This window comes from Mytilus edulis, chromosome 8, assembly GCF_963676685.1.
Source record: "Mytilus edulis chromosome 8, xbMytEdul2.2, whole genome shotgun sequence".
Lineage (NCBI taxonomy): Eukaryota > Metazoa > Mollusca > Bivalvia > Mytilida > Mytilidae > Mytilus > Mytilus edulis.
The window spans coordinates 32,148,803-32,220,891 of NC_092351.1; the positions used below are offsets into that span (position 1 = coordinate 32,148,803).

The following is a 72,089-nucleotide window of genomic DNA, read 5'->3' on the forward strand; positions in this document are numbered from 1 at the left end:
CATGAACGGATAGACATATCCTTTCTTTTCGTACAGCATGACACAAGACATCTTTTATAAATCGTTAATTGGACGGAGAGTTGTCTCATTAGTACTCACACCACATCTTCCTATATCTATCTATATACATGTCTCCCCTGAACCCGAATGACATCAAATATATCGATATAAGAGTGCTCGCACTTGAATTATTAAAGTAATGTTGCATTTCTATATTGCCGATACATACAGAATAAAGGCCTTTTTGTTTTTGATACTGACTTTATCACGGCGAATGTTGGAAAGTTTTAACAGCTGAGTTCATTTTCCTAATGGTATTTGAATTTTCTCTTTGTTCAATAAAAGTTGCCCTTTCATTTTCATCATTTGTAACAAATCTACTGTGAAATTTTGCGTTTTGTTCAGCCATACTGTTGAGATTTTCTTTGGATATATTGCTTAAAAACGTTTCAAAATCACAATTTGGTATCTCTGAAATTTGTGTCGTAAAACTATCATCAAGGAAATCTAGATCAGGTATTTGTTGGAGTTGTAATGTTTGTGGCTGGGTTTCAGTTTCAGTAATATTGACTTCATTTTCTTTATTTTCATTTGGTTTTATTGGCGAGGGGGTTTTAGCTGGTTTAAAGGTGTAATAATTAATTTGTGGTTGTGTATATTGGACATCAAATTGTGGAACTTCATAGTCATCTTCCAAGTATAATGGTCAAGATATTTGTTAAAGACGGCAGAGTAGGGATCCATGTTTATGAAAGCAGACGATTTATTTAGAACGTGACTTACAATACTATTTTTTTTTTTTTTAATTATCAGTATTTTTGGTGTTTAATTTTAAAGAAAATATCTTTTTCGTATTATGAAGCATTTTATTTAAATACTTTTAGTCTTCGTTGGAAGTAACAAGATGTTTCGATTTATTTACATTAGTTGCGAGAACGACATAACTATATAGTTCCGGCAAAGCGGTTAATGATTTGCGTGACGTAACGCGTTTTCATTGGTTACCAAAAAAAAACCATATTCTTCCGCACTACTTTAGCGCATGTCAATTACGAACTGACCCAATAATTTTCATATCAAGGACAGACACTGATACTGACATTATAAGCGAGTACACATCAAAGGAAAAATGCCCAAATTACCGATAATGAACAAATAAAATTTTATTAAAGTCATAAGAATATTGCATGCAAGAAGACGTTTCCAGATAATTCCACGTCGAAAAGTCGTTTTACTGTCCTTTCGACAACGATACTGGCAGATGGGATATGTTGATGATCATACATGACCAGATCAACCCGTAGTTCTAAAACAACGTCATTTGAGAGACATGTTTTCGACGAAATGGTTAACTGATTATCTATTCACCGCCATGGCAGATATACTAATGCCAAAAATGTTTCACATATACTGAAATGTCAACAAATTGTCACCACAAAAAACATTAAAAGCCTTAGAGTAACTATCGTTGTATTGCCAAAAAGCACTGTAATACATAGCAAAGATGCACACTCAGAAAGAACATAACAGAACTCCATGCATGTCCATTAGAATTGGTTGACCGTTTTGACAAACATTTTGGCGTTGTTTACAAGCAATCATTGCCTTCGATGATGACCCATCCATTGATAAGAGGAGAACCATGGTTTCAGTGAATACCACATGATTGGAATAATAAAAATGAAGTGATCAATTTAACTTTCGAACCGCAAACTTGTTTTAAGTCGATACAGAAATAAATGAAATTTGCGTGTATACCATTTTATAAAATGTGCATATTCGATTTGAACAAAAATAAAACAACAATATAGCTAGTGTTGCGTTTTTAAATCTTAAGAATATTCATTATTTTTCACCCCCCCCCCCCCCCTAATTCTTAAGTAGTGTCTATTCTTAATTTTGTGTGCCTATTTGTCTTTTTTCATTCATTTTGTTATCCATATGTCTGCACTTTTGTACATTATTTTATAATCTGTGAACACCATTTACACTCTCATTTTATAACCTCTTTATTATTTATAAGTGTATGGAAGTAAATTTGTCAAGTATGCCAATATACAAACAGGAAGAAACAAGTACATTGTGTACGTATTTTTTTTTATAGCATACAGTTGGTAAAAGTATATACAGGAACAAACTAATGCAGTCAAGTGTTATAAAATCAAATTTTATCTAACACTCAGACAACAAAAAATCGTACACCATCGGTCAGGTTTTCTAAAAAAAATGAAACTTGACCGATTGTAAAATTGTGAAACTGAACAAAATTCATGACTGATAGCCGAATAAAAATATAGGGATTGAAAAAGTAAGAAGCAAAAGAACAACAATTAAACTAAAGCAAGAACTTAAGATAAAAATAGGTTGATCACTTACTATTCTAGAGGTGGCGTGAATCAGATGTGGATACTTAAAAATTCCAAAGATCTTTTAGAGTACATACAATCTAACTCTCTTTCATCTTGTAACAGTATTAAAACATTTGACTTTTCTACTCTTTACACAAATATTCCACATTCCAAATAAAAAGACAAATTGAAAGAGTTGGTATTACTTTGCTTCATAAAAAAGAATGGCCAACGTAGATACAAGTATCTTGTCTTAGGGAGGGATAAATCATACTTTGTAAAGAATCCCTCTGATTCAAACAAAAAATTCTCTGAAACCGATATTATCAAGATGCTTGATTTCTTGATTAACAACATATTTGTAACGTTCGGAGGACGTGTTTTTCAACAGACTGTCGGCATCCCAATGGGAAAAAACTGTGCCCCTCTACTTGCCGACTTGTTTCTTTATTATTATGAGGCTGACTTCATGCAGGAACTTCTTAGGAAGAAAGATAAGAAGTTAGCAATATCCTTTAACTTTACTTTCCGCTATATAGATGACGTTCTTTCTTTAAACAATTCAAAATTTGGTGACTATGTGGAACGCATCTATCCCATCGAATTGGAGATAAAGGATACTACAGATACAGTTAAGTCGGCTTCATATCTTGACTTACATCTAGAAATTGACAATGAGGGTCGGTTGAAAACAAAACTTTACGAACTTTCCATTTCTAAGTAGCAACATTCCAGCAGCACCTGCATACGGGGTACATATCTCCCAATTGATACGATATTCCCGTGCTTGCATTTCCTATCATGATTTTCTTGATAGAGGGTTACTGCTCACAAGGAAGCTATTAAACCAAGAGTTCCAAATGGTAAAGTTGAAATCATCCCTTCGTAAATTTTACGGACGCCATCACGAGTTGGTTGACCGTTATGGAATAACCGTTTCACAAATGATATCGGATATGTTCCTTACATCGTAACTACAATGCCCTTTCCTTTCATGAATGTGACCTACCGAATTAGACTATTTACCGGATTTGTAATCACATAAGCAACACGACGGGTGCCACATGTGGAGCAGGATCTGCTTACCCTTCCGGAGCACCTGAGATCACCCCTAGTTTTTGGTGGGGTTCGTGTTGTTTATTCCTTAGTTTTCTATGTTGTGTCATGTGTACTATTGTTTTTCTGTTTGTCTTTTTCATTTTTAGCCATGGCGTTGTCAGTTTGTTTTAGATTTATGAGTTTGACTGTCCCTTTGGTATCTTTCGTCCCTCTTCTTTTACTTACCGGGGATAAGTATGATTTGGTAGTTCACTTTCGTGGAGAAAATGAGCGGTTTAATAGCTTTTGTGAACGCATTATACGACTCTTTCAATGATCCGTATTCTATATTGAATTAAAATGTGCTTATTTTTATCTGGACGTACATGTATAAAGCACTATGAGTTTGTATAAAAATTTCAACTTCATCATGGTAGATGTAGTTATAGGTGTAATAAATTAAAGGATAGTGTTTAAGGGTCAGTTCTTTTCAAAAATATATATAAATGACCTGTCCGCGTTGAAGCAGGATTTGAAAAGTTTTTTGCTAACAACTGCAAAGTATATTTCAAAGTTTAATCAGATAATGAGCTCAGCTACATATAGGTGCAGGAAAGTTTTAACGGTTTTATGTGAGTAGAGTAATGCTTGGAAGTTAAAATTTAATCCTGTTTAATATAAGGTATAACATATTAATCCTGACATGTTTTAAAATTGCTTTAATTAAACTTGAGGTAACTCTTTAAAACGTATCAAGATACAATGTAGAAAACAGAAAGATGACATTTGTTTGTTTAATTTGTTACTTATCGGTTGAATAACCTGCCAGATACATTTTATCGGCAGCAATTTACCATAAAAATGCCAAATACCTGTGCACCATTTTAATAACATGGACAGCAAAACTTTGAAATTAGTTTACAAAAACCAACAGACAAGAATTATTGCTTGCCTATACGTTTATGAAATATGAAAATGCTATAAAAATTGGAATCTTATATATATATATGTTTCTTGTTGTTTGGTTATAATGATTCTAATCTTATAAAGAACAACACTGGTTCTATCAGAAAATGCACTGAAAATGTTCAAACCAAAACGCTGGACGTTTTGATTGACAATATATTTGTCGAGTTTGAAAGAATGATATTGCACCCTTCTGGCCGATTTGTTGTTGTACACGTATGAAGCAGAATTCATTTAGAACCATCTAAACGACAAACATATATGTATGTTTAACATAAAAGACAATTTATCACCTAGATCATGTGTATGGTATGTGGTTTAAATCAACTATATGCACTCCAATTTTTTTACACAGTTTGATTAGAAGAATAACAGACTTCGTTGGAATATCGAATTTATTACATCATTACTAAACAATTCTATATATTTCATTAAAAAATTCTTGATATTGTTATAACATACCTCAATTAACACCATTATAAACCTAAATTAATTGTTCAAAAATTACCTGTGATATCACTTTTTTTGGCGTTGATACATTAATGTGACGCATAGTTCATTATTCTAGTTCGCTGTATTTGTGTACAGTCGTTTTTATAATTTAAGATGTTCGTTGTGATTATGTAGTTTACATGTTGAAATGTACCGAATGTTATTTATTTATGTAGTTCTCTGTCCTGAGTGTTTTTGTATAATTGTCTGTATTATATTCCTGTGACGTATAAATGTTAACAATATTTATTACATTGTACATAAGCAAGAGGTTTTTGCTAGCTTTACCCCCTCCCCCCGAATTGTTTTAAAAAATGTCATGTACCAAGTCATAAATGTGGCAGTTGTTATAAAATGTTTCGTTTGAATGTTGCAGTTTGGTTTTGTTGCACTTCAGTGTTTTTGTTCTTCCGTTGTTTTGCTCATATAGTTGATGTGTTTCACTCGGATTTAGTTTGTGTCCGGATTGGTTTTCTCTATATTGATTTATAACTATTGTAGTGTTGCCTTTATTTAAACAAACATTACTCTGATATATAATCATATTGATATATCAGAACATTTTGTCCATACATGAGAACGATAATACAGTTATATAGGTTCTATATACAAAATTCAAGATTTAGTATGGATCTATTCAGTGTAGATGGTGAATATTTTCGAAAGTCGAAGAATCAATGCACTTTTGTGATATTTGCTGCTTTTTTACTACTGTATTACATCTGCATTTTTCTTCACACTTTTGAATAAAAGAGATTAGGACTCTTAAGGGGGTTCGCGGGTCTAAATCATTTATATAGGATTTCTCTATATTTTTCTATAAATGAACTTTATCTTATAGTAAATAGAAAATTAAAATAAAAAAGTGGGGTCACCGTTCATTTGCGCTCACAATCTGCCTTCGAAAGAAGCATACATTTTTGTAAAGGTGGTTGAAGTAATAGGAGAAATATAGGTAATATTGAAATAAAAAAAGAAATTTATTACAGAAATCGCTCAAATTTTACAATAATTTAGTTTAAGTACAGCTTATATGGAAATTATATTAAAAAATATATGTCACCGATGAGTTAAAAAAGATATTTCAATTCTAAAGCCAAAAAAGGGCATTTTTCCACCAAAGGGAGATAATTTGGAACTTTTTCAATGATGTACACATTTTAAATGTCATCTGGGGCCAACACGAATTGATTGTTTTGAATGATTTTTGTACCATATGATAAAGTAACAACTACAAAAGGTAATAAATAAAATTTGTAGTGAAAAACAAATGTTTATTTTTTTCTGAAATTTTTATACCCTCGAGCCTCCTTAATTAATTAGGTATGTACGAATAAAGAATACATTTATAAGGGATAATTCGTTGCAAAGTTTTAAAATGGATTATATATGTTTATCTTCAGTGTGTTTACAACTTCCGGCCTAAAATTTTGTAATATTTTACATTCACCAAACGGATAATATTGTTTTCTTCACGAATTTCTTGTTTTCCTTTTCACTTGAATCATGTTAGAAAAATAAAAGTGTGAAAATAATTTTATTTCCTTTTTAGAATGATGGAACAATTTGTCTCGTTAAAACATGAATTATATTTAGATTATCTAAAGATTCCTTAATTGCAAAGTCGTGTCTATAAATTCATTAAAATTAAGTCATTTCACATAAAATACGAAGTTTATTAGAGAAAATGAATGCATTGAATGAAATTTATCATGTACACTGACAGTTACATTATTGACAGATTGTTATGACATAATATCTGCATTTTTTTCAGAATTTGTTTCCGTCATCCGTGCATGCAAATGAAACAAATTGGTTACAAAGCCAAACAATCTTTAAAGAGTTTTACTACAACAGTATGGTTAAGAAAGTGTTATTATATTAAGCTAAATATTTTAACCTGAAAAATAGAAACAAAAAATGCAAAACAGATATGGACAAAATCAGGGCAATACTAGGAAATACAAACAATACAAACATGAATATCCGAAGACTAAGAAACTCAACCCCCCCAAAAAAAACTATTGAATTAACCTCATAATTATGCTCTAGAAGGGTAGGCAGATCCTACTCCACTGATAATACCCGTCGTTTTACTCATATACAAACTAATGGAGAAATATAAAGCTTTATGATATTGAGAAGCATGACTATCCCTCAGTTTGATAGCAAAGGATGTATACATACTTTGAATACACGAGAAACGGTTTTAACTAGAGCAACATGTATTTATAAAAATGAAATACTCAAGAACACGTAACTGTTTTCTTAAAGTGTGTTAATATCAACACACGTTTATGTAGTTTGGTTTGTAAGTTAATACCTACTGAGGTTATATTTTCATGACCATTTCATGGAGTTCAGAAGTTTTGTGATTTTACTTTATGCTAGAGTTTAAGCGCTAAATTATGGTATATTTTGACTCACTAGTCTAGAATTGTCATTCGAGGTTCGCCTTTTTGACAGTACAGTATCATTTACCACGTGCACTCAGCAACCATTTACTGCTTAAGAAAGTTCACATCATATATAGTAAATAATATATGATCTGTATTACTGTAAAGATTTTGTTCATCAATTTTTAAAATACTTTTCTATTGTAGACCGAAATTGAGAATTGAAATTGGGAAATTTCAATAAGCCAACAACCCGACCAAAGAGCAGACGATAACTGAAGGCCACCAGTGTCTTCAGTTGTAATCTTTTTTTGTAGTGACAATGGTCGATGACACCAAATTTCTGTATGCATGTGCTGTACGAGCGAGCTGATAACAAAGTAATGATGTTGCGATTTTATTATTAAAGAGGGGCAAACGATACCAGAGGGAGAGCCAAAGTCATAGATCGAAAATAAATTAACAACGCCATGGCTAAAATATAAAAAGTCAAACAGTAAAATAAATAGTCCACAAGACGCAACATAGAAAACTAAACACTGAGCAACACGAACCCCACCAAAAAACGGGGGGGGGGGGGGGGATTTCAAGTGCTCCGGAAGGGTACGTAGCTATCCGTCGTGTTACTCATGTTATTACAAACCCGGAAAATAGGTATTATTTGGTAGGTCACATTCGTGGTGAAAAGTGAAGGGGATTGTAGTTACGACATAATGAACATATCCAATATTATCTGTGAAACGGTTATGCCAAAACGGTCAACCAACTCGTGATGGCGTCAGTAAAATTTACGAAGGGATGATTTCAGCTTCACACTTTGGACTTAACTGTGTCTGCTGTATCCTTTATCTCTAGTTCGATAGGATAGTTACGTTTAAAATATTCACCAAATGTTGAATTATTTAGTGAAGGAACATCATCTTTATAGCGGAAAGTAAAGTTAAAGGATATTGTTGAAAAACACGTCCTCCAAACGTAGCAAATATGTTTGAATCAGAGTGACTCTTTACAAAGTAGGATATATACCTCCCCAAGACAAGATATTTGTATCTACGTTCGCCATTATTTGTTATGAAAATAAGCAATACCAACTCTTTAAATTTGTCTTTTTGTTTCGAATGGGGAAAACTTGTGTAAAGCAAAGAAACGTAAAATGTTTTAATACTATTGCAAGATGGTAGAGTCTTAGATTTTATGTAGTTTAAAGGATTTTTGGAATTTTTAAGTATCCACATCTGATTCATGCCACCTCTAAAATCAATTGTAGTTTTTATATCAAGTTCGAAGGGTTAGAAGCTTCCGACAAAGTCAATAAACTTCGTATTATTTAGTTAGAAGATATCACCTGAAAAGTGGATTGTGAAGTTAAAATATATTTTCATTCCTCTTTTATTTGTCAGTCACATATTGTTAAAGGAATAATTCAGCAAGAAGACGAACACAGTTAGTATCTATGTGAATGTCGCTTATTTATTGAAGATCATATCATCCAAGCTAGTGTAACACATATGTTGTCAGTATCTAAATCAAAGAATCATTTGTTTTAATCAGATTGATGTTTTACAATGTAGGACAAGATTTTTTTAAAATCATTTATAACAAAAAAGTTGAAATAATATGCATTTTGTTCTTAAAAGTGAGAAAAATCACAAAAATACAAAATTGCCTGCATGGTAAATTTTACACAACAAAGCGTCAAAATATAATAAAACTTTCTTATATTAACACCTACCTATAGTTTTTTAAGTAAAATTTATTCAGATTGGTCCACTCCAACTTTTATAGAAAGTATGAAAAAAAGTTTAATTGTGGAATTGTGATTTTGTTTTCCAATAATAGCCCCAAAATAGGTAAAAATCGATGTAAAATGGGAAAATCATCAACATTGGGCATTTTTAAAAGTGCACAACCATATGATTTTTTCTTCACCAATTATTTTGTTACAGTCTCATAAACCCAAAAATCAGGTTAAGAAAAAAAGTTTAATTCTAGAAATTGTTGGCTCCTCAGAGCGGTAATTTTAACGATGAGGATATTATACATGTACCTGCTTCTGAAAATTTTAAGATACAATAATCAATCATTTTCAATACTTTTTAACAACCCTAAACAAATATAATGAAATTGAAAATAGATTGTAAGTTTATTTATATGCTTTTTGATTGTCATGATTGTCTCCCAATTTATGTCTGTTGACATGGTAGTTGCATCATGATTACAGAAAATAACAAATTTGCCTCATAATTTTTTCTCAATTTTCATGCATTATCTTTACTCATAGTACAAAATCTCTTTTTAATGTCACGAACAAGGAAGCATCGGATGTGCATAAATACATGCACATTGTAGATTATGTAACATCAGTTGTCCAATTTTCCCCCATCATTTTTTTTTCGGGGTAAGCTTCGTTAATGTTCTTCATTTAGACTTTCGTCGACGCTTTAGTGCCCCACGCGACCGCTGGTTATACATGAATATACTGATTACTCCATGCTATTGTTGTTGATAACAATGAAATGTTAATTTTTATGTTTCTATCATTTCTTTTAGGGAGGAATGGATGTGGTTTACAGAATTAAAAATAGAAGGTTTATACAACAGTGAAAAACCTTAAAATATGTAATAAAGAAAAAAAAGGAAGAAAATACACCGATAGAAAAATGTGAGGTGGTTTAATAAAATTAAAAAAAAAAATGGGAAAAGAAATGGGCAAACCATATACTGTAAAGAAACAGAGAAAAATATATCTTGAAATAAAAAAAAAATGAAAAATGAAAGACCACGTATAAACCTAATGATAGCAATTAAAACTAGATTTAATAAAAATAAGAAAAAAAGAAGCGTATAACAACAATATGTCACCCAAACTCCGTTGAGGGTGCGATACTTAACAATCGTGAACTTGAATAGTAATCTGACCGGTTTTATAGTTTGTGTGATGATACATATACGGTTTAGAGAAGAATACATAGAATGACACACCTTTATTATGTCAGTAATAATTGTCGCAGGCGTTTGTTTTCGCTAAAATTGGATATTTTGTGATTTTAAAACAGACAGAAAAACTATATATTTGTTTATATATTTTTTTTAAATTTCACAATCTTTTTTAAAATATCAAAATAAAAAATTAATACTGGTAACGGACAATCCCGTTTTTTTTTTGCCAAACCATGCAAAACGTTTTGATTTTCAACTTTCAATGGCATGTTTTATAGATAAGATGTTTGAACCGGAAGAGAACTCATTTACCGTCTTTTCAATAGAATTTTGTTGTTATCTTCCTCAATATCTCCAAAATCGTTGGAAACATCTGACGATAAACATGAAAACTAATATCATATCCCAATCTTTTTACAGGCATTTTGATGGTAAAATGATCGGTTGGACCATAAATGAATATTATTCGCCGTTTAAGACTTCGTCTCAAAGGTTTCCTCTCTCGCCCCGGTAAGAGCAGCAAACAGGAATACATGCAATAATTATTTTCTCTCTGCCATAAACGGTTCATCTTCAAAATTCACGATGTAAAAATCTATTTATTTAAATGAAATAAATAGTCCAGTTTTATTCAGCCATATTTCTGAATTATCCACTGCGGTACTTTAATACAGTTCAGACAATTCCCTTGCTGAAAATTAAGATAAGTTCAGTCTATGGTCAGACTGTATAGTAGTTGCTATGCACCTGCACACATCATCACAATACTGAAATGAGTTTAAAGCTACTGAATAGAACTGATCTGACAGCAAGCGGAATGTTTGAATAGTATTGAACTTATCGTAGTGGATGCGTCTGAAAAATGTCTGAAAGACGTGACACGCCTTAATAGTTTCCGAGGATGTAACAGTAGTTTGCTCATTATTGAAGTCCATAAAAAAATATCGTGATGAAAAATGTCATTTTGTTCTTAGCATAAATAAATCAAGTAAAAAGAAAGTTCAAACAATGTTAAAACAATTTAATATTATAATTAAAGTTGTTGATGTCATCCAAATGTATTCTACAAAAATGTTTAAACTCACGACAAATGAAGGCATCATAATTGAATTAATACATGGATAATAAGGCGGCAATGGTAGTTAATCGATGTTCAAGACTTGTAATTCGATTAAGGAGAAACATTACATTCAAAACAAAGTCTATTGTATTAAAATTGCATCTGGACTGGCTATATAGACTATGGAATTTCGATTGCAAACTGGGCAAGGCTTCGCTGCTTTTATTGTGGAGCTCAACGAAACTCGAAGAAACGATTTAGATTGTCTTAGATGATTAAATTATAACCCACTATTTTTAATGTTACATACATGTTATTGTAAAAAAAATGGTTCTTGACCATTACCATGATTACCTTGAAATCCCGACTATTGTCCATTTGACATCTATATATTTGCAGAAAAAAATTCTTAAAAATTCATTTTTTAAATAAATATTTTATTCTTTCATGTATGTTAATATATAATATATCCGAACTCTGACTATTAATTTCATAACTTTTGGTCAACAATTAAAAAAGTTTCCCTTTAGGTCTCTATTTTTATTTTTTTAAGTGTTGATTACCTGATGGAGTAAGTATAAGTAGTGTAACGGCCTTCAAACAAAACAAAAAACAAAACATACATGTGCTTTTAATGTTTGTTTATATGTACCATGTGACTATACCGATTTGAATATTAAAAGACACCAATGAAAATGATAATCACTATATAATTTTGATTATTGATTTTATATCATTATTATAAGTTAACATACTATACACAAGCTTTTCATGGTTTTAGCATGTGGTGAGTTGTATAACAATGCAAAGAGGCTCTGAAAAGTTTATTAAAACAACAGACTTATAAAAGTTAATATACATTCAGTTATTTATTAATGTGCAAAATGTACATCTTGGTAGCAAACAATTTGGGGGAAAAAATGTTTTCATAATTGGTTAATTCAGTCATAACTCATGTCCACTAACATAACATATCAAGGAAAACATATATTCATTTTCATATCCTTTGCCTATAAAGTATTGTTTTACTAGTTTAAACTATATCTGATATTTTTAAACAGAAAATAGCAATAACAGTTTCCTATCACATATAGAACAGTTATTACAATCACATGACATGAAATCTAAGTTTGGTTGATGGTCAGTTGAGGTTATCTTAATATTTAAATATACATAGTCACATGGTACAAATAAACTAATATTAATAGCACATGTTTGTTGTTTTTGTTTTGGTTTGAATACCGTTACACTACTTATACTTACTCCTTCAGATAATCAACACTTCAAAAAATAAAATTAACATAGAGACCTAATGGGAAACTTTTTTAATTATTGACCAAAAATTATGAAATTAAAAGTCAAAGTTCGTATCAAATATTAACATACATCGCGGAAAAAAATATTAATTTATAAAAATGATTTTTTTAAGAACTTTTGTCTGCAAATATATAGAAGTCAAATGGACAATAATATATTAAGTAATCATAAAATTTTATAAATACGAGTTTAAATATCAATGGCTGAAAGAAATATATACAGATATATACTATATTTTTTTAAACTCTTTTCATGTTTTGTCACACAAACATCCTCTAAACATTAAACAAGATCAACACAAACTTCAAACATGCTTTGATACTAGTATTCATGATTGGTGACCCTCTGCTGTTGTTTTTTATTTGGTCGGGTTGTTGTCTCTTTGACACATTCCCCATTTCCATTCTCAATTTTATGATGTATATATATTTGTATCAACTATTACATTTCAAAAGTTATGCTGTCATCTGTTATTTTGTTGCATTTAACTTATTTGAATGTAATTTTTTTGGTTGAGCGTTCCTGGAGATAATTTCAGAAAAGCACTTTGGACGCACAAAATAAACCAGGTGTCACTTTAAAAAAAAAGCAAATCTGCAAACAATTACAATGCCTTAATTGATTTATAACGTGACATGATCGAGCATAAAATCCGAAAACGGTATACACCAGTTATAATTTCGAAAAGGTTATCGTTATTAAGTATACAATTTCACTATTCAATCTACATGTACATTTCTTTTGTTTGTTTGCAACTAGAAAGGTAAAACAACAACACTGACAGAGTGCCTCGCTCAATCTTCCGAGTTTGTTTGTTCCCATTGAAAAACGTATTATCGATACAATTAAACCAAGCATATCTTCTTATGAAAGCGCATGAAGACAATTTGTATCAATTTTCTAACTTGCTATGGACTTTTTGCTATTTCATTCAATATAAAACGTTAAAAGGGAGGTAACTCTAAACATTATTTTCTACTACAGAGTAAAATAATAAAAGCCTATAAATATGCTCACTGTGAACTGTTTTTAATTTGAGTTGTGTCTTAAAACCGATCGTTATTCGGTAAACACTTCCTTCAATTCTACTTCGTTTCACTACTCTGTTTAAGTTTCTAGAATTTCAAAATCTAATTGAAACCAATATCGTTAGCTAGTATGTTTTATGATGTTGTTTTGTGAAGCGGAAAGCACAGAAATAGGAACATTTATGTCCAGAAATCTGGACAATAAACACAATGAGCAGTTCATTTATGATACATTACAAGCTATTACTCTCAATCATCTATCCTTGCATGTCTTCTGTATATGTATTTTAAGTATACAAGACATCTACTGTAACAGTCCTATTCACTGGTCTACCCCTTTTTAATGCTCATCTTTCATTCTGTCATGTTTTAATATAAATAGCATCTGAATATGAAAAAGTTAAAATCTTCATATCCCAGAATATCAAACATCAGACTGTTCCTGTGGTTGCTGGAAGGCTTCAAATCCAATCATCGGCGGAGGATTATATGTATACTGTAATTTATAGATCAAATGTGTCATTACTTTTGCACACAATGTATATATTTATAAATATTATTGTATACTAGTAAAAGGCATTAGACATACACATATTTCATTGATTCATATGCATGAATGTTTTGTTGAAAGCAATAGTTGAAAATACTGGTACTGTTCTATTAAACTCTTTTGTGGTACAATTTTGAAAATTAATCAAGATTAAGAAGTACATCTTTCTCGTGCGTATCTCTGCTTCTATGTCCTGTTTGTTCTATTTACTGTAAGATCCGATTGATTTTATCACTTCTTCAAAGTTTGAATGATTCATGATTTTTCGTTTAAATTGGCCTAAAGAAACCCTGATTGTTGAAAATACATCTGGTGCAATAAGATTGGTACAATTTAAGTTTTGAATTACTTAACAACTTATCAAGGACGTATGTCCACAACTAGAATGCTTTTAGTCTGCCTTCGAGCAAACTACACAGTAACGACTAAATACTGTTGGTGTTTGTAGAAGAAAAATAATGTACAAAATACAACCTTTTGATTCCAGTGTAAGATTTTGAGTAATACTACATGGTAAAGGAACTACAGCAAACCAGGAAAGTAAGTCAAATTAAGACCAAAAGACCACACGAAAAAAACAAACAGGATTTTAATTGCAGGAGTACCAATTTACATGTAAATTGTCGCTAGAGAAATGCTAAATACAAAAAACAAGATGAATGTATTTTTTACTTACCGTTTTAACGTCTCTATCCGAATGAGAATGACCATTATTTATTGCATATTCACTAAGGCTACCATTCCCTTTATCAGTTTCTAAGGCGGCTGTTGATGATGTCATAGCTTTTGCATAGTTTGTCTAAAAAATTTTGTAATATATTTAACATGATTATAGCTTTGTAATTTATAAAATTTGCGATAATTTCCTTTTAAACCACTCAGATGCGAAATGGTTTATTGTTTTGCTCATTTAACGCAGATATGTGTTTGTAAAATTCATTTGGAATCCAAATTGTCAAAAACCTTTAAATGAGAATTGATGTTGAAGATGGAACAAAAAAATTAAATACACTAGTATTCAGAACGAGAATAAAGAAAATGCGAGTTGAATATTTGGGCTTTTATGTACTGGACATACACATTTTGTCGAATCTTTAAAGTGCTTCATTTGTAGCTCTCAAAAAGACATGTAAAAGAGGGGCGAAAGATATCAGAGGAACAGTCAAACTCATAGATCGAAAATAAACTGACAACGCCATGGCTAACAAAAAGAGAAAGACAAACAGACAAATTAGAGTAAAAAGAAAAAAAATGAAAACTTTTAGTCAAGCTACCGGATACAGTTCACTGACTCCGAGTCGAATTGTCTTTACTATTTTACTCTTTACTGCTGCGTGCTAAGCGGAGAAATTCTTGAGTTTGATCCGGCTGTGGTTTGTACCAATGAGCTACCAGATACGAATAGGGTGATTGAAAAAGTTCGCAAATATTATACGAATTAAGACAATTGATAATCTTTAACTTCATAATTGTGAAAGTAAAATCACAATAATACTGAACTCAGAGAAGCACTCAAAACAGAGAGTCCCCAATCAAATGGCAAAATCAAAAGCTAAAACACACCAAACGAATGGATAACAGCTGTCATGTTCCTGAATTGGTACAAGTATTTTCTTTTGTAGAAAAAACCCCCAACCTTTTTCACATTAATCGTTAAAGGTATATTATGCGTTCCTAAAAGGTCAGTTAGAAATTGAAAACAAAATATGTAAAATGTGCAACGAATATTTGATTATAATTCATTGCATTTGTGCAGGCATTTTCTTACGTAGAAAACGAACACTGAAAACTATTGATGCAATACGCAAACGTAGAAAATAGCGATGCTTTATGACATACTTACTATGGGTATTAGTCGTACTTTTAGGATAATGAATGACAAAGCACCATATATAACTGCTACTACTAATCCACAGATAAGAATATAAAATACTCCAGCAACATTACTTAATGATAATGAATTCTTTCTTGAAGTGTCCTGAAAATGTATAGCATAATACATTTTAACAATAATGTAACGTTTTTGCGAAACAGAAATACACGTCTAAAAAGAATTATAACATTACTCTGTTTTCTTCAATATAAACAATCTTCTGTTCAAAGCTCACACTATACATGATATAGTTAAAATATGTTTCCTCTTATAATTGATGTGTTTATCTCAGATTTAGTTTGTATCCTGGATTTGTTTTCCCTCAATAAATTTATGACTTTCGAACAGCGGTACACTACTGTTGCCTTTATGTATGGGCTTCTTTCAAAATCAATCCTGAACAACTAAAAATGTTAATATGCATGTACTTTGTAAAAACATTATACCTCTCTTCAAATATATCATAAAAAATATGTTATCAAATAAAAAGGGTATATATCAATATAACAGCAATTCAATATTCCTTGAGCATTAATGAGTATGAATTTTGGAACTTACCTTGCCACCATTAGGCGCGCACTGACTTCGATCAGTCCACCATTTATTTCTCAGTTTTATCAAAGTACTATCTTCAGTTAGTTCTAATACATGAAGATTTAGAACATCGCTAGAAAGAAAATAAAAAGATTATTAACCAACTTAAACGATTAGTATGTGCTAGATGTGCATAGTGTCATGTAAAAATGTATTGCCGACTACTATTGCTTACATGTACTCCATTCAAAAACCATAGGATGTCATTTTTCATTGGCAATGATACCACATCCCCATGCCTTATCTTCATATTCATGAGTAACTTTCAGAATATGAAATTATCCAAGATAAAGAAATGAAAAATGATCTATCTTTTCTAAGAGCACTTGAAAGAGTAGTTGCATGCTTGGAGCATGCTTTTTCCAAATAACGGTGAACTGGCTTAATTTTCTTTACTGAAGTCGGACATGACTACATGCATGTATTCAACATTACAGCACTTCTAAACAGTCTTCCTTTAAAACAAGTTATTTTTCCGCATGGGAGAGGTTCTAGTAACATTTCTATATTTCAGCCATAGTTTAAACAATACATCACAATATAATTGTCATATGTCAAAGGCATAGTGCAAGGGAAATTATTGACACAACAGAAATTTATTATTCGATGACTACATGTATATCGAATGTGAAATATTAATGCACTTTGTAAACAGTTCTACATAAGAAACTACTGTACCAAGTCAGGAATATGACAGTTGGTATCCATTAGTTGGTGCCTTTTGAACTATTGATTTTGCCATATGATTATGGACTCTCCATTTTAAATTTCCACGGAGTTTAGTTTTTTAGTTATTTTACGTTTTTGAAATGCCAAACCTACCGTAAGGATGAATGTTTCGGAGTGGCTACACCAAAACCTTTTGTATTGAGATTTCTATCAACTTTAAAAGTGTCACATGGCTCCACACTGTTTTCGTATTCTATTATATTACTTTCTACAAGGAAAGCATATTTTCCTTTAGAACTGCGCACTCTTTCTATGCCCTCACTTGTCGTGTTAGCCATATTTTGAGGATTTGACATCATAAAACCCCACATTGTTTGATAAATAGGGACAAGTGAACCCTGCAAATATTCATAAATTACATAAATTGTAAACATTTTAAATACATGCATTACATTGTTACGACTAAATCTCAAAGTGTGGTTATTTTTGCCAGTTTTTCTTTTAAGCAACAGCTAACCAAGATTGATCAAACCTCACATTTATTAAACTAAAATGTTCAAAATACTAGCATGTAGAGATGAGTAAATAAACATTTATAAATATGTATTTTTAATTTTAATTCTTCACCACTGTAAATGTGTCATAAATCAAAGTGATACCTCCCTCCTTCCCTCCTCGGTCGAAAAAACTTTCAAAACTTTACTTTTGATAACATGGACATTGATTCCCGACTTATTGTTAAAACTGAAAAAATCAATGTGTATGAATTAATGGAACAAGTACCATTTTCCCGACTTGGCACATACGTTTTTCCCAAGCTCCCACTTGTATTTCAATTGTTTATTCATTCTTTTGATGACTGTCATTAAAGTGAGAGGGTTAGCGCTATAGAACCAGGTTTAATCCACCATTTTCTACATTTGAAAATGCCTGTACCAAGTCAGGAATATGACAGTTCTTGTCCATTCGTTTTTGATGCGTTTTGTTATTTGATTTTGCCATGTGATTATGGACTTTCCCAATTGATCTTCCTCTAAGTTCAGTATTTTTGTGATTTTACTTTTGATGTGCTGAGCCTTTGGTTGTGACGTCATTTGATAAGGATATTTCCTTTGCTTTTGGTATAAAAAAAGTATAGTTTCGAAAAGTTGACATAATTGGATGAGCAATACTTGTGATCAAGCTGTCAAAATTATGAAAACATATAGAAAAAGAAAACAGCACAACTGACTAAAACATGTCAAACAAACATACAAATCGATATAACAAAGACGACAACTGAAACGTTGTAGTAGAGTATATAAATACGATTGGCAATTTTGGAAATTGTATTCAATCAAAATGCTGTTAGATATATTTCACTTTTATGTTCCTCTAAATTTCCTCATTACAAATGTATCGATGCAAAATCTTTCTATGCAAACAGACGTGTCTTAAGCGTTTATGATAAAATGTGCATTGATAATAAGAGATTAAAGGTTTCCGGATTTATCATGAATTTACCGCAAAAAACTCTCGTGTTGTTCCTGAATTAACGCTTCCGTATTTAATTTGAGTTTGTTTTGCTAGGTCGTCCACTGTTTCTATTGGTGCAACCATACGTTCTATGGTTAGGAAAGCAGCTAAGTTGGCTGTATATGATGAAATTATTATCAATACAAAGAACCACCATACAGTTCCAATCACTCGTCCTGATATTGACCTGTAAAAAATCAAACCAGAAAATAAGAAATACTATTTCAAACGAGCAAAACACATTAAAGAATATATTTAAACAAAATATGTCAAAACAACGAAGTCAAATATTCTTAAATTTTTTTCCTAAATCCATGAAAATTGGTTCCAACACAAATGAATCCACAGTAATATCCTTTACACAAAAGCCTGCCAATATGCCAGTATTTACAAAAAATAACACTTTTATTCATTATAATTTGATTTTCAAAGGTTACATATTTGAAGACCATTATTATATATTCCCCAATGCTATTTTATAGGAATGCAATCTGAATCATATTATATAATGAAACACAAATATTAATGTATCGGTTTATACTGATTGTTTATAAGGTGATTGCTAGAGTGGCAAAGATTTCTTACAATAAATACAAAATAGTTATGTGCTATAATTGATGCCGAACGGGATGAGTTGTTTCGTTGGTTATTAACGGGCAGAGAGTGTGACAGTATCTCCGCAATAGGCATATGGTTATACGTCCAAATTATGAACATACGTGTCTCCGTACTTGATAAATCCCGCAGAGACAAAGAGACGCACACTTTGGCAAGCTCGGATTGTATTGCCTTTTGGACCTGTGGTGACCACAGTTGTATTTCCCAGTCACCCATGGAATTATCGGTATAGACGACTCAATTATTACAGAGGAGATGTTTAACAGGTATCAGGAAGTTCACAGACAATATCTAATTTTTATTATGTGATTTAATCGTAAGGCCTACGACTATGTGGTCTCAGGATAATCAAATTTCGATAACAGAAAGGAGTACAAAATTTTAAACCTTTCTCCTCTGTCACTATTATTTGACACACCCTCACTAAAAACAACATTTGTATAGATTGAAGACCTGAGTTTTGCATATACGTATTTAAGTTTGTTTAATCATATTGTGTAAACAATATAAGTTACTCAACATTTATTAAACAGGTGAACCGTACCTTGGACAAGAGTCACTTCCTTGTAACATTAACGCTCCTGTAGAAAACCAAAAGGAATTCAACATTGAAAATTCTTCGTTTAACTGTGGGTCTTTTTCCCCTTTCACTTTTGTCCATTCGTAAGGACTAAATCTGCTTACAAGAAATAATCCAATACTGACAGATCCATATGCTAGCATTATAAAGATCCAGATTTTAAAATTGAATGGCTTCATAAATGAAAAGACTCCTGGTTTTTCTATTTCTGGTTTTTTAATCATTATTGATATTCCTACTTCCATAAACGGTTTTGTAAAGTCTACAACCCTTTCTCTGTCATATGTTATTGTAAAATCCGCTAGAGCCATATCAGCAGTCTGTAAAAATAAACAACAGCAATGTAACACAGCCTAGAAAAATATACACTGAATCGAAGTATCAAGAATGTTCTTCTCCTATAAACACGTTACTTTGTAAGGGTTTTTGTTCTCTAGTCTTTTAAGGCATTTACTACAAAAATGTCATGTTCAACGTCTGAAATTGCTTTAAACTTGTTCGGCAAATTGTAAAAATATACATATCAGTTTTTTATATATTCATATGCAGTTCCAAATACACATTAAATTTATTAAAAAATCTGTTAGATCGTGACCTTTGGTTTATGAATCTGAACTCCATTTTTTTATGTTTTATGTTTGTTGCTTTTTTGTATCATTACCTAATAAATCGCGTTTAATTTTGAATTTTAGAGACTGAATAAATTTTTTATATGCAACGGAATAGCTCAACTATTGATTATATTTCAAAAGCTCTACAGTGGTTCATACATGTTTGTCTGTATTTTTGTTTCCTTAACTAAATAGCATGCTAGTAGGTATGAAATTCAATAACATCATCAATCTTACAACAATATGGTAACACATTTAAATCAAGCGGTATATATTAACATTGTTTTCCTTACACCATCGATTAATTCTTTCACCATACCATCCCATTCTTTTGTAATAGCATTTTCACGTCCATAGTTTCCGTCGGTTACTTCTTTTAATCTGTACTTAAATCCTATTCTTTCAGATAAAAGTTTGGCAAAATCTGGAACAAATCCTATGAAAAAAAAGAACAAATATGTTTACAATATTTGTTTGAATGGACTATTTTTTTATTTATGAAGAAGTCGTCAAATAATAAATCAAAGACAACCGACAATGTGTTTGTGCTTGTGTACTGACATGTACAGCAAAAACATTTGTATGTACTCAAATGGGACAAAATAAAAAGGGAGTGGGTTACATGTATACAGGCTGGCTCCACTTATACTTATACATAAGATAATACATAACGCAATCAACAATAAAAATGCTATAAAATTTGCTCTGTTATCTATAAAACAATGTAATGTCACAGCTTTTTTAATGTTTTTAAACTTCAAACGGATCTGCGATAGATAAAGTTAATATTAGTAAGAAGAAATGACCGATGCTGAATCATTAACTACCTGCATGCAACAGTGACGAATGTGCATTAAACCAGTAAAACCCATTGCTAAAAAAATAAAACATTTTTTCTTAGTTCGATCACTTTCCTTTCGGAATTTCATTTTCAGGATTGATTCTGTTTTAGAAGTAGGCATGCACATATATTGGAAGATATTAAACAAAAACTTAGATATGATCATAGTGGAAAATGTTGACCCTACCTTCATAAATATCATTTCCTGTTAGATTGGATTCTAATATCTTTTCAGGATCTTTCCTCATCAGCATTGGCTTTGACTGAAACAAAATACACAATCGTACAATATGAATAGTATCTGCCACTTTTACGTAAAAGAAACGGCATCAGATTAAAACAAATTTTTTGCATTTACTATAAATTTTAGATATTATACCCAAAATCTACATTTACATATTAAACTAGGCCATAAGTTTGAATTCTTTTACATTTGTTATTTTTGTGGCAATTTCTAGCTTACTTTGCGTTATTGGCTATGCTGATTGTTGATGATTACACTGTGACTTATACATAGTTGTTAATTTCTGTGTGATTGGTCTTTTGATGAGAGTTGGGAATCATACTACATCTAAATATTTTTGTATTCACATATAAATGCAAAATCTAATTCAAATTGTCTTCGTGATCAAAACAACACCATTGAATGTTACAGGAAACAGTAAATTTGTATTTGAAAAAAAAAAAAAATTAGTAGGACGTTAAAATTAAAAAACAAATACCACAACAAAAACACACTCAATCCATACAAATCATAAATGCAATCAATTAATTTCTTAAATTTCTTAATCTGTGATTTGAAATATTTTAGTATTAACAGAAGTCTATTACTCTAGTAATGGAATTCTGGTATTATATATATCTGTCAAGTAATCAAAACATACACGCAGTAAAAAAGAGGAACTGAAAACTTATAAACGTAATGAGAATGAATAATAAAAATACAAACTAGTATTGTTGTTATGACTTTTACACTACTGTCGGTAAAGTTGGTTCCGACAGGTTCTCGTCGTGTGTCTGCATCTAAACTGGAATATCCATGGTCTGGATGCCAATAACCTATCTGAAAGAGAAGGCAACTTTTAATGCACAGAAAATAAAAATTAATAAAAAAATTTACGTTGCAGCCCTTTTCTAGATTCTCTATTATCAACATTAATGAAATTCGTTAAAATTGAAAGCAAAGGATATACAACTTATTGCATACGTATGGAGATTGACACCAACACGGTCATACAAAAAAAATGCTAAATAGATGTGGTGCATGTATGTTTGTCAATGAGACCACAATATGTGTTAAGATGTAAACTACTAAAGGTAACCGTTGAGCAAAACCGTACATTTAAGTAAGTTTATGAAGGCCCAAATGGCCAAATATGAAGAACTTCAAAGAAAAAATCCCTTTTAGACCAACATTGCCTGAGCGATGTGAAACAGTATAAAATGATAATTATATGCAAATATAGTACTTAATAATTTATATTATAATCTGATATGAAGATAAATAACATTTAGTTTTCAACATGTTTAATGTTCCTCAACTGATTTATTTGGATTTAAAATAGTTTTGAAAGTGATCACTGATGAGTCTTATGTGGAAGGTATATTTGCACCTGGTGTATGATGGAAAAAATGACTTGGCGTTCTCAGTTTGTCATCGACTAATGAGCTTGAATTTTCTGTTGGTACCAGTTGCATCAATTGCAAGGAGGTAGATAATATTATCCACTATAAAAGGAGATAAAACATGTCAAATCAATATTAAAACTCATAAGTCGGTGACAAATTGACAACGTCATTTAAAAAAAACAAAACAACCAAAAGACGACATCTTACAAAACACAACATGGAAAACTTAAGGATCGGCAACACGAATCTCACTTATAAAAGGTGTCATCTTGTATGCGCTGTAAGGTCGGATAAGTAGATACTGCTCCCTATATAATACCCATCATGTTGTTCGTGCATAAACAAGCTCGGTGATAAGTATACATGTAACTCAGAGATGTTACATTAGATAAAACAAAATTGACAGGATTGGGGCTACGACAATTGCAACATGTCTTTTGTATTCCATAGAAATTTTGGAATGCAATTGGTCCATGAGAACTTCTTTTGTTAGTTTGAACTTTCGAAACTTAAGTAAACATTCATATACTAGTACATTGTATCTATGTGCGATACACATGAATGATGGAGTTAAACGATACGGAATCATCACATTATCTCTCGATGTTATCACCTATCAGATATCGTCGATGATCTTAAAAACTGTGCATGCAAGTCTGACTTTCATTTAGTGGATCGGTCCAACGAACATCCAAGCGTTCCATCCAAAATAAAAGGCTTGTAATAATCCTACTATAATACTGTTTTAACTGTTCTGAAGGTACTTCTGTACGTCTTCTGATATAAGGCAATACATTTCAAAATACTCTTTATAACCAATAGGTTTAGGCTCTATGTTAGACTTTATTTGATATTTTGCTTGATGTTTTATAATAAATCAAATGTGTACCTTCGTTGGAGTTTGATGGTGAAGTCCAACACTAGATACATGTAGTATATAATCATGTCGGAATCCATCAGGTGTAAACATCACATGGCCTGTTAATCCTTGGAAATCTACCTAAGGAATGAAGATTAATGTATTTAGTAAGGTGTGCTTCAGTTGACCCCTAAACAAAAATGTATACTAGTTCAGTGATAATGGACGTCATACGAAACTTCAAAATATATATATAAAAAAAAAAAAAAAAAAAAAACTGAAATTGAAAATAAGCATAATAACTTTGGTTGGATCCCGCCATCACTAATATGGCTAAACAACGTTTTCGAGTATAATATGTATTTATCTGTCTACACATTCAAGTACTATACATAATCATTAAAATCCAAACCTATTCATACCTTATACCGAAGGCGTACAAAAGTAATGTTTTGTGGACAGTATGTTTGTACTTATGTTAACAGAATCTGTCAGAAGTAGAAATGTTTTTACTTATGTTAACAGAATCTGTCAGAAGTAGAAATGTTTTTATAAATTTATCTTATTTTCTTGGAATACTTCCAACACGTTTATAAAATACCAAAAGAAATTTGAAATAATCAAATATGCTTCGAAATGTGTTATCATTACCTGATTTCTATATAACCAAAACAAGGGAAATTACTTAGTCTAATTGTCTCCCTTTGAACAATGTACTGCTGTCTTACCATTTTGATTGTATCTAAAATAGCCTGTCCATGCATCCATGGTGGGGGTTCCGGATCATAATGATCGATTTTCGTACAAGGTATTCCCGGTCTTGTATAATTATTATAAACAGATGCCCTTCGGAAGCTTCCTTGAAAGATGGGTTTGTTCTTAGATAACATTTCACTGAAGGTTTCTGTTATCACGTGTAATGAATCAACTGCTAGTGCTGAATCTGACTATAAATTAAATGTTCAATATTAGATAGTTACACATAAACATGCATGTTCCTTCTTGTGTGAGATCTAGCGAATGCAATTGTACATTTTTGATGTTAAATTCTTTATTTGATTGTCGAAATTAAGAAGCTTGCATATTTTTAGTTTTGTTGGCTCTTTGGCATAATAATGTTACCTTTATTGGTTTATATTTGGTTAAGTCGAGGCCTTTTGTAGCTCACTATATGGTATGTATTTGGTCATTGTTGAAGATCGTCTATGTTATTTGAACTCTGGAGGTTAGTTGTTTCAATGGTAAGTATACCATCAGAGACAAAATGACGTTGAAGGTTAGCAACTTTTTGCTTGTTTTGATTGCACATCGTTATCAACAAAATGAAATTTGATGCGACTGTCATACAAATGAAAGGATTATCTAACTATAAAACCAGGGTAAATCACCATTTTCTACATACGAAAAATGCATGTACCAAGTCAGGAATATGACATTTGTTATCCATTCGTTTCATGTGTATGAGCTTTTGATTTTTCCATTTGAATATGGACTTTCCATTTTTAACTTCTTCGGAGGTCAGTATTTCTGTGATTTCCTTTTTACGGTCTTTAATAGGTCATCTTCATATTAAGTATGACTGTTGTTATAATGTCACATGAAACGTAGCATAATCTATATCAAACTGCAACCTAGTGTGCAATTGATGCACTACGAGTTTTTTCTACAAATTTTGTTTCTATTGGGTTTTTTTGTTCAAATCTGTAAATCCTTTTTTCTGTATCTGGTAACATGTTTTTTGTTTTTGTTTTAATGAGATATTAATTATTTTTTAATATATATAAAGAAAAAGATGTGGTATGATTGCCAATGAGACAACTGTCCACAAGAGACCAAAATGACACAGACATTAACAACTATAGGTCACCGTACAATGAGCAAAGCCCATACCGCATAGCTAGTCAACTATAAAAGGGCCCGATATGGCAATGTAAAACAATTATAAAGAGAAATCTAACAGCCTTATTTATATGAAAAAAAATGAAAGAAAAACAAATATGTAACACATAAACAAACGACAACCACTGAATTATAGGCTCCTGACTTGGGACAGGCATATACATAAATAATGTGACGGGGTTGAACATGTTAGTGGTATCCCAACCCCCCCCCCCCTAACCTGGGACAGTGGTATAACAGTACAACATAAGAACGAACCATAAAATGTATGCAATAAATAGTCTCGTTCTTATAGGTAAACTGTATTAATTGCCATTTTAAGATTTAAAATTACATTAGATATATGTTTCATTATAATACTTTATTCTGATTGGCTAACTGCACATCACGTGTTATTCCTTGAGCAGTTGCATCACTCAATAAAACTTATCATTCATGATGACACGTGGTCCCACAATAAAGTGCACAGGTGAATTAAATAAAAAAAATAATAAAAAATTCGACTTAGCATAATCATAGCTAAACAAGAATGTGTCCTCAGTACACGAATGCCCCACTTGCACTATCATTTTCCATGTTCAGTGGACCGTGAAATTGGGGTAAAAACTCTAATTTGGCATTAAAATTAGAAAGATCATATCATAGGGAACATGTGTACTAAGTTTGAAGTCGATTGGACTTCAACTTCATCAAAAACTACCTTGACCAAAAACTTTAACCTGGAGCGGGACAGACGGACGAACAGACAGACGGACGGACGGACGGACGAACGGACGAACGGACACACAGACCAGAAAACATAATGCCCCTCTACTATCGTAGGTGGGGCATAAAAATGTAATCATAAGTATTAAATGCTACTTTTTGTAACTTCATAGGGTTGTAAAAGCGTTGACCGTGTGCGCATTTTTAGAATGAGCGGAAGCGCTTCTGAATCATACAAAATGTACTTCGGTCAACGCTTTTACACCCCAATAAAGTTACAAAAAGAAGCATCCAATTCTTAATTATATAGCTTTAAATTCAAATATAGAACTGTTTCTATGTTTTTTAAGTGGTTTAAAAAAAATCAAATCAAGGTCTTGGTTGAAATAGTTTCTAAAGCTAACGTTTGATTGCAATTTTTTATTATTTAGAAGAAGAACTGGCATGATGGAATATTCTTTTAGTTCATACTAGTAAGTATATTTATTGCATAGCGATATAATATTTCCTACAGAAAGTAACCAAAAGTTAGCGTCCAATAAATTCGAATATTGCACTAGTGCAATAAATCTGTCATCATCGACAAAATCTTAGTTTAAACCAATTTTACTTTCAAATATTATATTGCTATACAATAAAAGGGTTATTGCATGAATATTGGGGAATATTGTCCCGAGTAGAATTTTATATTGCAGGAGCTTGCGAATATGATATAAGTTTTTGGAGAACATAAGCGTTCTTGTTTACAGTATTTGAAACTGCATGTAAAAGTAAAACCATACTTAAGGCATTGAAACATTCAGACAATGCATTCTAAAACCATTTAGACTCTTTTACATTTTCACAAATAAATATTACCATCAATTGGCCTCCAGCACCTCGGTATTCATTCGTACTTGCATTTTTCCATTTTCGGACGAATCGCTTGTACTGCTTGTTATTTGGGTCAATTATATCAAATCCAGTCAGATTTACACCTCCATGAATAAAGCGTTTAAAATCTAAGCTAGAAAAATCCTATAAATAAATATATTTTTTCAAATTATATTATAGTCCAGCGGATATCAGAATAATTGATCACTTTATGGTAAAAGCACGAAACTTGGCATAGTGAAAGATTAAGGGGTATAGACAAAATTCAGATATGGAGCCACGAAAAAAAATCCAATATGGCCGCTAAATTCAAGATGGCCGACATAACTATAACATTATTCACTTGATGAAGTCTTCAAATTTTGATGAGTTCAGAAGATGTCAAAAACTTAGAAGCACCAATACAGGAAAAGAACACATTTTTTATTTAACACAAACAAAGAACCCGTCTCTTACTAGTTTAAAATATTTTAAAACGTATGGTTTAAGAAAATAAGATGTATATTATTCGTTTAAATATTTTAAACAGATAAAAACTTACCAGAGTTGTTAGCAAATAAAAGTATTCATGTTTGTTCATTCCAACTTCTGCTATCTACGAAGAGAAAGAAATAAAATGAGCTGCGTTGTATAAACATCAACCTTATGCATATGCACATATTCATTTACATGTATAATCAGTTACTTAGTATCAAAGGTATATAATTTAATAAGCCAGACGCGCGTTTCGACTTCATAAAACTCAGTGATTTGAGAAACTGCAAATAATACGAAACGAAAGGAGAATGTTTGTCAGTTTTAAAGGATGCTTATAACCATATAAAAAAGAAGATGTGGTATGATTGCTAAAGCGACAACTATTCACAAGAGACAAAATGACACAGAAAGTAACAACTTTGGGTCACCGTACAGTCTTCAACAATGAGCAAAGCCCATACCGCATAGCCAGATAAAAAAGGCCCCGGAATCAATTTTTTAAACAGGTACAGTCTTTACATAGAGATTTTCTATAAATTTTACAGATCTAGATGTATTGATACTTGTTTGCATAAGGTCGAATTCTATCCGACGCAGAACAGATTCTCCTCAAAGAGTATTTTCTAAAATTAGGTTCATATAATAAAGGACGATGAGGTATTACTGTCAATGAGACTTCTCTCTAACAGAGACCAAAATGACATAGAAAGTAACAACCATAGATCCAGAAATGACAAAAGTAAAACATTACAAACGAAAAAACTGACGGCCTGTTTAATTCTCTCATGTCATGTCATGCGATAAGTCGAATGTCAGAATTGAAGTCAAATCAGTGAACATGAATTTGACAGCTTTTATCCCTTTAATATATAATTATACACTTTTAGAAATAATACTCTACGATTGATACTTTTTATTTATTTTTTTGTTATTTGTATTGTGTTTCATAAACATCTGATATGTCAAGTCATTTCAAACTAATTTTACTGTCTATTTTTTTCAATATGTTCTTAAGTTGTTCTGTTATACCACAGTCATCGATATGGTCAGGATTGCACTTTTACAACACGTTTAACCCGGACACATTATATATTATGTGCATGTCAAATGACAGGAGCCTGTAAGTAAGTGTTTGTGTTTGTTTTTGGCTGCTAGCTGTCATATTTGACTTTTGTTTATTTTTTTGTACATTATGATAATCCGTCTGTTGTTTTTAGTTTGAATTATTTTGCATTGTTTTTATGTTATGGTCTTTAAAAACCGTTCTTTTAAAGCTGATTATATGTAGTATGTGATTTGTTCATTGTTAAATGCTGTACTTTGACTTTTTTGCTTATATCCACCTCATTAGGACAATAATCGATACAATTTAGATGGCCCATTAACAATCTATATTATATATGTAGTGAACCTTGACTTATAGCATCGCTAAATTACTGTCTCATTGATGTGATACACTGCACTTATCTCTCTTATATCTTTAAACCAAACGTATCCCGCAAACATAATATATATATATATATATAACATTTAAATACCAATATGTCCAGACAATGTACAAACTAATAGCGAAAACCATGTGAGGTCAATTTTTCTATGAGGAAAGTATCTTATCTTTGTATTAGACGTACAAAATGTCTCAACTGACAAAGTTTTGAAAGGTTTGACATAAACCATGGGAAACGTCGAACATTGACTTCATGGCAGATACATCCGTGGATTCACAATTAACTAGCAGTAGTATCGACATAGTGGTTGTTTATATCTATGTACATCTCACTAATAAGTGGACATCAACACAACATTATATGTAAGGCTTATGAAAGTGATGTTTTATAACGTCAGTAGTGTAAAACGAGAAAACAGTGATTTACAACGGAATAGTAAATATAGTGCAGTTGCTAACTTTTGACGAGACGGTTATATATTTTAAAAGATTTCTTTCAGTAAATAATGTCAAAAAACAATACATTTTGATTTGAATATCAATTCTCCCTATATACCTTTTAGTTTACACGACGTACGTGATGCTCAGTTCTATGTTTTGTTTTGTATACAGTAACTGCTGTCTGTCTATTTCGTAGATTTTTATTTTATTTTTTGGATGGTATTTTCAGTTTGTGTTTTTGGCTAATGTCGTTTTGTCTCTGTTTTAAAAAGTCAATCCTGAATTTGCATCACTTTGTCTACCTTTCTTTTCATGTAAATCTGAAGTTTTGTATACGTCAAGATCATAAACCAGTGACGTATTCTGTAAGTCTTACTTGTTTTAAAACTGATGTAAATGCATCATAAGATGAAAGATCTAGTATTATCTTTTTATCATCAGCAGTATTCATCCTATCTAATGTGCGCAAATCTTCATGTGCGTGATAGACATCCTCCAATTTCCGGTATGTAAACCGGACATCCGTATGTCTTGGCAGTGTACTAAATATTTCTTGCAATCGTTTCAGACCTATGATAAGACAAAATATACATTATTTTTTACTAGATTCAATAACTGATGAGTGATTCTAAATATAAAAAAAATGTAGTATCATTCATTATTTCTTTATATTGCATGGCAAGCAAAAAAAACCAAAAACATCTGACACCATAACACAGAAAATGCTTTAATGATTTTAGCTTACACAGCGAAAAATCAAGAAAATGGACAACTGTATGCTCAAAACCACTCATAACAGGTTCTGAAAATTAACTTTTATTATTATGTTTGAAAAATATACCCTAAATTCCTTTCGCGTGATGATCGAGAAAACAAAAGGTTTACAGCAATTTAGAAATTCTGCTTAATTTTTCACATTTACGTGGTTTGAAACTATTTATGCACTTATGCATCACAAAGGAAATTCAAACAATAAACTTTTATTTGTTGAATATATTGAATTGATCGAGTACTTTAATGTATGCACCTCAATTTATAATGAAAGCATCAGACAATTCCAAATAGTAGCAACTAGAGACACATAATACAATATATTTCTCTGTAGCAACATATAGAAATAAAACACTAATAATTATAGTTAATTTCCATTTAAAGATGCCTATGCACAGTATGTTTTATATAAATAACAAGTATTAAAGAAAATCCAATATATATTTGATAGAGCAATTAAGACAGTCTTAGTACCTTATATCCTCAGTTCTTATGACAGACTGTATTATAACGGACTAAGAAGTCCTAGATGGGTCTTGTCTTAGACAAGGCCGTTGGTTTTCTCGTGACAATTGATTTACATTGTCATTTCGGGGCCTTTTATAAGTGACTATACAGTATGGGCTTTGCTCATTGTTGAAGGCCGTACGTTGACCTATAGTTGTTAATTTCTGTGTCTTTTTGGTCTCTTAAGGATAGTTGTCTCATTGGCAATCATACCACATTTTCTTTTTTTTTAATAACCTTCTCTTTAACTTTCCATTGGAAAATCTCAAATACACTTAGCGTCTATACATATTACAACACATACTTAAAATACATTGGAATCATACTACATCTCTTTATTTTAACATAAATAGTTAAACGCGTCATATACCTAAGTTACAGAACATTTCCAAACGATATTTTTTTAAGTATGGTACACTCTGGCCATGTCTTTGCATTTTCCCCTTTTTTGATATCTTTTCACATGTATCAATACAATACACTTCAATACATATACGGGCTATATATACGAGCCATCTTACTTCATATATAAAGAAACATCTTTCCAAACGACCTTATATCCAATAAAGGCTATTGCGGTTTCCCCCTTGTTTTAAGTTTCTTGGGCTCTGTAATTTTTCGTAGGAATATACAATGAAAGTTAAGCCTTAATATATACTGAATAGTTAAACGCGAAATGTATCTTTTAAAAACATCTTTCCAAACGATCTTAATGTGGAGAATAACTGTTAAATGATAAATACAGCTTGAATGTGTACAAAAATGTATATGCATGTATGTGCATGTCTGAATATATCTGACAAGTATATATAATAGTATTCATTAACAGTATTCTATAAGCTTACTTTTGATTACAAATGTTATCGAATCTTGGGTCTTGTTGGCCTTTTACTTTTCCGTTTTTTTTTCCATTCTTGTGAAATTATAATTGAAATGCTGACAAAATGTAATTAACTGTGTAAGATAAATGTAGTGAAGCGTTAACAATACTTAAATGTTTTCTGAATTACAATACGTCACGTAAGGCAGACAAATAAGAAAGCTATTGATGCTTGTACAATTGCTCTGCAGAATTAAAAGCCGATCTGTCAATATTTAAGCTAATACTCCAGTAAAAAGGTTATTATATCGAGTCGTGATTCAATCTCTGATATCTTAAGAATTTGTCGAAGTTTATTCAGTCGTTTGTGATATCTACCAGATGGTGTCCAATGACTGCAAGTGATTTACTTGGATAAAAGATACAAAATCAATAAGGGTTAGTTTAACCATAGATGATGGTTAAACTGATGATGAAAGTATCTAGAAATTATGTTACAACAATTTTATATTCTAATAGACCTGATGTAGAAAAATGTATTTTTAGGTCATAACTTTAAATGTCACACCTAGAACATTCAAAATGAAGAAAGTCGTTAAACACAGAAATTTCAAAGCTAAGATTTTTAGTATTGGTTTTGTGCATTCTAAAATGTAGTAAATTATCCTTTTAGTGTTCTGTTGCATCTAATAAACAGGATTGTCTCTTGAAATGATTGTAACAAATCTGGAAAAGATGAGTCCCAAGCCAGTTGTTTGGATTATAGAAGAAGAAATTGCTGACGGAAATTTCCGATTTACATGACATTGCACTTTAAATGTTAACAAAGTTTGTATTTTTCATTTTAATAATCAAAATTGCTAAACGAAAAATATTTATAAATAAACAGTATTTTTTTATACAAATTTATACAATATGTTTTCATAACTTAATGAATTACACCAACATGTCGATAAAAAAAGAGAAAAATACATATACATCATCAATTCAAGAGATACACGGTATTAAATTGTTAACTTGTTAAAAAGATGTAGAATTTATGGTGGCCGATTTCACAAAAGGCCATTTCGCGTTTTCGCGTTTTCGCGTTTTAGCCTTTCATATTCTATAAGTCGAAAACGCGAAATCGAGAAATCGAAAACGCGAAATCGCGAGATGGCCTTAACCGGCCTACATAACAATTCAATACACACACTTTCCCGAAAACCTGTTCTAAGAATTAGATATATTATTTATTATAATTGCTTTAAGAAATTATCTAAATAATTTCGATTCATTGGTATAATTATTCTTAATTCCTTAAAGTGTCAACTGCGAAACATTTATCTGTTTCTTACAATTTGATGTTTTTTTACTCATAGACATAATGTTTAAAACATAATCTTCAAGCGTGTCTTTTATTTAACCGTCTAACATCTCGCCTCTGTCTTGTTTTATTAAATCATCAAAGTTAACCTTCATTTACTAAAAATTCATATTTGCAAGTTATACATGTATTGAATTTCGAAACTTATATTCTACACAATAAAAGTCCATGTCAATGCACCCAGTAACATTCCAATGCACGTTAAATTATTTGGTACAAATCAAATCTAAATAATTTAAATTAGTTGGTATAATTTACTTAAAGTTTCCACAGCGAAATAGTTTGCAGTTTATTTAATGTGTTTCGTAAAAATTGTTTATTTTTAATCAGAAACATACATTTTTTTAGAAGATCCATATAACCTTCACGTGTGTCTTTTATTAAACTTTTTAACATCTCGCCTCCGCCTCGCTACATAGAATTATCAAACCTACATTTACTGAAAAATTATATTTGCATGTTATATTGAATTTCGTAACTTGTAGTCTACATAATGAAAGCCCAAGTCAATACATCCAGTCACATTACAATGTACGGTGAATTATTTGGTACAAATCAAATTAAGACAGGAATATTTCAACCTCAGGGGAGTCTCTGGATGCAACAATGTATGTAAATAAAATTTATATTGAGCGACGGGTTTTGTTAACTTATCCATTCTTTCGTAACAGTGTTTTAGATGAAGATAGATCGTTTCTGACATTTTCAGACGTCAATCTTGAAGTTTTGTATAGTTGGTAGCACGTTGCGTTATAGATTCAAGGTCTCGCGGGAATCTTGTGGGATTAAATTGTGTGAGTTTCAGCTAAAGTTTTTGATATTGTCTGTTCCGGTGAATAATTTCTGATTTTAATCTGTGAAACCCATTATGTCAGTAGCCAATGCTTTATTTGTGATTTTTTTTCTATTTGAATGTCACAAAGCCTAATTAAACATAATACATTGTAAGAAGGCGATAAAAAAAGAATTTCCTCCATTTAATGATCGATAATTAATACTGTCTATTATTGCTATGATCCTAAAGATACCAAACTGCAATACCACCTAATATCATAAAGTAAACACACAATCCGAAAAACAATTGACACCATAACGGGTTATCTTAATGAATGCTTTGATGTAAGCATGGATAATATCTCTAGTCGCACTATTAGAACCATTGCAATCCACAAATAGCAAACAAATTTAATACAAGTAATAAATCTCAAATAATGATATATAATGGTTCTGAAAGAATAGAAATCAGATACATTTTCACATAGAAATCCTCTTATTTTTTTACAATTTCAAAGCACAGAAAAGTACAGGCGACAATATATTTTCGTTTTCTAGGTTACATTTTGTAGTTTTTGATTGCCAGATTTCGAAATTTTTCTTTTTTTTTCTAATTACAATATTTTTATTTTATCATTTGAAATAACATACGAATAATATCATTAAAGCACAAAATTGTTAATAATGCATTTTCTGTTAAACGAACCATTTTGACATGTTAACATAATTTCAAATTTTTCCTTCAAACGTATTTTTAAATTTGAATGTTTTTCATAATGCATGTCTATCAATTGACCCTTAATGCTCTTCAACGTCGTATTCACATTTATAATTAACAGTGTGAAAATTCTCCGAATATCATCGGAACTGTGTTGAATAGGACAAATCAGTATGCAATTTATTTTATAGATTTTGCTGGGGCAATTTTTTTGTGCAGGTAGGTTCTGCAGGGTTTAGTAAAACATGATGGAGAGCGTGTAATTTGGATTACCACTGGGAAATGAAAGTGTTTAGTATAGGGCAAAATTAATAAACAGAAGACCACTAAAGGATCGCAAGTTAGTTTTTGGACGGGTGCCAACGCACAGATAGCTTGGCGCGCACAATAATAGAGGAATAGACATTAAAGTGCACATTCAGACATGACGTGTCAAGAGAAGTCTATGCGGGTTGAACCATATTTTTTATACCGGTGTCAACCCTTTGGGTCGGGAGAAATATACAAAATAAGTATTGCTATTTTTTTAACAGTGAATTCCACCCATGAATAGAACATTCTGGTTTTACGAAAATGAAATTTGTTACCAAGTCGGTTATTTAAATTGAATACTTTGATAATAAATCTGAAGAATATGGGTAAAAACTAAAGAGGATTATCACAAAATAGCATTCACATATATTTAACAACTGTATTTTGGATGACGTAATTAAAACGTTTAATCAAAAGTTTATGAAATGATAGCGATGAAAGGTTAAATAACAGAAATACAAAACTCCGAGAAAAATTATAAACAGAAAGTATCTAAATAAATGGCAATATCAAAAACTCGAACCCATAAACAAACGAATAACAACTGTCATTTTCCTTACATGGTACTACTGACATTTGTTATGTAGAAATGGCAAATTAAACCTGGTTTAACGTTTAGTGAAAAATATATATGACATGCCTATCTAGCTAGACGGAAAATAACAAACTCTATCAACAAACGACAACTACTGAACGTCAGGTTCCTTACTTAGGACAGGTGCAAACAAATGAGTGTGATTTAACGTTTTAATAGTTACCGACCTTCACTTTTACCCGAAAACATCGCAACAAACCAAAAAGTAAAATCACAAAAATACTGAACCCCGAGGAAAATTCAATACGGAAAGTTCCTAATCAAATGGCAAAATCAAAATTAATGATAAAACACATCAAACGAATGGACAACAATAACCCAACTTTTTATATGAATATTTTCGATAACATTTATTTACTTTTGTTCGTCGTACCATTGAAATATATATTTAAACTGACTTATAGACCCAAAGGGTCAGGTGTTCTAATTATTGTTTGTATATCTCGCTGTATTATATAATATTTTGTGAAAAACATATGTAAGTAAATAATTTACTTTCTTAATTTACCTACAACACACCTTAACATATCAATTGAAGTGGCCTCAATCAAGGACTATGACAAGATCGGAAGGATTTTGCAGATGTTATCATGTGTGAATGTCTAAAAATGTTTCTTCTTTACATTTACATATGACTGAAATAACAGAAGTCAAAGAAAAACAAACCTTTAAAGTGCAAATGTCTAACGATAATGCATAGTACAGCCATAAGTCTAGAGTTGAATAAGTTTGTTCTGTCAAAGATTTGTACTTAGCGTCAGGACATGCTCATGTAACGTCAATATAAATTAAAAAGCAAAATCCTGACTGCTTAATCAATGACTGACAAACAAATTATATATAATTTTCTCATCCTATTTATCCACAATTGCTTAGATTAGATAAAAAAAAACCAAAAAAACTTGTAGATTATTAATTTTTTGTTTTGGTATTTTTCCACAATACATTCAGTTTGATCATGCATATATGTATATGGTAGGTACTTTAGAAAAATCTATATCAAATATACATCCGTTAAAAAGAAAAACAAGAATGCGTCCAAAATACACGGATGCCCCACTCGCACTATCCTTTTCCATGTTCCATGGACTGTGAAATTGGGTAATAATCTAATTTGTCATTAAAATTAGAAAGAATATACGATAGAGAACATATGTACTAAGTTTCAAGTTGATTGGACTTCAATTTCATCAAAAACTACCTTGACCAAAACTTTAACCTGAAACTCCCACTTTCATTTTCTATGTTCATTGGACCGTGAAATCGAGGTCAAAATAGATATAGGAAGATGTGGTGTGAGTGCAGTCTAATTTTGCTTTAAAATTAGAAAGATCATATCATAAGCAACAAGTGTACTAAGTTTCAAGTTGATTGGACTTCAGCTTCATCAAAAACTACCTTGACCAAATACTTGAACCTGAACGGACGTACAGACGAACGGACGAACGGACGGACGAACGAACGGAGCCACAGACCAGAAAACATAATGCCCCTCTACTATCGTAGGTGGGGCATACAAAATACATAATCAGATTAATGCACTGAAATATAGTTTTATTGAATACACTAAATATCTATTGAATGCTCCATGGCATATATACTTTAACATAGATAGTTTTAATGTGACATTCGAGAATTTGCACTTTTGGTTGAATCATACATTTGTTATCCGAGTATTACTAGAACTCGTGTAATGCAAAATCAAGCAAACTTATTTTGTCTTTAATAAACGTCAAGAACGTTACAATGGAATTCCCAAGATCATGTCTTTATTTTCAGTGTCATCAGTGATGATTAAATATCTAACTAAAAATGTTTCAGCCTAAGAATAGAATTAAAATTGATTTATACATGTATGAGATATGACAAGAATTTCCCCCCGCAACGCAACAAAGTGTAAAACCTAGAAATGCCCAACATAGTTGAAAGTTGTTAAATTCTATGTCATTTGGTGTCTGACAGAGAGTTGTCTCATTGCCAATCATGCCACATATTTTTTTTTCTTTTTATATACTCGAATCATACAAATAGATAAAACACAATTAAGGTAAACTGACATTTAGGTCCATAATTAAAGGCTACCTTTGAGAAATAATTTGTAATATACACGTGCACGAACCACTGCGGTACACCCTCATCATTTGCGAGTTCGTGTGTTAACGACTTAATATATTCCTTACTGAGCGGTAAATTTTCTTAACACATATATAATGTTTGTCAAAAATCCTCACGTTAAAATCTTACATGTACATTTATGAAACATTAATAAAGTTTCTTTGCAAAATGAACCTCGAAAGCATGACGACATATTGGTCGTGACTCACGCCAGTTTGTGTAATTATCTTATGAAACTCAAATAGAAATTAAATTAACTTAGGAATACTACTACATCCTTTTAAAATAAACTTCATGGAAAATTGAAAAAATGAGTCGTGCGGTTTCGAAAGCCAACCATGGAGTATGTATCCAGAAAAAACGATCTACGGATACAATCGTCATAGATGAAAGTCTATGCAAGACGCGCGTTTCGTAAAAAAATCCAACCCAAAATAGTCTAATCAGTGACAATCGAATAAAATGATGAAAATGGAGTTTATCGTATACAATATAATTATATAAAATACGAACAAACATAACATACAAACGAGAGAACAAAAACAACAGATATTAAACACACCACGAGAAAAGAAAGAAAAATAAACTATTGTTTTTAATTACCTTCATTTGAATCGTATAGGTAGTGGACAACTTGCCAGTCAAAGTTTATAATCAGATCGATAATGGCCTGTGTAATTGGTGGCTTCATACTGACTTGGAAGCTATCATAGGTGGCCACTGCTACTCTGGATAAACTTGGTGAGATATAAGGCATGTGGAATCGTTTGGTGTAGTGGTCAATTATCTCCAAAGAATGTATACTTTTAGTTCCGAAAAATAAGAACACACCAGTATTCATCTGACTACATACTGAAAAAAAAGAATATAATGATAAAAAGTTAGTACATTTTAAAATGCTTATATCAATTTTAGTTATTACCTTTATATAACTTCATTGTATATACGAACGTAGTTTGTGAATGTCATGTTTTTTTATTATGTATTCCAACTATTCGAGTTCTTTTTGTAAATTATAGTATTGGCCATATACGAACGTAAAGCAACATAAAAGGAGACAAAAATTATAAATGTATGTTGTTTAACTGTATACGAGGGATGACCTTAATAATGAAGTATAACCAATATTCTTTTGAAGATATATTATAAAAAATACATTTTGATTACAGTGCTAGATCTTTATTTGTTATATTGCACGCAAATTCATAATATTGAGGATATGCATTCAAATAATAAAATGTGACAATTTCTATACATTGCTTTATGAAAATGAAGACTAAAATAACTGTCTTTGAAATTTCAAGGAACATTGTAAATTATTTAGAAGATAGAGGTGGTTGACTCCACACGAAATATTTGTCTTCATGCTAAAATTCTCCTACACAATGTCGTTGCTGTGTTTAGACCCACTGGACAGTTACATATAGACTGATCTACTTATATACATATAAAGAACATGCTACCATCATTTGTAGATCAACGCACTTGAAACGCCTTTTAAATTTTTTTTTACATTTTTTGGTATTTATTTAAAATGTTGGCATTCACTCAGAATAAAAAGATATTTAAATTGCATTTCACTATTTTGTGCTACAGCCATAGCTTGAAATTACTTATCATGTACTAAAGTATTGTATTACAGTTTTAGGGGCCAGCTGAAGGACAACTACGGGTGTGGGAATTTTCGCTACATTGAAGACCCTTTGGTGGCCTTCGGCTGTTGTCTGCTCTATGGTCGGGTTGTTGTCGCTTTGACACATTCCTCATTTCCTTTCTCAATTTTATTAGATCTCTAATTTCAAATAATTTCAAGATTATAAAACCATGTATTATATATAAACACGAATGTTAATACCAAAAAGTCGACAACATATTTATTCAAAACTTATGAGGCACTTTTAATGTACAAAAGTGCATATGGTACTTGTTGGTTATATTTTCACTACTATTGTCTCTAGCTAAGTGGACACATACAAAGTATTTATTATACGAAAGAAATAAAATATTTACAACTTTCTTTCTCTTTATCTTGTCTAGCGAAAGTGCAGATTTATCGCTACTTCTTAATTTGATATATGTTACAGGTTGTAATTGATTATGTATCCAGCTTGGAAACGTAAACTGTTTGGTGACGTAAGCCAGCACAACTACCAATTATAACTTCTGTGTTTGTGTCCACAACATTTATTTCCATGATTAACCACATTGTATATGCAAAGAACTTAAACATAGGCCAGCACAAATTAGTGTTCACGCTTATAGTATTCTGAGTTATATTTAACAAGGTAAGTTTTCGCTAAAAGGGTCTGTTGAAAATTTAGGTTTAACAGATTACTACGGCGGTTATAAAATCAGTTATGTTATGTTATTGGTTAATGTACCCTTGTAGTTTTTTATTTTAATACTAAAATGTCACATGCGCTTGAAGATATGTCACATATAATACATTTTGATTACAGTGCTAGCTAGATCTTTTTTTTAACATTGTATGTTACAGGGGCACTAGCTACGAGATATATAAAAAATCTAAAGTTTGATTTTTTTCTGTTCAATCAATAATGAAAGTGAAATAGTGAAATAACAATTCGCTTTTTGCAGCCAAAATGGTTCAATTTTGTCAAATTAAGCGAAGAAACATTGATAATTACTGATCCACTTGCAAGTGAATGAGTTGACCTCTTTAATTCCGTATTCATGTGAACTTCAATTTAACCCCTAGCTAGAGATTGACAACGCATGCACTGTACGTGTACTGGTTATTTAAAAAAAAAAAGAATGTCAACAATGAAAGTGAAACTACGGTAAATCCTTTGATTACTAATTCAATGCTCATAAAATCATTCTTATACGGTTAAAAACAATGAGAAAAATCTATTTTTAATCAATAAAATCAAACCAAACAGACCTATAAAAATCCAATTGCACGTGTTGATTTAATCTATTCATATCTTTATTTATGTTTACATCGTTTATATGGTCATCTGAGGTCAAATCGATAGTTAATTAGATGGCGTCTGGACTAAAATACACACGAAACGAACCTATATATTATCTACCCCATGCTCTGTAAACTCTTTATTTTAGACTTTTGATAGTTTGGATAAATGTTTTACATTGTTATAAATCAAATACGAGAATTTGAGTCAAATCGGTGACCATAAATTTGATAGCTAGTGCCCCTTTAATAATAGACATTGAAGATTCTCATTAGAAATAATTAAATGAAACAATTTCAAAGATTTTTTTTATGAAAATGGAAACTAAAATTACAGTTTGTGAAATGTCAAGGAATGTTATTCTTTTTTCAGAAGAGAGGGGTCACTTACTTCACAACGTTTGTCTTTCTAGTTTATTTTAATAGTCTCGTCACATTACTTTAATACACAAGGTTATTAGTGTGTTTTGAACTACTAGACAAGTAAACGGATCTTCATATTAAGCAAGGACATGCGACCTTAATTTGTTTTCAGTGCAATTGATACGTCTATCTCAATCGTCTAAATATCATGTCACATTGTTTTGGTATTTATTTCAATTTTTTGCTTTCACTCAAGGGACATAACTAAAAAGCTATATCTATTAATTTGCATATGTACTATTTTGGAATCATTACGTAGAATTACTACAAATATACCAAATAATTGCCGACATTTTAAGAACTCCCAAAATAACCATACCATTTATATACAATAAACATAAGATGCAAAGTAATTATATAAGTACCGAGAAACATATAAAATTGAGAATGGAAATGGGGAATGTGTCAAAGAGACAACAACCCTACCAAATAAAAAACAACAGCAGAGGGTCACCAACAGGTCTTCAATGTAGCGAGAAATTCCCGCACCCGGAGTCGTCCTTCAGCTGGCCCCTAAACAAATATATACTAGTCCAGTGATAATGAACGCCATACTAATTTCCAAATTGTACACAAGAAACTAAAATTAAAATAATACAAGACTAACAAAGGCCAGAGGCTCCTGACTTGGGACAGGCGCAAAAATGCGGCGGGGTTAAACATGTTTGTGAGATCTCAACCCTCCCCCTATACCTCTAACCAATGTAGTAAAGTAAACGCATAACAATACGCACATTAAAATTCAGTTCAAGAGAAATCCGAGTCTGATGTCAGAAGATGTAACCAAAGAAAATAAACAAAATGACAATAATATAAATATTCCTAAAGTAATGCATTAGAGCAGTTCTCGCTCGGACACACATATAGTTAACATGTTATAATTAATATAGTATTAACGAATTCATGAACAATAAAAATGTTCGTGAAAAATAAATGTCGTCAAATAAATCAAACATCAGCTCATATTTCAAAGAAAATGACATACATTGTATTGAGACAACATACTAACTACTAAATATTGCGCACAAATATGTTTTTGCAAAACAAGAACACGTAGATTATTGTGATTTGCGTTTTATGTTTACCACTACGGAAGTAGCTAGCAGTCAGTAAATCTTATAATTGGCATCGACGAAAAAGTGTCAAATGATTTAATTGATATAGTATTCAACTGCAAGTGACAAGATTTTTCCGCGACGAACACATTCTATCTTTACAAAATACAATTACTTCTGGCGTGTACTGCAAACGAATAAATCTTCATTTTCCATCGTTTATACATGCGCATATCATCTCATCTAAAGCCATGGGTAGTAAAATTCGATTATTATAACTGTTTTTCCATTGTGAAATATGATCTGGTACAACTCCATTAACTCTTTCCAATACATTATACTAGTGCAAAGTGAAAAGTGGTCGAATACAATAATGTGGTAGTTCAAGACCACAAGTCGATATTTTTTTTGGATAACATTATTTAAAACTATGAATACCAAAACAATACAAAAGAATCAACAATATAAGACAGCACATACAATTTCAGATTGATCAACACAAACACAACTTAAACATGGGTGAACCCAAATACTACAAACGATACAGCAGTTTCTTTTCAACTACTGACAACAGCTCTTGAAAATGTCAGCTAGTCAATCATACTTGTCTGAATCAGGTATATACACGTCCGGTTAATTTGGTACTGACATGATTTAACAAACCTTTCTAAAATTGTCCGTTTATAAATTTTGAAATTATTAGGAAACTAAGGTATCAACTCTCTCAGGCAAAGTTGATTTTAGATGAATTTGGCTATTTATTTAAGGCATTTTTATCATATAGTAGCTCGTCAACGGTTTCGGTACTTATTCACCCTCGGATTTCATATGTTTGACTTTGAGCGTTCCTGATAAAGGTAAATCCAAAAAAAAAAGCGCTTCGGACGCATGAAATTATTAATCGTGTTGTTTTCAATTTTTTCCATGTATATTAGAATTTGTTTGTTACAATGTATATGCAAAATGATTTACCCGAACAATGGATTTTGCCACAAATGAACAGCAATAAATCAATTTATCATAAATACCAGGATAAACATTTGAATACCAGATGCGCGTTACATTTACACAATATTCATCAGTGACGCTCGAATAAAAAATGTAAAAAGAAAGCCAAATAAAGTACGAAGTTGACGAGTGTTGTGTTTTTGACATATTGGTGGTCTTGTGCAGTGTTCTGCTCTCTGTTCGGGTTAACGTCTCTTTGACCCATTCCTGTTTCCATTCGGAATTGTATACCATAGGTACAAATTCCAAAGCTGTCTTATCATTTAAAAATTTGCAACTGGATTCAAGCAAAAAGATTGAAAATTTTGCTGTTTTTTGTATGTTTGTTTGTTTGTTGTTTGTTTTTTTTTATTGAATAATCTTTGATTTGTTTTATAATGCTCCCAATGAAATAAAAGAAACAAGAATGTGTCCAAAGTACACGGATGCCCCACTCGCACTATCCTTTTCCATGTTCCATGGACTGTGAAATTGGGTAACAATCTAATTTGGTATTAAAATTAGAAAGATTATACTATAGGGAACATATGTACTAAGTTTCAAGTTGATTGGACTTCAATTTCAACAAAAACTACATTGACCAAAAACTTTAACCTGAAACTCCCACTTTCATTTTCTATGTTTAGTGTACCGTGAAATTGGGGTCACAAGTCTAATTTGGCTTCAAAATTAAAAAAGATTATACCATAAGCAACTAGTTTACTAAGTTTCAAGTTGATTGGACTTCAGCTTCACCAAAAACTACCTTGACCAAAAACTTTAACCTGAACGGACGGACGCACTGACGAACGGAGCCACAGACCAGAAAACATAATGCCCCTCTACTATCGTAGGTGGGGCATAACAATGTAGATCGACATCTGAAATTGAATTTATAGAAGTACATAACATAATGTGAGTTAACAATATAGAAATTATGAAGCAACTATTCCTTATTGTGACACATAGACGACGTATCGCTAACACATTAATGATGAGAAAAGTGGATTCTCAAGCGAATAATTAGTTACTTGCTGTTTTTATGTTGTTGATTAAATTTGTTTGATTTAATAAAACTTGAAGCATATAAATCATTATCAAAGGAAGACATTTCTTATTACAAAAAAGCGATAGTCAAACGTGTTCCATTTTGTTTGCTGTTTTTCTCTTGACTTTTTTGTCGGTTGATTTTTTCCTTTCAAATAGAAAGTACATATTTACACCGGGACAAATCACAGAGCTGGATTTATACCAGCATTGAAACTGTTATTATAATGACAAAATTGTATATCCCCCAAGAAAGCAAACATATGTGGTGATTTTTAATTCGGTTATCTTAATCTGAACCCTACCCTTACAAAATGCTATCTCGATCAATCAAACAAGAGGACACCCCAACCAACGCTTGAATTGAACTTATTAACAGACATATTAAAACACAAACATGTTTTTCTAACCACACTTTAATATCGATTGATATATTAGTTAAGAGCTTATATTTCAAACAAAGGAGTATGACCTTAAGACTACATTGCAGGATGCAATAAAACATATTATCAATATGTCAGGAGAATGATTTATGAACTGAAAAAATAATAATATTCAGACCGGTTGCATAACAATGTCAAATATACTTTTTGGAATTTTGGATCCTCAATGCTCTTCAACTTTGTACTTGTTTGGCTTTATAAATAATTTGATATGAGCGTCACTGATGAGTCTTCTGTAGACGAAAAGCGCGTCTGGCGTACTTAATTATAATCCTGGTACCTTTGATAACTATATACATTTGAGTTATTACGATTCAACTTATGTACAATGCATTCATTCCATAGGGGATGTTGCGTAGTCGTCATATTAAAAAGGCCTGACACAAATATATCGGCATTATGATCATCTCCTAACACATACCATGTACATGTACAACACAAGTAGAGTTTAATTACCTTATGTTTTATTGGTTTAATTCACACAAAAAGAAACAAGATCTAACATTTTATCATAATCAAAGATTCAATACTGATATTATCCAGTTGGATATAAGTTCCGATGTAGCAAGGATTTTGTTTAGTTTAAAAAGAAAGAAAAAAAAAATCTCTGACAAAACACAACCAGATATTAACAGAATACAAAAGTAAACTTGTATAACTATCTTTTTTTTTGTAATAAGGAATCCCGTCTTCTGATTAATTATTTGAATCCTTCAAGTTTTATTAAATCACAAAAGAATGTGATCAACAGCCGAAATTAAGCAAGTAACTAATCATGCTAAATTACTCGCATGAGAATCTACATTTCAAATCATTAATGTTTCAGCCATACGTCGTCTTAGTGTCACAATAGGGAATTTGCTTAATAATTTCTATATTGTTAACTCACATTTGGTTATTTACGTCGATAACTTCAATTTCACATGTCACTCTTTTTCAAAGCATAGTATAATAAACCAAAGAAAAGTTAATATAAAACAAAACAATATATATATAACAAGTTGTGAATAGTTGTGCTCGAATACATTTTACAAAAAGTTTTGACATATGAAGATAGCAATTCAATGTGTATGAATGTTTTTTTTTTTTTGTAAAACACACGTGATCTGTTTTGATTGCCATTTATTTGTGTCAAAATTCATTATTTGTACATTTTAATATGTATATGCATTGTAACCAACATACTGTCATACACATGGTATCTTAAACGAATTTAAGTAAACAGCTGGTCTTAAACAGGCCTTATTTGATTGACTAGTTGAATCGTTCCTAATAAAATTACTAAAATAATTGACGTAAACCGCATGCTTTTTCAAGCCTAAACTATAAACGTCCATTTGTAAGCGAATGTAAAACACTATCATATACTCTATTAGCATTCATGTCTCTCGCATGTAAAGTGGTTCTGATTCCTTGACCTGCTTTGGCTACACGTTTGTGCAACTGGTGTAGAAAAAGCCATGAACATCAGGGGCGGTTGTCATTTGTTGGACGGGAAATGCTGTCTCTTCTATGGTATTTGAGTTCACCACTGTTTAAGTTGGATTCGAGGTGCTCATCCTTAAAGTGTATGCATTGTTTTATATGTACTGTTTATTGGTACTCATTTTGGATATAGATTCGAGTGATTAAAAACGTCCATGATTACAAGATTAAATTGCACAACATTTATGATAGTTGAATTTAAGCTCACATGGCTTTAGATGAGATGATATGGGCAAGTAAAAAAACGATTGAAAATTAAGGTTTATTTCTAACTCCTGTTAATGAAGAAAGTAATTTTATTTGTTGACGTATATTTTGTATTTCTCGCGGAAAAATATAGTCTGATGAAGTTGACAAAGTCATGAAACATTTATTGTTGAAGACAATTATAAAATTAATGAAGTTAAAACATTCTGTAACATTATATTCAAGGGAATTCATGTCGCCTGTTTATTTAGATCAGGATGCAGTCGAGCGAGTTAATATCATTATAATGACCTTGTGTATTGCATTCGAGTGAAACAGATGTGGCAATGTGTTTTTTTTTAATTTGAACCTTCACCTACCACAAAATGGAATCAGTTAAAAAAATAGACTGATTTAGCTTAACGAAGATCATTTTCTAAAAGCCCTGGATAATTCCGGTGTATGATATACAGAAAAAAAGATAAAGATGCTTGTAAGCAACGCAAAATAATCATAACATAATAAAACAAGAATGCTTTTCTTAACTACAATTACATAATATGAAATTGACAAAGGAACAACTCTCTACAGGATACCAAAACGACACAGAAATTATAGGCCATCTTACGGCCTTCAGTAATTAGCAAAACCCATTGCACAAAGTCAGCTACAAAAGAGCCCGAAATGAAAATTGTAAAAAAATACAGACGATCAAACTAACGATCTAACTTACATGTATGTACAATATGATCCACGAAAACCAGATGTGTTACATGGCAACAAACGACAACAACTAAATTACGGGCTCCTGACTTGGAAAGTCACTAACAGAATGTGGTAGGATTAAACTAGCATGGAACAATGGCGCAAAAGCACAACACAAGCACATACTTAACGAAACAAGAAACGATAAACAATTATGAGAACCAGCATTAAACATATATGAAAAACCGCAAAAAACGACAACCACTAAATTACTAGTTCCTGATTTTGGTGGGGCACACATAGAATATTGCGGGGGTAAAGTTCTTTGAAGGAGCTAACTTATCACCTACCTGGAACAGTTGTGTAACAATTAGAACACAGTGTCACTATAAATATCTGTTGATCAATGCTGAACTCATCAGATAGATAAATAGAATACATCTACGTTGACTGGCACTTATACATCCAAACATAAAAAAGACACGAAGTGCAGATCTGTTAGTACTCGCAGTTATTGACAGTTGCATGCAGTTAAAACTAAATTGCATGGTGCAATCCATCAATAGCTCAAACGAAAGATATATGAACTGAAAAGGCAGTAAATGTCGGGGGCTTTTTATAGCTGATTATGCGGTTTGTGCTATGCTCATTGTTGAATGCCGTACGGTGACCTATAGTTGTTAATTTGTGTGTCATTTTGGTCTCTTGTGGAGAGTTTTCTCATTTGCAATCATACCTCATTTTCTTTTTTTTTTCTTTTTTTTATATAGTAGATGCATTAATAAGACCGGTTACATCGCAATATATCGGACGGACATAAATATGGTCAACTGTTACAGTTTATTACGTTACTTTCAACTTATTCACAATGCATTCAATCCATAAGAGGTTTTAAATATTGAAAATCCTTTTACAAAATATTTCGGGATTATGATAAATATCAACAAATACAATGTAAATATACCTAACAATAAAAGTTTTAATTATATCGTAGTTATGTTTTGTAGATTTATAAAAACATCAAGTTACAATTATGTATATTGAATATCCTTTTTAAGATGCAATCAATTCTATTCTATGAAGAATGGAAAAAGACAAAAAAAGATTATAACTTGACCAAACTCAAAACAACAAATAATATATGAACTGTTGTAAAAATCACTTCACGATCTTTTGTCAAATGATTGTTTTGTTTATTCCTTTGTTCTACATTAAACCGCAGTAAAAAAAGAAAAAAAACCCATATAACTGAAATATAATTTGTAGGTTTGAGTTAATAAAAAAGGAAATAATTCTTAACACACTTAGCTAGAAAAAAAACGATGTTCTAAATGTGCTTTTCAAATAGCGTGTGGTAAGGATTACAATAGCCCAAAACCGAAAAGAAAGATAAATTATAAAAAGCACTAACGAGGAAAACAAAGAGGGTGTTAATAACTATTTAGTCAATGCGCTGGTACTGTCATCAATTGTAACAGTGTGAATGGAAACAAGAATATGTCAAAGATACAAAAATCAAACTGAAGAACAGAAACAGCCAAATTAAATATGCAGGTCTACTGCACAGCGAAAAAAATCCTACCTCAAGATCTCGGGTATACCATAAAAGGTTTGCTTCGTCGATTTCACATTTAATGTTATATAGAATTATTCTAAAATTACATTATTAGATTGGCCTCGATTGTAGATATATAGGTACTAATTACATAAACTGCGTAGTTGGTGCGAATTTTGCTTACTTTACATAAAATGGAAGATGAAATGTTCTATTCATTTTACATCCAAATTTACATAAACTCTTAACGTTGCATAATCAATGTTTGTTGAAGGGCCAAAAGCATCTTTCCATAACGAGAAAAGCACATAAATCAAGTAAATCTCATTTGCTTTCTGAAATGTACCGTTATCAAGAAATTTTTAGTCCCTTAAATTACTAGAATGAGTTAAGTTTGACAGTTAACATATAATTCTCTTGGTTTTGTTTCCATTTCGTTAAAACAAAGTCGTTAAAAACGTTTTACGAATAGAAGAAAGACGTTATTGCTTTCAGGCATTTGAGGGAATTCTAATAACACTAGTTGAAAATTTAGAAATAATCTGTATACAGATATTAACTAGCAGCGTACAACATAAATTGTATGAACGCCTCCTTTATATAGCTAATGTACAAAAGACTCCAACTGAAGAAATTTTTCAATTTGCATAAAATTCGCGTCTATGTTTTTTTTAAAGTATTTTCACTATTTTATCAAAATTCATAATTACTAAGTCTATAGATTGCAAAGTACATATAAGAATAAGAATTAACAGCTCTATATCACATGATGCTATTTCATTGATTTCTCTGGTACTGTAACTTCCTAAATAGAGAAAATGTGAGGGAAAGTTTACTCTATCACTGTCTAGAAGTTTAATTTGGCTAGGTGAGTTAAAAATTAACTCCAGTGTAAAAAGATATTTCAACCTTCGATATAAAAATAAGGTTTGAATTATTTTTGTTTGCTTTATGTATAATTGCAAATATTTCATTCATGTTTAGAGAAATAATAAAATCAAAGAGATGTTATATGACTGTAAATAAAACAAAAGTTTATATACTATAGAACCATAAATTAAACAATTACAGAGCAGGGCCTTTAACAATAACCAATTCCAATATGATATAGCAATTTATAAAGGACTACATAATGAGTTACCTGAAACAGGTTAATATAGAGGAAAAAAACCGGTTAGATGTTACATAACGAACAAAATAGTCACATTTTTGTTTTAAAATATCTTTGAGAAGATCCTTAAAACAAAAATACTGTTTTGAGGATGTTCTCTGTATTTTTGTTACATTGGGTTGCTGTCGTATTAAGATGTTATACCCAACATCTAATTTTAATTCTATTTGTATGTATGTAACGTTAGGTATATATTAGTTTATATAAACTGGCTTAGCAGAAGGCAGAACTCTTACAATATAAATGTATGGTAATGATACAATGTGATCGACAGGTTTTCCGAAAATGAGAGGCAGGTCATACCAATATAAATGTATGGTAATGATACAATGTGATCGACAGGTTTTCCGAAAATGAGAGGCAGATCATACCAATATAAATGTATGGTAATGATACAATGTGATCGACAGGTTTTCTGAAAATGAGAGGCAGATCATACCAATATAAATGTATGGTAATGATACAATGTGATCGACACGAAAATGAGAGGCAGATCATACCAAAGGGATATTTAAATTCATTAGTCGATACCAAACTGAAAACGCAATGGCAAAAACTAAAAACGACGAATAGACAAACACTAAAAACTGAAATAAATATCACCAAGAATGCTAATTAATACAAAACATGTAAACGTTTCAATTCAATAACATCTGCTTTAGTTTCTTGAAGCATCAAATCCAAATGTTACAGTAAATTCGTCTGGAATTAACTTTACCTCAGGACTTTCAACCTTATCTAAAGTACAATAAACCCAAGGAATTATATCATTAAAATGTTTGATTCAAATAAAATAATAACTGACGCACTAGCGCCTGGGTTGATGTAAATGATAGATGAATATCCTTTGCTTTTTTATTATACATCTTTGTCCTTTTCGTAGAATATCAATATCAGTATATCTTGTCTGAAGAATGCCTATCGGCTTTAGCTATTGTCTTTTACACATCCATCGGATATTTCTGAAGATGTATATTTGCAATTGAGAATCAATTGTTTTTGCTATATTGATAGAGGTACGATCAATTCGTCCAATCTAAACTGACAATAAGTAATTATTACCTTGTTATTACATTTTAGAAAATGATAGCTCTTAAAGAGTGCACAAGAGTAAGTTTAACTGTCCAATATCGGCTTGTCTCTGTTTCACAGGATTACTTTCGCACAATGCGTAGTACCATTTCTTATTTGAATTACACAGAACGATTAAAACACTGTGCCGTCTGGCGTGTTTTGATTTTAATTGAGTTCCAGATATATTCTTGATTAACCGCTCATTATTTTCTTCGTTTTTTCTAATTGAATAACATCGATTTTTTTCTCCCTTATTCTTCTCTGTTTAAATTAAGTTCCAATCCAATCAAATTGTAATCAAGTGTACTGGTAAGTATCTATTCTGATTTATTTTTGTGTTTTGTGTTTGTATTTTCGTCTTTTTTTCTTAACCCATTTAATCACAGTAAGTTTTTTTACGTACAAAAACCTAAAAACTGCAAACCTTATGTCAGGATTTCAAAAAAACAAAATTAAACAGGAATTACACACTCAGTGATATAGAATAATGAGGTGATGGATATATTTGAAATGACATTGTACAATTAATACACTTTTTTGCTTTATTGAAATGCAATGTAAGTTAATTTTGCTTCTTTAATTTACTTATTATTTCTTCGATATAAATGTATGATTAATTCGATATAAATGTATGATACAAAAGTAGTTATGAACATTAAAATGTATAAAATGTGGTTTTGTGAGATACTAAACTGAAAAAATTGTGAAATATTGCAACACAATAACAAACTATAAAAATCAGTTGAAAAGGGCTTAATTCAACTAACCGATACAAATAAACTCATCATATATACCAGGACTAAAATGTACACTAACGCTAGACGCGCGTGTCATCTACAAAAGACTCATTAGTGAAGCTCGAATAAAAAAATGTTTAAAAGGCCAAAAAACATTACAAAGTTGAAGAGCATTGAGGACCAAAATTCCTAAAAGTTTTGCCAAATACAGCTAAGGTAATATATTCATGAGGTAGAAAAGCCTTAGTATTTCAAATATTCAAAGTTTTATTAACAATTAATTTATCCTTATGAACATATCAATGATAAGTCAAGTCAACACACAAGTGCAAGGCACGCACATAACTAATAATAACCCTACTGACAGACATAGATCTAAGAGTACTTTTCGTTAGCTGGTCAACACTTTGAAGCTAATAACAAATAATACAAACCTACCATGTATCTTGATAAACTTAATCTTAATAAACTAAACTTATTAACCTCGCCGCAATTTTGCACCTGTCCAATTGCAAAGTCAGGAACCTCTGGCTTTTGTAAGTCTTGTATGATTTTTAATTTTAGTTTCTTGTGTAAAATTTTGAGTTTAGTTTGACGCTTCCGGGTGCAGGAGTTACTTGTTACATTGAAGACCCATTGGTGGCCTTCAGCTGTTATCTGCTATTTGGTCGGGTTGTTATCTCTTTTACACATTTCCCTTTTCCATTCCCAATTTTTGAAATATCCATTACACAGATGGATGATCCTGTAGTAATAGTTGCTATGGGTACGGTTATTTGTATGTCTCTTTCGGCCATATAACTCTTTTTGTGATATGATCGTAATATATTCACTTGAATTTCAAATATTAAAGGGTGAGCGCTTCTGTTGTAGGTAAATCCAGGAAAGCGCTACGTACGCAGGAAATAAAGCAATCTCATTCATTTGCTGTATTATTTCCGTATACGTATAATCTTTAATTAATAGACTGTACTGTTCTAAATGTGATAGTCGCTAATTTGTTTTACTATCATTATCACTTTATTAACAGACATAATGAAATAGTGCGTATATATAAAAGGTTGAAAGGTCAAACATTTTATGCAATGCACTAAGAAATGAAATTATTTTACAAGCACTAGGACGAATCTCTATAAATGTTCAGTATCCACATTTGATCGAAAATAACCCTATTTGATTGTAGTTTAAAATATAATATGAAGACCGTTTTGAATGCTGCTTGGTAAATTGGATAGATGTAGAACATTTTGCAATCCTAGGACTATACAATTTTGAAGGTATAAACTATTGTGTAACGTATGTGTCAAGTAGAACGACTAAAATTCCTTTTTGTGTTCCTTTGAAATTATCAAATCATGTACCAGTATATAAAAATTATATTCGATTACATTCGAATTTCTATAAGACTTACTGCAAACAAACAAATACTTAATACGCGACAACACTAATGCATTATTGCTCAATAATTCAATTAGCAAAAGTCAGACAGCTCATTTATATTGGTAGTCGGACTGTACATTAGCATCTGCCTGAAAGTGATATGTAGAGATTTGCAAAGTTTTCATAAGAATATAGTTATACTTAACGGATTTAAAATACGTCAGCAATAACAAGAGTGTTAGAGCATTTATTTATCTTTTCGTTCAAATTCCTTCTAAGTGTAAAAAGTTACGGATTGATTTGAGAAAATGTCAATAAAATGCTTTCAAAAGCGTTCTCAGTTTTCTTTCAAATGGTAAAATCGTGACAAATATTGTTTTTCTATAATCTATCAATATCGGAGATCTTGTTTGTAATTTGTTTAATTATCTGAGTAATGCATAGAAAAAATTTTGGAAAGTTATATGTATGATAGCTTATCATTTCAATTATAGTCAAGTTGTTATGTTTTAGTCAGTATACTGTACAAACAGAGGTATTGCTTACAAACATACATGTGTTGCACAAGTAAGAAAATCGGTACAACTTGTTTTTACTGCACCATCATCGATACATAGATATAAAAAGATGTTGTATGCCAACTCTCCATTCAAGTCACAATTGTAAAAGTAAACCAATATAGGTCAAAGTACGGTCTTCAACATGGAGCCTTGGCTCACATCGAACGGCAAGCTATAAAAGGCCCAAAAATTACTAGTGTAAAACCATTGAAACGGAAAAACCAACAGTCTCATCTTTGTAAAAAACGAAAACCACATCATCAAACGTCAATTACTGAATATCAGTCTATTTTTCCTTTTTCCAAAGAAGAAAACGATAGGGTTAAAAAATCTACAGCGCTGTACAGCTTTCAACAATACTGTACCGAGGGCTATGTGGCTTTTTGTCATTTTGGTTTTTTTTCTATTTTAAAAGGTTTCGTTTCTCTTTATCGACTAAGAACGTAAACTGAGAACGAAATGTCAAAGAAAACTTCCATATAGCACTCTCCATAATTATGTAGTATACACACATTTGTTTAATTTAGACACAACTCGTACCCGGACAATTTTGGCTAATAACGTCATTGTAAAAAAACAGCATCGAAAATAGATAATCCAATAATAAAAGGTTAAAGAATCCTTGTGACAACTTTGAGCTATTTTTACCATAACTAATTTCTAGTCTGTCACACATAAATGATTGATGGTCTGTAGAGGATACATTTCCGGAAATATTAATGTGAAAAGTCGGATCAAGTCTAACGGTTAGCAGTGATAATTTAGATACTGTACATGTGGTCAGGAACAAGACTGTGTCACTGATATTATGATGAAAGACAGTCGTCTCTTCCTGGTTAAGTATTGGTCATAATGCACCTAAATCATGTTGACAGGTTCGTCCAAGTAACAAATATTTAAACTTATTCTTATAAATATCAAAAGGTTTGAGGTAAATATACATATAGTTAACTGCTAGTAGTCTGTTGTTATTTATGTATTATTGTCATTTTGTTTATTTTCTTTGGTTACATCTTCTGACATCAGACTCGGACTTCTCTTGAATTGAATTTTAAATGTGCGTATTGTTATGCATTTACTTTTCTACATTGGCTAGAGGTATAGGGGGAGGGTTGAGAACATGTTTAACCCCGCCGCATTTTTGCGCCTGTCCCAAGTCAGGAGCCTCTGGCCTTTGCTTGTCTTGTATTTCTTTTTAAATTTTAGTTTCTTGTGTGCAATTCGGAAATTAGTATGGCGTTCATTATCACTGACTAGTATATATTTGTTTAGGGGCCAGCTGAAGGACGCCTCCGGGTGCGGGAATGTCTCGCTACATTGAAGACCTGTTGGTGACCTTCTGCTGTTGTTTTTTCTATGGTCGGGTTGTTGTCTCTTTGACACATTCCCCATTTCCATTCTCAATTTTATATATATATCTTTAATTTATTTCGTCCTTATAGTTTTACAAACAACAATTCTTTGCTACGTTGTTTGCACACATCTTAGCAAATGTCAATTTTAATTATCCCTTCATCGCCATTATTGCTACTAACCGTTACTAACAATTTGTTATTTGTTTTTAATCTAAATTATCAGATATGATAGTTTTCTTTAAAAATAATGAATAATTTTGTTACAAACACCTTATTCGTAACACTTGAGAACACTTCACAAAAAATTATTTCCAACTCTTAATAAAAAAAAAATAATAATTTCAGATTGCATTTAAGCCAGAGTATCAACTATTCTCGTGATTCAAATATTCATCGTCAGTGTTTGTAAGACCTATGTTAGATGGGATCATGTACATGGAGTTCTCATATACGTCTATAATATTTTAGGTAGACGATGAGTACGCCAAAAACAATCCGAAACAGAATATAATGACAGACAAGAAATCCAGAAATTATTCGGTTTTTCAAATTATTCAATTACTAACTTAGTGATAACATGAATATATATACGTGATGATACCATATCACTGTGCACACTATCTTTATTGTAGAAACCATATTGGCTGATTGATCAGGAAGACGGAGAAGCGATACACAAAAACCGGCCTCCTCATATAGTAATATAGGTATTTCAATTTTGAAATGTTGCTTTGGTTAATACCAAAGAAAAAAAATTTCAAAGCAATAAAAAAAGAATGGTAAATTAAAAGAAATATAGTTATATTAATCATTTGAGTTTTGCATTGAAAATGAATTTTTCTAAGAAGGGTGTAAATTTTGTTGCTTATACATTATGATACTTCCAGATCTTAAATAAAGTATTATGTATACTCCAATCGAGTCCTAAATCACAAATAGATTTCAGGATTTAATAACGTTTTATGCAGAAAGAATATGTTTTGTCCGCCCGCATGATTCAAACTAACATATTTATGAGTATGTTTGATTTAATTTTTCATTAGCTGAATAATTTATTTCCGAAAAGATCTGTTTGAGCCATTCGAACAGCACATAGATCACTCACTGTGTTGACATCAGCTGTGAGATACGACTTTCTGATTGCAACAACACTCATAAATGTCACGCAGTACAAACGACACTTCAAACAATTAACGGAAATGGAAAAAATACAAGAAGAAGAAAAAAGTACGAAAAGAAATACTTACATGACGAAGCTAATTTAAAATTGTCCGATACCTCTATGATACTGATTGATTGGTTAAGTTTGTAGTTGACACTTTTTGTAGAGAAGTGACTTAAAGCCAAACGGAATGCTGACCTTATCTGAACATCGTCCGAATTAAATATGGTTCCTGTAAATTTACATGTAGTTAATAATGCAGGCGTTAAAATCTACATAACACATTGATGCACAAATTAATGATTTCTTTTTTTTAAAATCTTCATTTGAATAAGATTGCAAAAATAGTTGAGAATTCAACATATTTCATCAAAACTTTGTTTATGTGTTTTGTCTTTGGATTTGCTTCCTTGTAATCTTAATTGTATATAAACTCTATGTAAAAGCATGCCATAAAAACTGCTGACATTTGTTTATGTGCTAAAGTGTACATAATCTGTTATAGCTATAGCACAACAATTTAAAATCTGTTTTGTTCTTTCCTCGCCGTGATTCGAATTCGGGCTCATGCTATTGAAAAACCCAGCAGCAATTTTAAAGTGTTTTCAATAACTAGATTGTGAGTTTTTTGTTTTTTTTTGTGAAATCTATTAGTACTGTAATTCTTTGCAAAAAAAATTACCGTAACAGAAACATTGTGAACAGTTTACTGCAATTTTACAGTACGTTAAGGACATCAGTTTGAAATGGTTCGCCTGTAAGAATCTTAGTGTCACAGAAAATAACATTAGTTTGATAGGGTATGCTTGCAGAAAATTATACCAGTGTCACAGAAAAAGCAACGGGTTGAAAGGGTCAATTTAAAACAAAAAATCCTTTTAATCTTAGATTAGATAAAAAAAAAAACAAAGAAAGAAAACAGGGATATCAATCAAAGATGAAATATTGAAGCGTTTAAGAAAAAATAATTGCTAAGGAATGCTGCCGGATTTTAATGTTATCTTTACGAAACTGCTAAGAGTTGTTAAAATCTAATAATCTTGAATAGATTTTGCACAAAAATTTTCAGCTTTGTTTAAAGATAATGAACTTGTTCACGATCTGTTTATTCTTCATGACAGTATCAATTCTCTTGTGTCCTAATTTATATTCATATTATCTCAATTGTCGCATTCAATGAGTCATTTCTGAGCAATAAATCTCTACATAGAAATAATGAATTGCTAGTATGTTTTTTTTATATGTGAAATGATTACGAGTGACTACGATACTTGTACAGTGTAAATTGCATAATCCGACACACTGGTTGACCAGACAAAATGTTAAAACAAGCAGGGTGTAAGAATACTCAGGCTTTTTTCTGCAAAGAAAGGCATATTTTGGGACCAGAAAAATGTGCTGGTTAAAGCAGGATATTGTAATACTCAGTTGTCGGATTAGAAGGTAACACTGTAATTAGAACTACGTGTATGAAATTGTGAAATAATGTGTTGTTTTCATCGGGATAATACACGTTCTGAGCTCTTGAAAGGTGTTTGTAAAACAAATGTAATATACAGTTGTTACATGAAAATTGAAATCAATATTCTAATAAGAATGGATGCCAAGTATGTTGATATAAATCAAGAGATGTGGTTTGTGTGCCAAAGAGACTTTCCACCCAAGTCACACTGTATATTTAATTGTAAACAATTATAGATCGATACAAACCAAAAATACATAACGAAAACTAAGAGCGGACGTGGAAGTTTGATTCTGTAATCATGTGTTCAATACATACCGATTGGAATAACCAGTGCTCTCCCATTTACTTTATTTGCTCTCTTTACTCTTTTAACAACATGTTTCTTCTGAGAGCAAGTCTCTCCAACCATTTCTAAAAATGATATAAACGATGATTAGAAATCCTTTTGGTATATTGTACGAGGAAAGTTAAACCGTGGTTACGAAATTATTAGATTACCTTCAGAAGTGTTGTCATACTTATATTACCGTTGGGGGACATAACCTGTCCATATATAGTCAAACGATGCAAATATTCCCTTTGGAAACCCCTTGCTGTATGTCATGGTTAGGCCAAAATATTTTGGAAATCTGTACAAACTTTAAGCCTACTCATGGTTAATTAAAAAACACTAAAAGAAATAAATTATTAAATTTCTAGTCCGACCCTCGTAATCATACCCCGTTTTAGCCGTTAACAGAGGCATCGCAGTGGACTAGTATTCAAACAATTTCTTTAGCTGTAAGTCAAAATTATATTGTTCAGATAATGTCTTAACAGGTCTTGTGAGAAACACTCTAATTAGTTTTAAATTAAATATGATAAACGGAGAACTCTCACAATTGTAAAGGTATTACACCAACTAATGACCGTAAATTTGATTTTAATGTGGCTAAGTCAAGTTGACAATTCTGCTGCTTCAACAAAATAATCACATTGATTTAACAGAAACCAAATTTTTATAATGTTGGCTGTAACCCATTAAAAGCCAGGATCCTTGCAGTAAAGCTTCAGCAATGTGACACACTTTAATGAATTATGCAATTTATAAATGATGTAAAATTTACCAACGGTAATATGTTATTTTCTTACGTTTTGGCAGGAAAACCTTCAGAAATAAATGACACATTCCGTACCAAGCACCATTAGTTTAGTAATTTTGTAAAATAAAGATAAATTATACCATTTAAGCCCAATTCCTTATCATTCGTAGTTGTAAGATAAATTGAATATGTCAAGTTAATGAAAATGAATCTAGTTTTAAAATTGATGACTGTTAATTCAATATTTCACTGAGTCTAATACAATGTTTGGTTGATTCGGAAGATTCCAGAAGATATTAGTTTACACACAAATGCTTCAGTAAAGATATAGCTACCAAATTACAGTAATGGCTTTATAAGTATAGCTATGAAATAGCTTATATACATATATATTACTTTAATCACGCAAGCGAAGTGGACACGTTAGAAAGAACCAGTGCATACCTATACTTACAATAGGTAAAATAATAAGATAAGTATAAAATGATATTTAGATAGGTAACACTTGGTGGAACTGTCACAAATTTATGAAAGTGTACACGTGGGACGGATTTTACTGCCTAACATTTTCGACTGTACAGTAACATGTGATGATTTTGATGTGAATCCCACTAAATCCGGTTATCGTCAACAATAATGTGATCAATCAATTTAGCTTAGTAGTTATTCAATTTCTAAGCTGTAGAGAACAACTTATCTTTTTTAATGAATAAAGTTTAACTTAAACAAGAAAATAGTTTCCTTTAATGATATTCCTATACTTTGTGAAAAAAAAGAGTTTAATAAAAAAAAAAAAGATGACTTACCGTCATGGATAGTTGAATTTAACACGGAACAAGTCTGTTTTTGAAAACTAGATACTGATTCATCCAAACTCTGCACCAAAACCCATAGTAAAACTGCTAAAGCCTTATCAAACATCTCCGCTGTTTAAAATTGAACAAACTTGTATTTGGTTAATAAGATCAATGAAAACATCACGAGAATGTCCCGATCGAAGAAACAGAATGTACAAAAAGATGAGCTCTTTTATTCTCCGGAGAGAGTCTCTGTACAAACAATGATAAACACTGATGTCTGCCGAACATCTATAACTGTAATGTGACGAAGTGCTTATACCGCAATCGATACAGGAACAAAATATTAATGTGGAATCATTTTATAGCTATCCATATAGACTAGGAAATCTAAGTAAGAAATGACGAATACTAAACCCTACTGACACGTTATTTACAGGTTAGAAACGGTCAATATTGGATAGTATTGCCTCCTAATGTAATTACGATCCTCTTTTTATATTTATTGGGTTCATTCTATTCTCGGAGCTTATCAAATTAGATTTAACAGTCACACAGTAAAAACAATTTGTACCAATTAGTGGAAATTAGTTACTGATCTGTTTTCATTGCGTTGTGCTTCTACCAAAGTTAAGTGGAATGACAAATTTAGTTTGATAGCTATGATATAAAGTTGCCTTGGATATTTGCTAGACTAAGTAGGCATATAAAGCATTACGAACATACTAGAGTAGATAACATCGACATATATACAAATTGTTTGATAAGCAACATTAAAATAAACACGTTTTTTCGTATTTCTTGACGAAAGAAACTGACGCAACCATTAGGGAAAAATACAGTTTTACATTTTTTTAGTTGTGTTGTATACTCACATATTACACTCAAATCTATTTTTGTAACATCCTTAAAACATGTTTTATCTATCACGTGATTATTTTCAAAATCCTTACCAAAATCAATCCTTGAGATTAAAAAGTGTAATCAACTTTACTTTTGGAACTGTAAGGAATCTGATGTATGTATTTAAAACTATAATGAGCGTAACAAGATAGAATATAAAATAAGTTTGGGTGATTCCTGAATCTAGATACACATAAATTTTATCATTGCAAGAACATATAACCTGATTTGATTTTATGTTTTTTTTAAAACAAATAACAGAGTCTGGTGAAGTTAATTGCAAATAGAAGCATTTTACAAAATTAACATAAACATAAAAGCTACCTGTTGTGTTCAGCCTGTTGCGTGTTTTGTTCCAGATTCACCCAGGAATCTCTGTCTGATTGTGTATATGTATTATATTTAGTTTGTTGAGTAATTATAACATTGCATTTTTGTAAACAACTAAGGATGTTCTTATCCCAGGAGTAGATTACCTTAGCCGTATTTGGCACAATGTTTTGAAATTTTCGGTCCTTAATGCTATTCAACTTTTACTTGTTTGGCTTTTTAATTTTTGATCTGAGCGTCACTGATGAGTCTCCTGTAGACGAAATGCGCGTCTGGCGTATTAAATTATAATCCTGGTACCTTTGATAACTATCTGAACGTCTTTATGCACTACTTAGCTTACACAAAACATACGTCAGCAGAACACGCACACAAAGTCTGACCACAGGTTGACAAGGAATGGATTGTGAGACATTGTGTCGTAAAATATACCAACTCACTTCTTTTAACACCAATATGATGATATCATGCATGCAAAAAGGAGGTGCACTCAACGCATAACTTAGACTAGACAATTGAAGTATAATAATTTACAATTATAATCTGTAAAACATGTATTTTCATCTATTAAGTAGATTTTTTTTCACTCAGGTAAATTTATCAATGATTGATGGATTTTTCTTAGAAGATATTTAATAGTGGTCCAAGTGAATAAACTAAACAGAAAATAACAGTTGTGATTGTGTTCATGGTTGGGACAATAGAACTAACAAGCACTTGTATAGATTGACCAATATGAGTCTATGGAAAGTTTCAATTTTTCGCAATAACACTGGTACTTTTTAGAAAACTTGATTTAAAATCAAATCTTTTAGTTTCTGTAATGGTCGAAAACAGAGATTTTATTGTATTAGGTATTAAAATATATATTGTGTTTTACGGTTGTAGAAATATACTTCTTTGAATTCGTATTAACATTTTTATTTCCGATTGGTTACATTGAAAAGGAGACTACACTCGTGCCAATCATACATTGTACCTTTTTGACTTATCTAAACATTTATTAATGAGAGTAAGAATGGGGATCTTCATATTTTTTGTTAGCTCTATCTCGATTAACACTTTGAAAATAAAAGACGTGGAATGATTGCCATAAAAGTTCAAATGACGTGACAGAAATCAGTTATAAGCAATGATACGGTCTTCAATAATAAGAAAAACCGATAATAAGTAGCTTGCTATAAAGGTCCGACGCAAAAATGTGAAACAACTTTATTAAGAAAACTTACGGCCTATATTAAAACAAGTCAAATCTACGAAACAAAATATATTATCCAATGTCAACCATTGAACTACATGCTCCTTTCTTGTGACATGTACGTACAGAATGTTGCGGGGTTAATCATGTTTGCTTGCACCAAACACTCCTTTTAAACTAAGATAGTTTATTCTGTTTTTCTATCAGTTAATATTCTTTTATCTCAATCTAATAAACATGATATGCTCTTACAACGAGTTACGATGAATCCGTATTCAAATCGGGTTTCCTTTAATCTTAGCAATAAAATAGTTATGATTGCATTCTTTAAATAAATAAAAAGAATATATATATAATTTAATACGTGCCAAACGCGCGTTTCGTCTACATAACACTCATTAGTGATTCTCAGATCAAAATATTTAGAAAGCCAAACAAGTACAAAGTTTAGGAGTATTGAGAACCAAACATTTCCAAATAATTGGCTAAAACAATATGTTTAATTATTTTAAAGAGTAATCACTAAAATCAAACTTCACCATCAACCAACAACCAGTCCTTATAGACATAAAAACAAATTCAAACAAAACAGAGGAACATTTTTATGATTTTAGTCACCGAGTTTGATAAAAGAGAGGCGAAAGATACCAGAGGGACATTCAAACTCATAGATCGATGATAAACTGACAACGCCAAGGATAAAAAGAAAAATACAAACAGACAAATATTAGTACACATGACACAACATAGAAAACAAGCATAATAGTCAAAAATACCAAATGAGATATGCATACGGTCATTTTATAATAACGAAATGTCGAATGGTTTCCTACCCCTGACATTGATAGAATTTTTGTTTTGTATGCTCTACGACTTTTTCCCATCTGTTTTGTACTGGATTTTTCCAGCGTTATTGGTTTTTTATGCAAAGGAAATGCGCATATAGGGATGGTGTACTAAATTATAATCCAGGTATTTGTTGTGAGCTTCTACAACCACTGGGTCTGTGATGACATGACATATTGATGCAGTTACTGTTTAACAAATCATTGAAGTGTTAAAACACATTTGTTTCTTTTCGATGTATTGATCACGTAGCAAGGTATGGTAGAATTTTTTTGGATCTTATTTTGATATTTATAATTCCTACTTATTAATTCCCGCAAAAACATCATAATCACTATTTTTGAACAAAATAAAAAAGGCTATCATAAATACAACGTGAATTGTTTGAAAAAAAGCTCGAGATTGGAAAACCATAAATAACTTACTCTGATGTATGTGTTAGCACGATGTCAATTTGTGATTGATTAAGCCAGCAGTCGTCAGTCTAGGCACGCTGTTTATAAAGGTCAAACATAGACAATTATCCATTAAGTACGCTGTATACCAAAAATTTCTTTCATTAAAATTGCTACTTTTTATATCTCATGATTCAAAATTAGTTTCTTAATATAAATATAGCTATTTTTGTAATCATTAATGATCAATACGTTTTGTTTGAAATTTACAAACTTTTTGAATAAGATACATTATGCTAGAAATCTTATTATATTAAAAAATAGTATTGGATATGCATTCTAGGGAAAAAAACCGAAAAGTACAATAGCTTTACCCAACAATGTGATCAATTCAACACATTATATAAAGCAATAAAAAGGTCCAACTTTAATATGTAGGTTAAAACGTAAAGCATTCAAATTCTGTGTGTGTACAATTGAAACATGTGAACATGACATTAACTACGATGGAATAATCTGCTTTTGGACAAAGGCACTGATATAAAAGTTCGCTCCAGATGAACAAATCTCGTTATATGTACATGCACACAGTATCTTTTGTGTACAACTGTCCAGTCAAAAACACTTTTTATATCATTTATAAAAAGTCATCACTGAATATTTGTATTTGTTTGTTTTTAGTTGTCTGTTGTTGTCTGTTGTTGTTGTTTTTTGTATTCATTTACAACTAGTCGAGTCTGGAGCTCTTTTTTAAATGTTTTCGATAAACTATATATCGCTTTTACAAGTTTTGATAAAAGAATATGCTGTATCTTATATACTGGTATCAAATAAAGGCAACAGTAGTATACCACTGTTTAAACTCATAAATCCATGGACAAAAAAAAAAATTGGGGTAACAAACTAAAACTGAGGGAAACGATTGAGCACCTGAGATCACCCCCAGCTTTTGGTTGTGGCTAATGTTGCTTAGTCTTTAGTTTACTATGATATGTCTTATGTACTATTATTTGTCTGTTTGTCTTTTTATTTTGTCAGTTTATATTCCAATTATGAGTTTGACTAACCCTCTGGTATCTTTCGTCCCTCTTTTCAAAAGTTTCTTTTCAATATTGATTAACTGTATGTTACCTCTTCTATGTGTTGATTGTTACTACATGTATCTAGATACAAATGGGAATAAGATTTACAAACACACAGTGTTAAACATATATGTACATGTGCCTGTTCAAAGTCCAAATGTTATTTTGTAGACAAACGCGTACCCGGCGTACACAATTATTAATCTAGAATCTTTGGTGAGAGTGAGGGGAATAAGTTGTTCACGATATTTCTTTGATAGTCTTTCTGTGTATAGTCAAAGCTTGTTTACACTTCGGATGATTTCCAGATAAGCAGGTTGCTGATTGTTGAAAAATGTGTGAAGACGTCAAAATGGGATTGTTGTATCACATATGTGTTGATTATCCTTAACTTAATAAAATGATACTAATTAGTACATAGTTTTATTGGGTGCATTTATTATTGCAAATTTTGTTGAATGGACTGAAATGCGAGATTCATTTTAGCTATTTCATTAAATTCTGCATGCAGTTGAATGTATTACAATCATACTTTTTTAGAAGATTTAGTATAAGTGCCAATGTGACAACTCTCCATCCACGTCAAAATTTATAAAAGAAAACCATTATAGGTCAAAGCACAATCTTCAACACGGAGCCTTCGCTCACACAGAACAGCAAGCCCTAAAGGGCTAAAAAATCAAGTATAGAACCATTCAAATGGAAAAACCAACGGTGTAATCTATAGAAAAAACGAGAAACGTAAAACAGTTATGAACCACATCAATTCAATGTATTAGAATGCGAATTCATTTTATTGCGATATTCATTCAGTCATATTATTCATTCGCATTGATAAAAACCTCGCATTAACTTTTTAATTTACAGTAATTGAAAGTATGCAAACACAAATAAAGCAGTTTTATAACTGTGATTTAATTTCATTTATTCTAATCATATTTGTTCTGGTTTCATTGTATCAAGGTTAGTAATATTATACTTAAATATTCCACAGATATACAGACGCATTATGGCTAAAAGATTGAAAAATTATAAATTGAGAGAGAAAATATTGTCATTTCGTTTAGTTTTATACATTTTTTCAATAACTTTTCATATATCTCATTATTCTTTACCCTTATAGTTATGTTTTTTTTAATCCATAGCATGATTGTCAAAAAAATTGACTGTTAAGTAATAAAATGAAGATGGAGGTAAAAATAAACAAGGAAAGTTAAATAAAAAACCTGGATTGAACTGTTACTGACAACTACAGATTTGGATCTCAACTAACAATAAACACACTGTTTTAAAATTATCAATCACAAATCAATAATAGTATTCAATTGGATAACTGAAACTCTAAAGTTGTTAGTTTCTTATATAAATTTCATCACGAAATCTTCTTATGTAAAGTAGAATGTCTACTTCGTGGTCAGATAAGCATAATTTGAAGGCGTATTGTCATTACTGGAACTAGACACGAAAGAATTTAAGGCATGCGTTTGCAAAGTCTCATATTATTCCTAGGATTATGCAAACAGCTTTCTAAAATCACATGTGGCATGCCTTATGTTGATTTGTTGCCGAAAGAATTAATTGGCAAATAATTGCAAATTGTCCAATACTAAAAAATAAAAAAAAATTATTTTAAGTCATAATAAGTATATGATTTTACAGCTTTTGTAGTCTAATTTGTTCAAACGCATCAACAAATTATTGAACGGAGAGTATCAAACCCTTATGAAATATATTAAATGATAAAAAATCGTTGATGAATTACATAATACCATTCTTTAATTCATAACTGTTTTGTTTAATCTATTTTGCAGCAAGAACGAAGTACAACCTTAACCATTAACAACTGTTTCCAACTATGAAGACTTTTCCAACATTAATGATTATACTTTTGCTGGTTTGTTGTGATATGACAAAAAATGATCAGCCTCGACGTCAATTAAATGACAGAATAACGTTAACACGAAAAACTCTATTTTATAATCTTAGATCTATTCCCTTACCTGTTGTAAATCAATCTGTATTATCCTCTTGTTCTCTCAGTGCAATACAGATATAAAGGTTTCTGAAAACTATATTTTGTTTTCGAACACGCATTTTGTAGTTATTATTGTTTTTTTGTTTATTCAGGTATTATTTAAAAGTCACATTGGGGTTATCGGTTACAATAGTCTTCATCAATGTTCAGCTGTAAATCGTCACGACTCCTACGATTCCCCTTCAAAATGATATAAGATTTATGATTGCTGTTTTCTGATCTTTGGTTGAGTAGTTGTCCATTTAAAACATTCCCTATTTCCTATCAATGCATATATTTTGGTTGTTTGTTTTTATTTTTCTGCTTTGGGTTTACTTTTCACATAATTTTGTCAGGAGCTATGATTAAAAATAAATTTTTAATACAAGTATCGAAAAAAATTGTGTCTAATATACTAATACATGTTTCAATAATTTAAAAAAAAAAGTATTTTTTCTCTACGTTGATCAACTGTACCTTTATTTAGCTTTTCAATCGGCTAGATGTTACTTTACGTATACAATTTTAACGAAAATGGTATTTTTGAACAAAACAGACTTATGTATATTCATGTGCCTATCAAAAGTCGGGTTGTCGTAAGTTATATCTCAATATCATATAATGAAGTATATTCTTATGAAGTATTTGAACCGTTTACAGTTCCATGTACAACTATTTATGAAAATGTAGACAAAAATATCAGACAGAAGAGTGATATTCCACAGATATATTTAAAATATATGAAACTTAAAAGCTAGAAACCCTAATATCAACAGCCAATCAAATTACTTTCTCTCTGTTTCTTGCGTATTGATACTGATTTCGAAATTGTATTTGTTTGAGCTGGAGGTCGACATAATTTCTGTGAATGCATTTTTTTCGCGCGTCTCAAATTTTTGTAGAAAGATGAAAAATTGAATTTTCGTGGATATGTAACTTCGTCGTTTTCCCGAAGATCGCGTACAAGTCTATAGAAAATTTGTACTTTGTTAAACCTTTCAAAATCTTGGTTTTCCCGTATCAACGAAATCAACGATAATTGGTGTAACAAACAATAGTAATGAATCCATATGCATAGTATTTCAGATCAATGGATTCTGATATCGACCTTATACAGTAGATAATATTACGGATTACAAATGTGTCGAGGTTTGTGATTGGTCAACAACACAGAGATTTCAGTATATATTCAGGAAACTGCCGGGGTATATACGACGTTTTTATCCCCAATTGCAACTTCAAAAACGTCATCATAACACCGGTTTCTATGTGACGTAGCCAAAAGCTATACAGAACACTAAGGAATGTCAGAGGCTCACAGAGGGACAATAATGACGTGCTTCAGTCACTAAAACATTTTTTAATACAAAATCACGCAATTTATACTTTTAATACTAAAATTCAAATAATGTTAAAATTGTTATTATAAATTATTACAAACACGATAAAATTATGTTCACAGCAAATTAGAAAATCTTTTACGTATGTAGAACATATCAGGTTGAGTTTTTCAATATATGTGTTGTAAAAAACAAAGCCACACACACATACAAACACAAAATATGACATCTAAAAACTTTATTGAAGCTTTTTTGAACGGAAAAAAATTGTCAAGATAAAAAGGTGCATTTAAATGGATTACTCAAAATATTAAAGAAATAATAAATATGTAATGAATATACATGCTGCAGTGTGAATTTTCAACAAATACCTGCACTGAAAAATAACATTAAGTCAGGGGTAATCCGTGATATATGTGTAATTCAGGTCTCAGACAGGGTATATACTGTGACATTTTCGACTTAGAGCTGATATCCCCCTCGCCTTTGGTTCAGGAGATATAAATTCTAAGCCGGGAATGTGACATTATCTACCCTGTCTGAGACCTGAATAATATAAAATGACCCACGGAATATGACTTATTTCCTGGTTATACTAACATGAGCAACTAGATGTATCCCTTATGTCGAAAAGGACCTTCTTTCCCTTCTAGAGCACCTGCGATTACCCGTATGTGTTAGTTAGGTTCGTGCTGATCAGTCTTTAGTTTTCTTTGTTGTATTTATTGTACTTTTGTTTGTCTGATAGTCTTTATGGTAATTAGACATGTCGTTATCAGTTCATTTTCGACTTATGAGATTGAATGTCCTGTTGGTATCTTTTGCCTTTCTGTTAACACTGTATACTTTGTCTTGGCATTAAAGGAAATTGATTTCAATGACAGATTTAGTACAGTGTCTTTTGAATTTAGTTAAAGCTTTTATACCTTAAAGATGATTTGGAGGTTGGCTATTGTTTACTTATATACTAATAGATATATATTGATAAAGAACGTTTGAAGATGTCTATATATCTTTTTTTTTGTGTTCAAGATTGTTTGTGTTACTGTATAACGGATGTATAGGCGTAACGTTCTTTAATCTATGTGTCGAAGTACTGCATGGATAACATTGTCATAGAAGGCAAGTAATTTTTTCAAACAAGTTAAACAATTTTGTAATAAATAACAATCATTTTAAGGGTTAATCTATAAGAGATCTTTAGTTTTAGGTATACCTATGTTTATTGTATAAAATTCAGCAGATAAACATAGGTATATTGCTTTACCGTTCATGTACGACATTCGTTCATTTAAGACTAAAAAGTTATAAAATTGGATAAAATCAATATTGGTTATTTCTTTTCATTTCATAAATCTTTTTAATCATTTTTATATCTTAATTCTTATATGTTTCCTAGAACACGAATGGGAACTTATTATATAGATATTATTGCTGGACTTATAATAATAATAGTATAAATAAACTGGGAAGTCTAAACCTTTAGTTTCTGACAATATCTGATTTGAATCTTAACAAACAAGAAACACACTGTTACTAAATTATATCATTCACAAATCAATACCATTGTCCTATGGGATAATTGAAACTCTCAAGTTGACATTTTCATATATAGAACTCGTCAAGAAATCTTCTAATATAATGCAGAATGTCTATTTCTTGGACAGATAAACATAATTTGGTAGCGTTTTGTCATTATCTTACAGCGTTATGTTGTCATTCTAGTAGTTTCCTTAATTACTGGACCTGAACACGAAAGGATATAAGACACACGTTTGTTATGTCTCACAATTTTTTTAAGATTATTCAGACATAAGCTTTTATAAGATCACTTGCGGCATACCATTTGTTGATTTTTAGCCGTAGTTGAGGATTTTGATATCAGTACAAATGTTTAAATCGGAAAAACATTAGAAATATATTTGTACTAATTTTTTTTCAATCAACCCATCATTGATACCATGATGTAAATAATGTATGCTGGTCGCACAGAAGAGCTTCTTCCTAAAAACCATTTTAATAAACACATCTTATGTGATGGCTTTTATACCATCCTTCACCTTGTTTTGCATTTTGTGTCTTTTTTTAAACATTTATGAAATAAATTGAAGCGTACAATATTTATTTCATCAATAAATTTGTTGAAAGCTTTTGAGTTTATAATTCATTTCAACTATTGCAACCATAGATATAAGAAGATGTGGTATGTAATCCAATGTGGCAACTCTTAATTCAAGTCACAATTTCTAAAAGTCAAACCATTATAAGTCAAAGTACGGTCTCCAACATTTAGCCATGGCTCACACCGAACAGCAAGCTATAAAGAACGCAACAATTACACAGTGTAAAACCAATCAAACGGGGAAAACAAGGATCTAATATGTATTAAAAGAACCATAAACACACCAACAAACCACAACTACCGAATCTAACATTCCCGACTAAGAATATTTGCAAACAAATGCAGCGGGTTTGAACGTATAAGTAGGTACCAACCTTTAAACATAATAAAAAGAAATACTTTCACAAGCAAACATTCACTGAACGAACAAATTTGATCTATGCCACAATGTAAATACAAAATCAATAAATAAGGGATGAATAAATAAAGACAACAGTGGTATACCGCTGTGAGATGTAGAACAGTTTAAGAAAAACAACAAAAACATGTAAGACCAACACGTACGATTTAATTCTTCTGAACTGTTTTGTTTGTACGAACGTAATCATTTAACATCTACCGGTACCTAAAACCTTTAAAGGTACTGTTATAATCTTTAACATTTACTGTTATACTTTTGCCTTTATTGTGAAATCCATCGCATAGTCAGCCCAGACGCCAATTAAACGACAGAAAAGCACGATACTTTATTATTTCAACCTATACCCTTATGAGTTGTAAATCAAACTTTATTGTCCCTTTGTTTACCCAGTGACGTGGAGATAACAAATACTAGTATTCTGTAATCTTCCTTTTGTTTCGAACATCCATTGTGTAGTAATTGTTGTAAATTCATTTTAAAACGTGTTGTAAGTTTAAAAGTCAAAAAAGGTTTATCTGTCAAATATACCATAGGTCAGTATATTAAACAAATATACTTTGTAAAAATAATATCATCCAATTAAGGCCTTTTTTAATCGTCGGCCATTAAAGTGAGAGGTGAACATATAGCTACAAAACAGACACAGGACGGTTGTTTTCTATTCGTGTCACGTATTTGAGGTTTTGAGTTTGCCATCTGTAAAGGGAGTTTTAGTGATGAATTGTCTTTGAAGTTTAGTTCGTTTGCCATTCTTATTTGTTATGAGGTTCATACATAATGTTTTCGATCAATCTAAGTATATTGATAGAAGTCTCACCCGAAGCTAATACATATTCATGTGTTGATAACATTTACCGATGTTAACATTTATAATTGATAAATTATAACAGAATTTGATGAAAATACATTTTTTATACATACTTAAAAAGTATTATTATTACGTTTGTTCCGATTGCATTATGAGTCATTACATGACAATCGACCTACCTTCTTAGTACATCTTCAATCAATGAATGTTCTGAAGAAATACAATTTTATTAAATTGGTTTAAAATAGCCATTGAAAATCAAAACCTAGAGTATGTAGATGACAAGTTCTGATTTTATTATTAACAAACAAGAATCACGTAGCATTTGTTTTATTGTTTTACTTGCGAGACCATACCCATACAGCTTGCCAATTGGATAATTTGAACTCTGAAGTTGGCAGTTACAGATTAGTATACATTCATCAAAAACAAACTTCATATATAATGCATAATGTCTATTCCGTGGTCACATTGTGAAAACGATTTTCCATCAGATCATAGCTGCTGCTGTGTGATGGAAAAACGGTGAACGTTGTATTTTGTCACATTCTTAGATAATTTTCACATTTTCTGTAAATTTGATATGTTTAATGGAAAAATCAGGACACGTACGTTACGCATGTGTAGAAATTGTAGATGCTAGCATGTTCGTCCTCCCTTTTAGCTTGTTTCCGTTACAAATAATAGGCTAACAAGTAATAAAAACGACATAGTTACACATGAATAATACTAAATTTTATTCTATTCAACCGTGTTACATTACAAGTTCTAAATTTCATAGTGATGACCCAGATATTACACACGGTTATGTTGTAACTTCTTTTTGTTACTGTTCTTGAATACAGAATACGTCGTTTTTGTTGTTATTGTTTTTTATGAAGAAATAATAGGCGAACCAGGGAGCTTGATTTAGAATACAAAACAAAATTGGAACCAGAAATAAATTGTAGCGACATATATAGTTCAAAATAACAATATTGACAACAAACAATTCATATCCAAGGAATCTGAAATAAATTTAAGCATGCAGGCTAGTAGGTTGGACATATGGTATGTATATTGGCATTTTCACACGATATATTATGAAGGAAATGCCTGTATCAAGTGAGGAACATGACAGTTGTTATTCATTCGAATTCGTGTGAAATGTTTGAGCTTTTGATTTTGACATTTGATTAGGTACTTTCCATTTTGAATTGTACTAGTTCAGTTTTTTTTGTGATTTTACTTTTTTGTCAATTCAAGAGAATCTATGTTTTGGTGTATCCAGGAAGGTCCATTT

General features: G+C 31.2%; 1 protein-coding gene across 1 annotated transcript; it reads right to left on the reverse strand.

Moving 5' to 3' along the window:
* Window positions 1-13,515: 13,515 nt before the first annotated feature.
* LOC139485380 (glutamate receptor 2-like) lies at window positions 13,516-59,754 on the reverse strand. The gene is made up of 19 exons (XM_071269827.1): window positions 59,358-59,754; window positions 57,785-57,880; window positions 56,090-56,236; window positions 38,348-38,596; window positions 30,143-30,336; window positions 27,943-27,996; window positions 27,387-27,545; window positions 24,653-24,871; window positions 23,955-24,065; window positions 22,386-22,499; window positions 21,624-21,699; window positions 20,889-21,031; window positions 19,949-20,304; window positions 18,775-18,973; window positions 17,425-17,669; window positions 16,567-16,675; window positions 15,979-16,113; window positions 14,812-14,934; window positions 13,516-14,081 (listed from the first exon to the last, which is right to left on the reverse strand). Exons 1-19 carry the CDS (start codon window positions 59,470-59,472, stop codon window positions 14,010-14,012), a joined length of 2,916 nt encoding a protein of 971 aa, XP_071125928.1. The 5' UTR covers window positions 59,473-59,754; the 3' UTR covers window positions 13,516-14,009.
* Between the last annotated feature and the right edge of the window lie 12,335 nt (window positions 59,755-72,089).

Bases quoted from the DNA above. Each gene is read 5' to 3' on its own strand.
- LOC139485380 (XM_071269827.1), bottom strand. From the start codon at position 59,472: ATGTTTGATAAGGCTTTAGCAGTTTTACTATGGGTTTTGGTGCAGAGT. The intron at 22,500-23,954 runs GTACACATTTGA...CTTCTCTTTCAG, and splicing joins ACCATCAAACTCCAACGAAG to ATAGGTTATTGGCATCCAGA. The intron at 14,082-14,811 runs GTAAGTAAAAAA...TATAAATTACAG, and splicing joins CGGATAGAGACGTTAAAACG to TATACATATAATCCTCCGCC.